The sequence below is a fragment of the Taudactylus pleione genome, unplaced genomic scaffold (genome assembly GCF_031769625.1).
Source record: "Taudactylus pleione unplaced genomic scaffold, aTauple2 ptg000918l, whole genome shotgun sequence".
In the NCBI taxonomy this organism is placed as follows: domain Eukaryota; kingdom Metazoa; phylum Chordata; class Amphibia; order Anura; family Myobatrachidae; genus Taudactylus; species Taudactylus pleione.
Window position 1 is genome coordinate 5,107,468 of NW_028285319.1, and position 72,089 is coordinate 5,179,556.

Here is a 72,089-nt window from a genome sequence, read left to right on the forward strand (position 1 = left end):
TTTTGTCTCACCTATACACACTGCTCTGTCTCCTCCCCATCCACACCACTTTTTTCCCATCTGCACAGTTCTTTTTTCTGCTGAAACCTCAGTTGCATAGACTGCATGTGTGTATTCCAATGAACACAGCATTCTGTGAATTAGCAGCTCCACCATTTTGTAAGTGACATCAATCTCATTCTGTGAGAGTGTTGAATCTGCAGTTAACCACAGGGTGTGATGACATACCATATCTGTATTGCACAAGGAACACGTCCATTATGGCGTAAACCTTAATGATCGTAATTTCATTGAAATTTTTCGTTTTAGTATCACAAATTTAGTTGGTTTTGTGAAATTTCAGATCATGTCTAAGAAGCCTTAATGGGACATGTAAAACCGTAAGGTTTTTTTGTCTATGGAATATATATATATATATATATATATAAATTAATGTAGCCATTTAGATGTGGCTTCTCCTGCCCAGCAATTAGTTATGCTCATCACTGCTGCATGTTTTGTCTGATATTGTCTGCTCCAAATTGGTGTAGCACCATTGGTGTTGCAACATAAGCCCCACCTCACCTTCCACATTACTCACCCTCCTAGAAATTAAGCAGGCAATGTAGAACAATCTTGAGCATGAAAGAGTTAAAACTTTTCCAGCTTCAGCTAACTTAATGAAATTATTGTAAGATATTATATTCATACATCTGTATTCTGCTCTATGATGTTAAAAACTATTGCACATAATTATTATCAAACATAATAATATAGTTATAATTAAATGTCACTATGGTTATACTCACAGATCACCTCTTTGTACACAGTATGTAGAAAATAAGTATTCTTTGATGAAATGCTAACTCATGCGCTTTCTGATCTATGGAGGATTTGTGTTTTCTGTCAAATTATACCTCATGTCCAGGACAATATTTTTTTTACATTATATTGAAGGATTTATTATGCTAAGTTATGTTGATTTAATGAAAAGCTTCTTCATGTGATTGAACAGCGATGGCATTTTAATTCAGCTTTGCATGTGAAATTCACTACTTTGAATGACTTCTAAGTTAAATTATTGCGTTGTTGGTGATGAATTTGCAGATGTGAATCTTATTGTATAACTGCATACACTATTAGTGTTTCTTTTATATCCGTAAATTATGATAACAAGCAGTGTTTGACATTTGCAGCTGAAAAGACCATATTATTAAATGACATTTTGCCCTAGATTGCAGCCAGCAACCAAACATGTTTTATGTTAAAATAACATATTTCAACACTGATTATTATTTTTTCAATAGAAAGTTGATTTTAGAAAATGTTATAGCAGTTAATATCAGTCCCAGTTGTTTATCTGTAATTCCTCATAGTATTATCCTGTATATCATAAAAGGGTGGAGTTATATCCAATGAGTAGCTTAAAGTGGCAGAAGTTTACAGGGCTATGGACAGTGAGCATAGACTGTGTCTATCCACCTTAAGGAGAAAATGAAGGAGTATTAGGACATGAAGAAGATCAAATGAAGTAAACTAAGTTCATTCCAGAGGGCAGGGGTGCTGAGAGGGGGGGTACTAATTACCCGGGCCTGGGCTTGCTGGAGGAGCCTGGTGGGGGCCCAGGTCTGGCACCACTCCCCCCTCTTACATCACATCAGCCTAGCACATGCTGCTGTGTGCTCGGGCGCACTAGGAGACTGCTCGCTGCTGTTAAGAAGCATTCACAGCAGTCTCCTATCCTTGAAGGGAGCAATCAAGCTAATAATGCCCCCCACAGGTTACGTGCCTCCCTTGCCAGCAGTGACGATTTCTGGTGCTGCAAAACCTAAGGGGGTGTGGCCACACTTCCCTTGGTTTAGCCATGCCCCCTTTTGCCAGGGCCCGGCGTGGCTCTTGGTGGGCCTGCCGAAGGTATATGTATTAACATGTCAAATGCCAATTATAAGATACAGCCCGCAGGACATTTTACAGATTCCGGCAGGTAATTCTGCCGAAATTTGGAAAAATTATAAGTTACAAAGGTAAGATTATTGATCTTTAATAAGTTCTGCTGCAATACCATCGCAATACAACCCAATTTATTTGTACAGTAAAAACTTTAATATATCTGTGGTATTGATTTGAAACTAGTGTCAAAGTGCACCAGATCTAGTGCACTTGACCTTAACGTTCCACTGCTTAATACATCTCCCCCATGATACAGTATGTATGGATATGTTTGTTGAATCCACTAGTGTGGCTCACTTGACATCTATCTCCCAGCAAAAAGATTTCTTTTTTTATAGATCTTCAAGGCAACACACTTAAAATAGCAAAAACAAAACACAACCTGGCGCCTGATCTAGCTCACAACACACTTCCCTTTATCCAATTGTTGCTGCAGCTTCCTGTTGGAGGTAATTGGCAACCCTATCAACCAACACAAATAGAAAAAAATGTTTTAACAGAGAGTGGTGCCAATTGAATAGATTACTCAATTGTGATCATATATAATATAGGGGATTGCATAAAATATAGCTATTGTTTTATCCAAATAATGCAAGGGAATATTTAACCAGATTTGTGCATTTTTACATATTCTTATTATCTTTTAGCAGTGTGTATTGTTATATGTATATGATGATTTATGGCCATATTTTTATACAATAAAATGCATTCTATATGATCACAATTGTGTGAGTAATCTATCCAATTTGCAGCATTCCCTGTTAACACACGTAAGAGCCCAGGAAACCTGATAACCTACCAACCTTTCATAATTTATTTTTTTAATGGAAAAAAAAAGAAAAAAGTCATGAGGGTCACCTGTCTTCATTTAAAAAACTCCTGGTGAGATTTATGGTCAAGTTAACCCTGATAACATTTCAAAGCAGCACTATCATTTCTTCAAAGCTAAAATGGTTGTAGAGAAGGGCACTGTAATGCAAGTTGGAAAAATGTGTCTTTGAGGAAGAGGCAATTGCATTTCTGGGATACATAATCTATGGTTCTAATTTACTGATGATTCACCATTACTAATTGGCCTTGCCCTTCAAGATTAAAAACAATTAATCAAATTCTGGGATTCAGCATTTTTCACAGTTTATCAAAAATCATTCATACATAATGGCTCCAATCACAGTACTTAACAGGAAATCACAAAAAACAGAGGTTTTTCCTTGTGAATCTGAAAAGGTGTTCTCTCGTCTGAAACAGTTTTTAGCACCCATTTTTAAGCAACCAAATTCTGATCAGCCTTTCTTCCTAAAGTGGATGCCTGTTTATTTGGTGTTGGGGCTGTCCTCTTGCAAAAAGACAAAGCTGGGAGGTGGTACTCCAGTGGCTTATTTACCCACAAGTTTTCAACTTCTAAGAAGAAATATGCTTTGAGAAACAGGGAGCTGTTAGCATTTAAATGTGCCTTGAAGTTTGAAGGACCAAATTTCCATATGACAGTCTTCACTGACCATAAAAATCTGCATTATCTCCAAACAGGATGTAGTCAGGAAGCTGAGGGTCTAAATGCTGACCGCTGACTTCCTGACTGTCTAATTCTAGCAAGGTACTAATGACAGGCATCAAAATCCCGATGCCTGTCATTAGTCCTACCCCGGGAGCCTGACGCCCGGCATACCGAATGAAGGTATGCCGGGTGTGGACAGCCGTGGGGGGGAGGGTTAGGTTTTAGGGCTACCAGGGGGACTTAGGGTTAGACACCCCACTGGGAGGGTTAAGTATAGGCTAGGGGATGGGGGGTTAGGTTTAGGCACCCCCGGGGGGGCGGTTAGGGTTAGGCACACCCCAGGAGACTTAGGTTTAGGCTGGGGGGAAGGGGGGGCTTAGGTTTAGGCACTTTGGGGGAGGTTAGGGTTAGGCACCCCTAAAGGAGGTTTAGGGTAGGGAATTAGGTTAGCGATACTTACCTAATTACCTAATTAGCAATCGGGATCTTCACCTCTGCATGGCTTCTGCTGAGGCCGGCGGTAGTACCTACTACACCCCTCCAAACAGCTAACTGTTTGAACTATTCCCAGGCCAGGTGTTAATTGTTCTTCAATCATTTCAACCTTATCATCACTTATTGCCATGGAAACAAAATTATTAAAGCTGATGCATTATCCCATGCATTCTGTCATTCTGTACCACCAAAGGAAATTTTCTTGTAAGGGTAAGATTATTTTGAATGCAGATAGTTTCCTTTCAGTGACTAGAAATGTTAAAATACCTCCTGGGAAATAATTTGTGTCATCAGAATTGTGTTCTTTATCAGGTTTTGTTCATCCTGCTGCCATTTCTTTTGACCATCAGGAGGAATAACTAGTAGCAATGCTGCTCATAAAGGCACAATTATCTTCTTAATTAATGCATATGTTATAACCTAACTTTTTCAGTGTTTTGAGACATTTTCCCAGGAGCACACTGACTACCTTCCTCCTCAGCCCCTGAGACCCCTCTTCTTCATCTCTACCTTCGTCCTCTCGCTGTTGGGGTCCCTCAACTTGCTATTGTTCCTCACTAACTCTTCAGGCCCTCTCCACCTCTCTCCATTCTTATTCTATCCACAACAAGTAACACTGAAAAAGACAATACTACCACTTATAGCCACACAGCACTCACACACAAATAAAACAGGAGAAACTGATATACAAAAAGACAAGCACAAAAGATTTTTTTTAAAAAGAAAATATACAAGACACACAGTGGTACAAGAACAAATCAATCAGTAAACAAACAGCATTCACCAATCTAAATGAATACAATGCACAATCCTCTTCTAGCTGCAGCACTGTCTGTAGTTCATTTCCAAATCTATCAATTTACAATATTGTAAACCCATGCGTTATATGGGGCTGGTGATGTCAAATTATGCAGGTTCAGTTTTTGCAGATCACCCAATGGATATTTTTTTCAAAGTTGACATAATTTGCCATATTTAAACAAACTAATTGGCAGATTGGTCAGATTTTTATTTGTTACAGTTTATTGTAAATTGCTGTAAACCACAGAAGAATTCATAGTACAGTAGCTTTTAATACTGCTATCCACAATATTACATCCTGTGACTTTTAAGGAATGTGCAGCCTCTCAGAAGTTGTCACTAATATGTTGGCCATTGCATCCCCCTATGTAAATGGTTCCAAAACTGGATGCATTGGCACCCTGGAATGCCATGTGGCATTTTCAGGGGTGCCATACATTGGTGGTCAATGACCATCTCAAATTATTTACAGTATGGTCAATGTGAAAATCAATACCACTGCTGGTTGCTGCCAATCATAAAATATGTGGACAAATAGAAGCACAAAACTGTCCACCACCACATTACTAAAACCTAAGCATGACAGATAAGCACATCTTAGTTTTATATTTTTCGTTGAATATTTAAGTAAGAAACTTTTGGCTTCGGTATGGCATAAAAAATGCTGATACTCTAGGGTGCCATGATTCAAGAAAGTTTGTGAATCACCGCCCTACTGTATGTATTTTCTAGTTTGGCCATTGAATCCAAATATAAATATACTCATTGTCAATTTTAGTAATTGCAACACTATTTTTCTTCATTAAATATGAGATCAGTTGTGGTTTAAAAAAGTTTTTCTATTGGTATAATTTGTCCTAAAATTAGATCATATTTCATAAGATAAGCATACTGCATTTTAACAGTTTTCTAGTATTCTCATTAAAGTTTCTAGGGTTCTAAATATTATTATAGGAGGTATCAGTGCTCGAAGTGTGCCGGTATACAACGGTATGATATACTGGCACTTCATTAGAGCACCGAGCCCTGCTGTGCCTCCCATTGCCCGCTGTGAAGATGTTTGTTCTTGCAAAAGATTGCAAGAACAAACTGATTTCCATGGAAGGACAGCACACAGCACCGCCATCATTTCTAATCTGGGACTGCCTTTGAGCTAATTGGAGCTCATGGACTGGCAGCCAATCAGGAGCGGCCACAGTGGTGGCTCTTAATTGGCTGCTGGTTTACGAGCTAATTGGCTCATGTACAGCCTCGGATTAGAAATGATGGCTGCGGTGTGCGCTGTCTTTCCACGGAAACCAGTTTGTTTTGTTCTTGCAATCTTTTGGTAGCAGTGCTGTGCTACACACATTCCTCCTTATTCTGGACCCGGCTGTCAATAAGTGGCTGTGCCCCTGTGACCGCACCTTCATGTGGCCTGATACTGCAAGATATAGATTTCTAGAACTGTGTGGCATCCGCTCACTGCTGGTCTCCTTTTTATATAATATAATAAAAACTTAGAAATTTGTTTATGTCTGTGCCTATGCCCTAACATTATAATACTTCTTGAGGTTATGTATATTTCTATGTATGCTGTGACTCCCGCTCCATGCTTTCACTACATACAATTTTATCATGATGAATAGGACCCTAACAACTAGTGTCATCACAAGGGCACTTTCCAGGATTTTTATGAAAGCAGGTTCACAAGTAACAAAAAATAATTGGTAAAAATTAAAATGCTTTCTGAAAAATTATGTGTATCTCCTTATACGGTTTATAAATAAAATATCTGATGGCTTGCAGTAGGTTTCATCATCCAATTTACTTGTGTGCTATATTTATTAAATGTCCACATTTCTAGTTCAGCCAGGAAAATCATGGCCAAGTAGCAGCCTCTGACCTCAGGATTGAAGCTGTGGCTCCTGATTGGCACCTGATTTAAAATTGGAAATGATGACGGCACTATGTACTGTCTCTCCATGGATGCCTGCCACGCCCAGCACCAAATCAACACCTGATGCTGCAGAGAAGGAGGTAAGAGGCTACTGCTGGTTGCTCATCAGGGGTAGGTTATAGGATATTGGAGGGACACAGGGGGTGGCAAGAGGCTGCAGGGGAGTTTTACTGTGGCATGATGTGTAAGGGGCACTAATATTACATGGCATGATTAGTAAATAATGTGTGGCATAATGTGTAAGAGGCTTTACTGTGTGTAGCATAATGTGTATGGGACATTACTGTGTGGCATAATGTATAAGAAGCACTACTACTGCATGGCATAATGTATTATAAGGGCACTATAAATTGTGTGGCATAATGTGCATAAGGGGGACTTCAGTGTGGTGCACTACATTGATGACATGGGGGTGTACCTTAAAAATTTCCACTTCGACCACTGGTAGGTATCTCATTCATATGATATACCTCATTATACAGTATATGCTCTAACAGGAATGGCCAGTAATTCACTTTTCTATAGTAAATTCCAGGGATGGCTTAACCATAAATTCCGAATTTACACTCTAATAATTACAATAATGAGGAAAATAACTTTTCTTTCTTTCAAACACTTTAGTGATTTAGTTACAATAAAATGTAAAGAACATGGCAAATACAATTTAGGACCACATGCTTTTCTGCTCCTTTTGCAAAATGTATAATTTTTTAAGTGCTCTGTAAATAAAAGGCTGAAAGTAAAATGCTTTTTAGAAAATTCTAAAAGCCCTAATGCAGGAATGGGTCATCCATTCATATAACAAAAAAATTATAACAATGTCTGCTGAATTCAATGATCAGAATTGTTTTCCCGATTTTAAAATGCATGCTTTTTTTATCTACTGCCCTTTTTAACTATTTTGTTGGGCATACTTTATTTAGCATTTCGTTGGTAAAGTACAACACTGGTTTGATATATTTGCTTGTTTTTCAACCATTGTTGATAAATCTGAACTAATCAGGTTCGTTTAAAATGAAGAAGCTTTTATTAAAGTATGACTGAATTACATGTTACATTATATTATTCATGTATTTGTATTGTTCTTAAAATCTTAAAGGGCAAAAGTGAGAGCTCTTCAGGCCAACTCAAATACACACTAAACATGTTTCCTGTTTTAGGAACAAACAACAATAGGACAGTCCTTATTCCTCAGTGAAAATGGCACTGCCGCTGCATCATTGTATGCAGCAGCTGTGCTAAAATATGCAAAAACCACAGTAGGCATCTTGTGTAAAAAGACACCCACTGCTGGCTTCTGTGATCTGATTTTCTTTGTCCAAAGACTGCATGAACATTGGGCAGCCATTGGACATCTAGGTAACCTAAGGTTTCTCAGGATGCCTGGAGAAATCACTCTGCCAGAGCCAGTGATACCTCATCCAAGTATGCAGCCAATGGATTCACAACACTCATTGTATGGGGCAAGTTGCCATAAGAAAGGGGGGTTGAACTGCACTCAAGCATAATGGTGGGAGGTGTTTTCCAGTGTGCTGTGGTGGTGGTGGTGAGTGTGTGGCGGTAGATAAAAGGGGGGTTTGGGTGGATGTTTTGTGGATGGTACGTGGGATGGTGTTGGTTTCTAGAATGTGTATGTGGGTGGGGGTGTGGGTGTGTAATGGGTTGGTGGAGTGCTGCACCTTTGTGCGGGAGTAACGCATCCTGCACTGGTTAGATTGGTGATAAGGGGGGGTAAGGTGCACTCTGCCTTGGTGTTATGGTATGGTTAATGGGTGTGGTGAAGTAAAAAGGGATGAGATGAGAATGGGGGGTGTGGAGGGGGAGGGGAGGAGATGTAAAATGTATGGATGGATGAAATAAAAAAAGCCAGGCAGAAAGGGTTGGGGGCCAAATCTTTTATTGAAGAAGTCACAGTGCAGCTCCTTATGGCTCCCGGGCAGTGTGGGGGTATGGGAGGGGTGAGACTCCAGGTGGGGAAGTTGGTGGACCCTTTCAGGGGGCTCCTTGATGTGCGGTTCAGTGACCAGCACATATCCCCTGCTGGACCTATGGTCTACAGTCTGTGGAGTCTCTCTGAGTGGGTATTGGAGCTGAATGAGTGGGGCACCAAGGCAGCATCCTCGTGGTGAGGGGATAGTCTCAGAGTTCTTACAAACCACTAAGATTTTTGGTAAGTGGTGTGTCAACAATGCGGCCATGTGGTAGGATGATACTTGTAATGGTGGTAATTTGTGAAAGTCAATTGGAGTGCAGGTCATGCTGTCGGATGTGGGGCTGCTTGTTGCTGGAGGTCACCGGACCTGTGGTGGTGGGCGAGAGCTGTGCAGTGTTCATGGTGGTTTGTCCCCCCTTGCTGGTGTGTGAGCAGCTGGTCCGGCAAAGCCGGAGAGGGGAAATGCTGGTAGTGCGACTCCTGTAATTCAATGCCGGGGGGGACCAATGGGCGGATGGTGGTCTACCCAGGACTTTCGTGGAAGAGGTGCACTCGTGGGGAGGCTGGTGTGGTCGGTCACTGGAGGTGTGAACGGTGGCCAGACAGAGTGCTTGGCTGGGGGCAGCCGCGATCACTGTCAGTCCCTGGTGGAGATGGGGAACGTCGGAGGATCAGGCCAGGTATCATTGGTTGAATGGGTGGTGTCTCCAATGTGTATCAGCAGCATTCTGCCTTCTTCAAACACCAGCAGCATGTCAATCATGCTGTGGCTTTTGGACCACTGCAATTGATGTTGCAGGACCAGATCTGTGCATGCACAGTGCGGCTCCTGTGCATGTACTGATAAAAAATCATAGGAAACCAGCATGGCCATTGAAACAGTGTCCATCTATGAATCAGGTCTTATGTTGTCCAACTAGAATTTATTCTTCCTCTGGGCTTTGTTTGTTATGTGTAATAAACAACCCAGTTTTAGTACATCTACCATAGAACTAAGTGGTAGGTGGCATTCAGTTCCTCTAGACATGTGAACATCTTATTTTCTCCCTTAAATACCTTTAATACCTTTGAGAGGCAATATGTAATGGAGACTTATAGCAAGAACTTGTCATTCTAGTCCCAAGTCTGTTGGCCTATTCTCTGAGTGCAGGTGTTATCTTTTGTTATCTCTATAATCACTTATCAGATATTATTTTTATACATTTCTATACCACTAAGCAGGCCCAAATCCAACCAGTTGTATTAATGTTCCAATAATATTTCTTTCTGTTCCAAATCCATTTGTTCATAATTAAAAGCATTGTTTTTTTCTTGATGTTAATCGATGGCATTGAGAATCAGAGCATGTTTCTTTCTGGAAACAGGAAGCTTTACCATCATTGCTAATATAATGTACTGTAATAGTCCTTACTGGAACTTGTATTACCAGACTAGTACTACCCATTACTTAATAATCTAGGGAGACATTACCCTGGCCACATGACCATCAGGAGTTTAGATGAGTACCGGGACTTTTATTTTTAAAGCATCAGTTCCATGTTCTCATAGAAAAAAAGCAGATATAATGTAAATACTAAATTATTTTTTATAGAGTCTGTATATTCTGTCTTTCTCTGAAATTATTTTAAAAATTTTTTTGAGAAATTTAAAATTGTTAGATTGTAGGAATTGCCCATCTCAGAAGCTCTGTGTCCTGGACAACCATTCCCAGAATTGTAACATACACAGATTGCATTTACTGTTAAAACATTAAAATATAATAGACTTCTTGCTAAATTGTAGCACTCTACTAAACTAACTTGAGATGAGCAGTCCGGTTTTACTCGATTATGGTTAAATGACAAAAATGGCAAAAAAATACAGGGGCAGCATAAACCCTTGTTGTTCACTTGTATTGTTTTATTTGTGATTGCTTACAGTGCAGCCCAGAGCTCCTAACACATGGCAGTATTAACCATTTATTGGTGAACAATGATGCCCACCATCATTTTTGGTGTTTGCAACCATTAATATAAATATAAGTGCACTGATTATTAGCAGTGTGTAAAAAATAAATATAGAAAAATGTAAAAAGAAATAAAAAATATTGTGTGCTCAGGGCTAGGCCATGCCATAACATTAATAATATAAGCTTCATGAGTCACAGTGTGAAGTTGCTGTCAATTGAAAAAAAACAGAATTTATTTTATGTAAAAAATGTGTGTGTTCATTAGGCAGTGTGCTTTAAATGTTATAAATTAACAAATAGTAAGTGCAGTCCACCATTACTTAATATCAGTGATGTGTTTAGTTGTCATTTCTTGCCAAAGTTTAAAAAAATATCCATTAAAATCTTATTTTGTTCTAAAATGTGTTGAGTTTACTGGGCAGTTTGCTGTTATTATAGTATTATAAGATAACTTATAGTGGGTGCAGTCCATTGTTAATTAATACTGTGAGTTGATGTGAATCATGATCATTCCATAGAAGAGCAGGAGCAGCAACTAAGTAGTGGTGCTGCAACTGCTGCCACCAGTCATGTCGATACTAGTCCTTCAACATCTACTAAAGCCAGTGCTCAAGAGCATAAAGGGTTTAAGGCAGGGCATCTCAAATAAAATCAATACTTTACATTGTTGAAGAAAAAAATATCACCACTAAAAATAATAAAAATATAAAATTGCCAACATGCCATATAACAAACACAGTAGCAAGGAAAGGCTAAAACATTTGTCTTTATTTGTGAGTGGTGGTTTAGCAACCGTTGTTGTTAGTCAAGCATCTTCCACTGTAACCTCACGTAACAATGCATTACCTTCTCACTTGAAGAGGTGTCAAATTAAAACAAGCAAATCAGTGCAGAAAAAAACATTCATGCTGAAGAACAAACTTTGTGTTCACAAATTCCTAAGGAGAGTCTGTGGGTGTCCATGAGTGCTATGTGTGAGTCTGACATTTCTGATACTATACTCATAGAGAAGCCTCCTTCCACCATTTCTGCACTTTCTGCCAAAGTGGGAATGAGCAGCACAAGTTAAGATGGTGACCTAGATATTGAGCATGCTACTAAGGAAATGTTACTTAGGAAGTTCAACAGGATGAGGAGGATATTTGTGTAGCTGAAGCCAGTGCTAATGAGGATGTTGTCTGTGTAAGTCAGGCACCAGTGGAAGCAGTTCTTGCCCTTGATAATAAGAAGACCATTGTCATGCTTGGGCATAAAACCAAAAAATCCACCTTTTATGTGTGGAATTATTTTTACCCAAATCCTAACAATTGTCAAGCCATCTGTAGTGTTTGTATAGCCATGATAAGTAGAGGTAGAAACATTAACCATCTAGAAACATCCTCCCTGTTACGTCATTTGCAGAAGTTTCATGAAAAGTTTTCAGCATATTTAAAATTTATAATGTTTTCAAAATTGATTTTTATGAAATACTTCATCTTAATCGTCAAGGAATAAAAACAAAGAATGGCCAAATATTGTTATATCCAGATGAGTACATCTGATAGACACTGATCCAAATAGGCTTATAACTGTAATGATAGCCTGAGGTGCTTTATTTCCAAATAAAACTATTTTAATAAGAGATGAGCGGTTTGGTTTTGACATGGTTCTTTTTAACAAATTAACGCAAGTTTGAATTAGTTTGTTTTATTGGCTATACAAAACATGTGATAGCCAGATAGTCAAAATTATGCAATTTTAGAGATCTGAATATAATTGAATAACACCAAGTAAAATTTCCTGAATTTTGGATTAAATGGCTGTTGCAAGAGATGTGCGCCAGCCCTTATGTTTTGGTTTTACCAAAACCACCCTTATGTGTTTTTTTTTACATATATTCAAAAAGGAAATGGATTAGAAAGGCAAAAATCACATAATTTTACTCTGTTTTTGTTCCAACAGTATTATTGGTCACAATAACATTAATTTCCAGTAATTTCCAATCAATTTTGACCACCTCACAGCTCACAATATAGTTTTTACTTTTCACCAATATAAGACAAAGGCTGCAGCAAGCTGGCTAGTAAAATAAGTGACAGTGCAGTGACCTAACAGAACAGTTTAAAATAATATACTGTAGGACCTATATGAAACATTGCCACACAGCAGTGGCAGACAGGATGGCATTTTAGTAAACTATAAAATATGTTTGTCATTTATGCAAAAAGACAGTCACCCATGCCCCAAACAGCGCTTAATGCCAGGAATAAAGTGAAAGAAGAAATCGTAGAAAACATGAATTAAAACATAATATAGCATATCTAGGAAACATAGTTGTACTGCAGTAGCAGACAGTATAGCAGTTTAATATAGACTATATGATGCTATAGGACGTTTTCATTAATCAAGAACTTTTGTAGCTCACAGGCCAGCATAGGTAAATGGAGGAAGAGTACTGGTTAGTGTAAGTCAGGTAAAGCATTGATTTATTAACTGATTGATTGGTTGATTAATTGATAAGTGTTAATAATTTAATTATTAAAAAAGTAAATCAGAAATGGAATAAATTGTTACAATCAAATATCCAAAATCCCAATGAAGTTGATTGACTTATTGATTAGTGTTTATAATTTAACAATAAAAAAGCAAATCAAAGAAATGAAAAATATTGTTACAAAACAAGCATCCAAAATCCCAATGAGATTGTTTCCTCAGGATTTAAGACCTAGTCAAATTATATGATTTGATGATGCTAATCTATATCAACTGAAAAGCTACAGGAAATGGGGCCTATATAGCTGGATGAGAATCTGGTGATGGATGACATTGCAAGATACAAAAGAACATGAATGTCCCAGTAAAGTACAGTAATATACAGTAGACTGTGTGTGAAACACACACAATCTTGGCAAAGCCCATAATGAAAAGTGGTGCATGATGGAAATGCCCTTGGGCCCTCCCACCCACCCTTTTGATCAATAATAACAAGGACATGGACAGTTTAACAAACCAATCACTGCAGGAACTGACACTTTTGAGGCTGAAGTGGTTGGTTTGTTATGCTCATTGCATCTCTTAAGATCTGTGTCAGTTGGAAAGAAAAATATGTAGGAAATAAACCTAGTATCAAGCATGGTTGACAAAATCTCAAAGATGTTAACAAGCTTTGGATCCTGGTGAAGTCCGATGTACTTAGCGGAATCACTTTATTTAATCTCTTCATTCAGTTTCTAGAGTGGCTTTTCCAAAAGTCTAACTAAGTGAATCACATGACTCAAGCTGGCAGAGTCTGAATTCACTTCATAGGTGACTACTTCAAATGGTTTCAGCACCTTGCACAACACAGAAAGTATTCTCCACTACACTGGACTAAGGTACATGCCTCCTCTTCTCCATATGTCATGATTTGTTGTGTAAGTTTGGATGACGTGTTGCCATTTCTCTATTCCCTGAATCATATAGGGTGGAATTCCACCTTGTCACTGTCTTTTGCTTCAGTTGGTGGCATGGCACTTTCTTGAAGCTGCTGCAGTCTTCTACATGCAGTTGCTGAATTGCAAAAATGTCACAAATTTTTTTGAGACACAGAAAGCATCTCCTGTATGCCCCTGTCATTTTTAAAGAAATTTCTGCACAACCAAGTTGATTATGTAAGCAAAATATGGGATGTATTACAATTCACCCAGCTGCAATGCTCTGGTATTATCAGAAATTACAATCCTAAGGAGAGTCCAAGCGGGGTAAGCCATTTTGCTCTGAAATCCCTTAATGTTTTTAACAGGTTGACATGGTATGCCTCTTAGTGAAGATGGTAATACAGAGAGTAGCCTGCCTGGTAATGATCCGGTATTTTTTGTTATCTATTGCTGTTGCTGTTTTTGCTCAAGGTGATACAAACACCCAGTAGGCTATCACAGTCATGTAATATTTTTTTTGCCCAGTACCTCTTTTCCACATATCATTGGTTAAGTGGACAATGGTACAATGGCATTTTGTAGGCCAAGACATTTTTTAACATCCTGGTACAGGTGAGGGTTTGCTTTTCTGGTAAAATGGAGCATAGATGGAATTTGGTAGAAGGGACACCAGGCCTCAATTAGCTGTCTAAACCCACTGCATGAATGGTAGATATTGCATACAGATATAATTCTAGCATTTCCATCATGGCTTCAGTGATCCGCTGTGCAACTGGGTGACAGCTGTCATACATGCTTCCTCTCGCAAAGGATTGTTTAACAGTCAATTCTCTTTTGATATGACTATTAGTATTTTTGGTCCCTCCTGAGATGAAGAACCACCCCCAGCAGCAGCTGGCCTAGTGCTCACGGATTCTTCTGATGAATACTGCATAGGGGAGGAATTAGTTAGCCTTAACAAATTGGATGCAGAACTAGCTCCAATCATTAATGAGGATATTGATAATAAAAGTATTGACAGTGAAGATTGCAGATGCTGAGATCTAGCTAATAAATAGTAGCTATCTGATACTGCACTGCTTGTCATAATTAATTTTACAGAAATTTTCATATTTTGCCAAAAACTTTTCATGCATATTCTGCAGATGACGTAACAGGGAGGAGGTTCCTAAATGGCTAATGCCCCTACCTTTACCTACTGTACTTTGGCTTTGCAAATGCTAACGATGGCTTTACAACTGTTGTTAGGATTTGGTTACAAATTATTTCATAAGAGGTGGATTTTGTGGTCTTATGCCCAGGCATTACAATGACCTTCTTTTTTCATATGAAAGAACTGCTTCCACTGGTGCGTGACTTACACAAATAACATCCTCATTAACGACATCAGCTACACAAATATCCCAAATATCCCAATCATCTTGTTACATTTCCTCTGTAGCATGTCCTGCATCAGAAAGGTCACATATTACTCTTGGACACCCATAAACTCTACTCATGGATTTGTGATATTTGCGAACACATAGTTTGCTCTTCTGCTATAGTGATTTTAATAGAACTGATTTTCCTATTTTGATTTTTATTACACCTCTTCAAGACTCTGAGGGACCTTTACATCATTACATGATTATGGCTAGTTAAAATTATATTTAAAACTCGTTGCAAGTTTAGAAAATGTTTCAGATGCAATCATTATGCCTCATTGCCTAAAGTATCACTTCCAGAAAGCTGCTCTTTTTGCGGAGTCAGCTTTTTCAAAAAAGTGATACTTTATCCTCTATAGCTGATGTATCTATAACTGTTTCCTCACTGCGTCTGCTCCCCCTTCCCTCTCCCTAATTCCACCACTGTCTTTCACCCCAGACCCTCTTGCTCAGAATTGTAGCCCTCACCACTGCTTTATCCCCTACTCCCCCACCAGTACCATTAACAACCTCCCCTACTGCCGGTATTGTCCGTCCCAGCACCCCTCCGCCCCACAGCCACTGGTGTCTGTCATCCCTGCCCCCATGACCATAAGTGTCTTTCATGGCCCTTCCACAACCACCACTGCTGCTGGTCTGTGTAATCACCCATGACCGCCTCTCCTGCTGTGGCTTCTCAGTGTAGCCACCTTCTTCCCCACCTATAATTATTAATCATCCTTCCCTGCCACCGTTGGTTCCCACCACAATGCAAGCTCCCCAGAGCACCCCTACAGCACAACCTCCCTGTGGCATACATGCATGAAAGCCCAGGAGGGAACCAGTGACAGCCTAGAGATGCTGGAGGTAGGTAGACACAGCTGGAGGGATATAAAAAGATTTATCTGTTGCACAATCTACCATCTAAATGGCATCTTGTGAAACTTTTGTAGTCTGTATGCCATCTCAGGATGGCATATAGTAACACTCACAAGTTCCAAAAAAATGCTTTTTCAGAACTTGATGAAATACATAATTTCTACATCCCCATACTAAAGTAGGGGGACTGTGAAATTATTGGGGGATAATTGTAACCAGTAGATATTAGTGATATCTCCTGCATTGCATACGTAATGAATGACCCTGAAACTTAATTTTTACAAAAGTAGGGGAAAATTTTAATTTTTACCCACTTTTGTAGAAATTAAGGGATGTCGAATAGACCCCTCAGTGAGATGTTGCATCATCACATAAGGTTACAGAGAAGATGCCTTACTGACAGAAGTTGCAGAACCACCACTCACAAATAAAGGCCAATGCCTGAGCCTTTCCTTGCCATTGCATGTGGTGTATGGCATTTTGATAATTTGATGTTTTTGTTCTGGAAACTTTCCCTTTATTAGAGATTATGTTTTTTCATCAATGCAAAATATTATTTTGGTTTCAGATGCCTTGACTTAAACCCTATATGCCTATGAACACTGGCTTTAGTACTTGATGTTAAAGGACTAGTATTGTCTTGACTTGTGGCAGCAGCTGCAGCGCTAGTACTTGGTTGTTGCTCCCGCTGTTCTATTGATTTATTGCCATGATCCATGTCAATGCCCTACAAAGATAATATAAATTAATGTGGTGGCCCTTGACTTACTGACCCTTATTGTTCTTAAACACTGTCTCACGGCCTGAAATTTTTTGAACACCACAAAAAAAGTATATTCTTCAAAACAGACAACTGCAAGGCACTGCACAGATAATATAATATAAGGCAGTGGCTCTTGACCTAATGACCATGCTTACAAACTTATTTTTTTTTCTAAAGAAACAAAATCTGTGAGGCACTGCACAGATAATATTAAGACAGTGGCTCTTGACCTACTAACTGTTCTGAACACTTTAACATGGCCTGAAGGTTTTTGTACACACACACAAAAAAGTGTTTTTTTTATACAGTATATATAGTTTTTTTACCCATTGCTGCAAATTACTTATTGTAATGGTTGGCACCAGTGTACACCAATAAATGGTTAATGCTTCACTGTGGTCAGTAACAGAAAAACAGTGTGCAGTTAAGAATGAACGGTTAATGAATAGTACTTAATGCTGCAATGCTCATTTAAGTTAATTACAGGCAAGCACCAGTGTGACACTGACAACAAATAATATTATATTAATTTTCATTATAGATGTTGACGGACTATAAAAATAAAAAACAATGCTTTGCTAACTGCCTACATCAAAAACTAGCTTGGCCAGTATTACATAAGGGACATGTGGGTCCTCGCTCCTTGTATCTGGGTCCTCACTACTCCTATCTAACATCCAAGTCCAACATGTCCAGTGGTCCAGTGTCAAATGGCATCTGAATAACAGTGGGAGAGACATATCATATTCCAAAACATGCAAGATCAAACGTTGGTAACATGTCATATTGCCTCATTATGGATTCTGAAAATAGCAAGGAGATTGGAGTCCCGGCTCAGATCTGCTCAGATCGGATAAGTTCAGGTGGGTTTGGTTTCCTGGAAACTGATCCCAGTTATCTCTAGCCAAAACCTAAAAAAAGCCACATAATGGCCACAAGCAACACAGGATGATGTAGTGGCAGAAAAGTAATGTGAAAAAGGTCTTGTGTGAGGAACCAACCAAATTGTTGGCTGTGATACCCCTAACACATGTTCTGTGACTGACTGAAAGTTTCCAGTGGCAAAGAAATGAAAAACTGCCAACAGCTTGTGCTGGCCTGATATTGCTTGTGGTTGTGAAGTGACAGGCTCAAGCATACAATAGTTTTAATGAGGTCATACAGTTTAATTAAGTTGGTATGGTTGAGACAGAACATCTGTATGACTTTGCCACTAGAGACTATACTGAGGTTCAGCCACCCATGGAGGATCCCAGGCCTGCGTAGACTCTGTGGTGCCTCTTCCTGCTGGGGATTCTGTTTTTTTTCCTGCTCCTGAATCTTTTCAGTTAACTGGTGTATGCCAAAACATAGGACATATTGCCTCAACACAGCACCAACAACACTTTCACCCATGTTGAAATCATACACATTGCTGAAGCTATTTTGGCCTCCTTTTATAAGCAGCATTCTTAAGGCTGGACTAATAGAATAGTGTTTTCCTTCAAAATATGACACTCATTTGGTCATTTATTGATTGCATGCATTGTGCTTTGATTTGGGTGCAATTTTGATCTTGTTTGAGAACACAATTCTTAGTAAGTCAATAATTTGTGTTTGAGCCTATGTTATTAATACAATGTTTTGGTCCGATGGTGTATTGAGTCATATTGGTGTGTTAACTTGTGTATCACTTGCTAGTTGCCATCAGTTTGGCCTTTATTAAATCTCTAAATTTCAAAATTATGCGTATTTCATGGAAAAACACCAATTCGACAATATCTAGTCTTAGTAAACATTTCCCCATGCCCCTACACACAGGATTTATTTTGATCTTTTGTTTATTTTATGCTGCAAAATGAAAGAAGCTGTAGTTACTGTTCTGTGGCACTAGACTGGTGTGATATTGATTGGATGCTGCATTAGAAGTGCTGCTGTTTACCCCCAGGAGATGGCACCCCTAAGCTAATCTTATATATACTTAAATTCTGTGGCTACATTATTAGAAACACCTGCACTACTGCTAATTATTGCAAATATTTAATCAACTGATTAAATGGCAGCAAATTAATGCATACAAGCATGCAGACATGGTCAAGAGGTCCTGTTGTTGTTCAGACCAAACACTAGAATGGAAAAGAAATGTGACCTAAGGAACTTTCATGGTGGAATGATTGTTGGCAAAGATAGGTCTTTTAAGTATCTCAGAAACAGCAATTTGCAAGTGAAATGCATGCACAACAGTCCTAGAGTTTGCAGAGGATGTTGTGCAGTAGTGGATTTAACTAGGGGCTGCAGGGCTGTAAAATCCAACACACCAGTGACATGCTACCTAGAAGTGGCAGTGGATTCCTATTCTAAGTGCTTACTGTTAATCACAGCCTGAGAGGCAGTACAAGGGGAGGTGTTTTCTCCCCCTGAGAATGCCAGTCCAGAATGCAGACAACCAGTGGTAAACCTTCTTCATCCTCTTTCCCTGGCAAGGACTGATAGAAGCCACTGCTGATGTTGTGCAGAACAAAAACACATCCAGTGAGCTGCAGTTCTTTGGACAAAAAATCCTTATAAATGAGAGTGGTCATAAAAAAATGACCAGACAGGCTCATGCTGATAGGACGGTGACAGAAACTCAGTTAACCATGTGTTATAATAGTGGTATGCAGAAGAGCATCTCTGAATGTACAACTCATCAAACCTTTAAGTGGAAGTGTTACAACAGCAATAAGACAAGATTCCTCTATTGCCAGCTAAGAACAAAAAATTGAGGCTACAGGCTCACTAAAACTGGATAGTTGAAGCTCAGTCTGACAAATCTCAATATATTTTGAAATATGTAGATGGTAGAGTCAGAGTTTGATGTAAACAGCATGAATTTACAGATCCATCCTACCTTGTGTTTCTATTCATGATCATCCTTGGCTACAGTTTACCTGTATACTAATTACAACATCCAGCTGGAAAACACATCTCACAAACCTTACTGTATGTCATCTCAAGCTAGTTCCACATTCATGGCAATGACTTAAGTGTACTCCAATTTCTTTCACCATCTCTCAATCCATTTGTATATGTTTGAAAGTTTGTAGACCCCTCCCGCTGGCAAACAAGAATACTCCTATTTGATTTTTAAAGTAAAAGCTAATGGATGTTTGTATTTAAGTAAATTAAATTTGTGTTTTGTGTCATATTTAATGTCACCAAAGATTTAATTTGATGCTTGTATTTTACATGGTAAACATAATTTTTGCAATTATTACTAACATTGGCAAGTTACATTTCCTGATGTAAACCAAGATCATATGATGTTTTAACCTCATGCAAAACTGTAGCATACGATACTGTTGCTTCACATAATTGCATCTTTGTATGCTGTTTTTTATGCCTGCTTTTTTTTAAACTGTAAGATGCGAGCAACTGTACATGAGCCCCTAAGTTGGATTCCAAGGTTGCCAATCAGACTGAGGCTTCTGCACTGTCATTAAGTGATGCATGATAGAGAAGCTGTACTTTTCTAACCATTTTTTTTAACTATGACAACTATTGGTATACAGTTTAGATAGCTATAACCCTTTAGTTAAAACAGGCACATCAGTTAAAATCAAAAATATACTCTTTTTTTAATGTGTTTTTTTTATTGAACCATGACACAGTGAAACATGGGTTGAAAAAGAACCCTATCACAGAATGCACATGGATATGAAACATTGAAACAAATACACTTGTGAACATGCTATAGCATACAGTATAAAGAGAACAAAGATGCATCTACTGCAGCAGTCAAGGTCAAGAGTACAAAATACAGAAAACCCAATATAAATAGAGGCTACACATCAAGCAGAAGGCTTTTAAAAAGATCATAAAGAAAACATAATATCCAAAGCCAAAGTAGTAACAAAAAATTAACAAAGTGTCTATGCTTCAATCATTTTCTAACCAAACTAACATGACCGGCTCTGGATGAAAGACTGTAGAAGGCCAGGCACATCTTATGTAAATGTATGGGCTAGTGACAAACACAGCAGAGTTCTAGTGAATTGACTTCCAGCCTATTGGGTCTGTTTTTGGAGCCATAATTCATCCACCAACAGTGAGGGTTCCTAATATTGAGCTCACACCCTTAGAGGTGATGGTGTGAATACATCTATTCCACCAAGGTGTTGGATATCTGAAACCATTTTTTATGTAATATAGGTAGACAGTGGATAAAGGCAGGGTATGGGAGCTAGCAGGGAGTATTGGACAGAAACAGTAAGGGAAGAAAGGAGCAGAAGGGAAGGGGGAATTGTAAAGAACAAAGGAGAGACAGCCTTCAAATAATGCTATTGTTGGTGGTGGTAAAAGTGAATAGCAAGATCCATATAGAGTTGACAAAGTTTAGGGAGTCCACAAAGTACTGTTTAGTCACAATGCATGTGTAGAAAATTTAGGAAAATGTAACAAATTCAAAAAGGATAAAAGTTCCAATTACACAATCTGAGTTATAATAGAAAATTCTGGGGGCAAACAAGGAGCAAAGGTCCAATTGTAGGAGAATGCAGCACAGTAGATGAGAGGGGACAGCAGTCTTACACAGTAAATATGGTGGCAAGACAGATTAAGGGGAAGCAGAGGATGGTTAGCCAGACTAAGACCAAAGGGGGCAGCCAGAGAGCTGAGACCTAAGTCACCACTGTGACTCCAACAAAGTGGAAAAATCCTCAATGTCAGCACCACATTCAAAGGCTCAGCCAGTCCTTTCCTGGACAGACAGGCAGCAATGAAAAAGCAGCAGCTGAGGGACTGTGGTGCCATGAGGAAAGTCCAAAGACCAGAACTGTTAAATTCAGAGTTCAGAGCCCCAACCTCTCCAGTTATCCAGGTAACAGATGGACCGATCTTCATATAAAAGATGCAGTGAGGACTGGGACTGTAGCCACATATTATACTATCACCTTGATCACAAAGATCTGAGCTGTACCATGATATCTATGGGTATGTAGGATCATGGCAGTGAGAGAAGCAGTGAATTCCTGGGGTACAGAAGAACAAAGACAAAATTTAATAGTGGGTAAACTTCCAACTCAGGTGGGTGAGCAATATCTGTAGCAATGAACTAGCAACACAGCCAGCCCAGGAGGAAACAAGTCACAAAGGGAAGACTTGTAATTATTAAGGGTTGTATCAGCCAATGGGAGCAGAAGGCATCCTAAGGAAGTCACAGGATTAGCCTTAGTACAACCAAGAAGTAAAAGCTCCCAGTTCATGTCCAAAGAATATGGAGGGCGGTCATGCAGATCCCTTATCTTTGGGTCAGATATTTGCAGAATATATGTCATGCTCTGGGATAAATCTTCACACCATGCCTAAAGTACAGTACACGGACCATTTTTGTAGGCATCCAGCAATACAATGATAGTGGAAATGAGCCAATGGGATTTAAAGCTCAAGTCCCAGAGCCCAGTTAAAATGCAGGGCACTCTAGTTGCTCCTTCTACTGAAAATCCACACTCTTATTTTTAATGTATACTAATTTCCAATATAGGAGTTCAAGCTCATATTATAATATTATAGTACCCTATTCAGAGTTGGAAGTAAACATGTTATGTCTTTTAAGCTGCTCTTTATTTTTAGTGCACATGTGCATCTTTCTGCCAGACCAGTTGTACTGCTGACTTGTGGGTGCATTGATGGGAATTGCAACTAAGATGTCCACCGCAAAGTTGCATTTATGCCTGTCTGGAGGGACCTGACTTGCAGGTACTTAAACTCTGGTGAAAAGTGGAAGCTGATGATGATAAAGGCAGACAATATCTGACTGGTTACATTTCTCTAAAAACCTATTAATGCAAATTAAGTTAAACTGGTGTGAATGTAATTCGAAAAGCAAGATTGCAAAGTACTGAATAATAGTTTTTTTTTTTAAAATATTTTATAATTGGCTCTTGTCCCATTTATATTTAACATGCTCCAACCGACCTTGGTACTTATTTTGTGCACTCTTCAGCCATTTACCATATATATGTACTGTGGGCCTGATTTAGACCTGTCGCTGAGTGCTTGCAACTGGGTCGATGGTGGCTCAGAGCGCATGCGCACGACGGAGCTGGCTCCGTCGTGCGCGAGACCCAGATAGCGAAGGGCAAGCCGTTGCTCCGGGTCTCATACCAAAGGGGGCGTGCTTTCGATGTTGAGTGACAGCACGCCCCCTTTGGTGGGTGGGCCAGGGGAGTGGCTACCCAAACAGAGGCGTTCCCATGTGAATGCCTCCATTTGGGAGAGATTTCGGCACTGTTTGAGCCAATATCTCTCTGGGGCTTGCGGCAATGAGACCCTACCACAAGGGTCTCGTCACAAACCCGATGGTCTTGACCCTCGTGACCATCTTCTTGGCCACTCGCTATAGCTGTGGGTGGTCACCCACAGCTATGCGAGTGGCCAGGAGGCCGCTCAAAAAAAAAAATAGCCCGACCCAGATTCAGAGCGAGCGCTCTGTCAGAGCATCTGGCTCTGAATCAGGGGCTGTGTATGGCAATTACATGGCATTTTTTGTACTCACAGTGAAGCAGTGTGTTTTCCTGGTACATCTGCTCCTTTGACTTGTATGATGAGAGAAGGGTTTTTACTTCCTATGCAGAGTTGGTTGTATCTCACATTTATGAATAAGTATCATAATACAACTTTTTTCCCAGATGCATTTTGTGATATGTGTTTGCATTGAACTCGTTATAAGATCCATTTTGTTCTTGTTAGACTACTTTACTTCAGTAAAGCCAATGTATACATTTTTCATAAAAATTTCTAAAATAATGTGTTTTTTTCCTTTGATATTATTATGTTTTCAATAAAATAAAAATTATTATTGCAGCTGAATACTGTATTCCCCAATAGCAAAACTGAATAAACAAAATTGTGCCTTCTACAAAAAAATACCTTGTATAATTTTACAATTAAGTTTCTTTGGCCCTTTAGAAGATCCCTTGGCAAAGTTATTAAAAGAAAACAAAACAAAAGACTGCTTTGTAATTTCTACAAATACATTATATTAAAAGCAAGAATGTTTAACAAAATTATATATTACCAACAATGCAATAGGCTTTTTGTACTTTTTCTAATTTTACTCATGTATCATTTAAGTCAGTTTCATTAGTTCTTAAAACTGTGCACATATTTTATGCTGTCACCTAGCCTGAGGTAAGTATGGTATTAGCTTTCAGGATTAGATTAAATGGTAACTGGTTGAAAGCTCTTGAGATTGCTGGCTTGTGTTGGCATTGTGCGATGCATTTTACAAATATTAGATTCTTGTTGAACTTGGAGGAGTTATACAAGCTTTGTTAATAAATCTTTTTGAACACAGCTCAATGGGTATCTTGCTAGAATGTTTTAGAAAAATATTCTCAGAAGCAAATAATGTACAAATAATTATTGTCATTTTGTGTGCATTCACATATAAAAGAACAAAATAAATGTAAATGTAAAATAGCAACATTCTTGTGTCTGTAAAAAGTACAAATAACATTAACGTCTATCGCTCTGTATCAGTGTGAAGCTTCTATACATTTATAGATTCGTACATTTCTTTGTAGAAAATTGCAAAACACAGTGTTCCACAGAGGGAAGCATCAGTTTACTAAATACATACATTAGAGGGGCATATTGATTAAACTAATCTTGTGGAAAACAGACTTATTATAACCAACCACAGGATGAATGATGAGGGTTATATCTGCAGGTGCCCAATTTCCAATCACATTAGCAGAACCCATATGTTTCTATGGGAGCTGCTATATTGTGAGATTTACCAAACTCTGGAGACAGAGCCAGTATGACGCAATTATCAAGGCCCTTTGTGCACTGTCTGGTCCTTTTCTCACCACTTCATCCACACAGACAGGAGAAGTGCTGAGTCTGTGCACATGATGCAGTGGCTCTCAGTCACCAACTGGCTGGAAACAGAATCAGTATGATTTACCGCCGGCCGCATGGCTGGCAGTTCTAATCCCGACAGCAGAAGTCCAGCAGGGGTGAAGATCCTGAAGCTAGAAAGGTAAGTATTAACTAACCTACTTTTACCCCTTAACCCTAACCCTCATTTAGGGGTGCCTAAGCCTAACCCTCCCCCCTAAGTGCCTAACCCCCCTTCCCTGCAGCCTAACCCTAAGTCTCCTGGGAGTGTGCCTAACCCTAACCTCCCCCCCAGGGGTGCCTAACCCTAAACACCCCCAGGAGCCCATAACCTCAACCTCCCCCCTGCAGTTGTCCGTGCCCGGCGCCCAGCTTACCTTCGATTGATAAACCAGGTATCGGGCTACTGGCGCAGATCTAATGACAGGTGTCGGGATTTTTGATGCCTGTCATTTGTACCTTGCCGGGATTAGATGGTCGGGAAGCCGGCGGTCAGAATTTTGTCCGTCGGCTTCTCGACTGCTTCCCCTGAGAACAAGCCAAATGGTGACTAGGTCACACACCACTTGCTCCCAGGCTATCAGTGAAGTGGTGTAGCTGCATCTGGTGTAGAGCTTATAGAGCCTCTACTGTGGCTGTGAGAGAACTGTACAGCATGCCCCATCGGGAAAAACTAAAAGAAACAGGTAATAAAGGGCCCAAAGTGAGAGCCCATGCAAACTCATAGGTTGGTATACATTGCACACTCTGCACCCTTGAGAGAAACACAACTGCCATGGTTCTGGTAAATTCGTTGACATCTTTCTACACAATGCCCTAAGAGTTAGAGCATTTGTTAAAATGCTCTAAAATGGTTTAGATGTCTTTGGCATCTACTATAATGTTAATGCATATTTTAAGATAGATTAGGGGGCGTGGCTTGGTGGCCATTTGGAGTGGAGGTGAGATCCAGAGGCTCTTGGATACTCATCCACTTTCACCTAATTGCATCTACTCTGGCCAGACTGTGTGCCCCCTGCGGGCCTCCCACCAGTGCCCAGTACCTGCTGATATCCACGGGTGGCGATTGCAGAGCCGGGGGAGGTCTTCTACCTCCTTGCAGATTGTAACCGCTCACCCCGCCAGAAGCCGGGACCTCATCTGCGCGGCCGCGTATGCTGGGAACAAAGACTGCTGCCGTTGGTGTGCCTGCTACTGTATGCCTTGCGGAGCTCACCCTCCGGTCCGCTCCGAGTCCTGGTCTCCCGGTGCACCTGGAGGCTGTATGTAACCACCAACAAGTGGTGCCTGCCATCTTTAATGAGGTAGGGGAGCCAGTGATCATCACAGTGCAACAGTGAGTGCTGATCACTGTTATACACAGAGCAGCTGCAGTTTTCTTTACTCCATTTTATTGAGGGTGACACAGCTTTCATCTCCAGCTGTTCAGCAACTACCCCCTCCATCTGCAGGCAGTAATAGTTACCCTGCTGTGACCCTATCCATTCCATGCAGAACTTTCAAATTCCCTATACTTCACTGTATAACAATTAAGAAGTTGGTGACAATTATAACATATACATTCTCCAAAGAGGCCTACTAGGGATTAATCCCTACATCTATCTATATTACTAAATAAAAGTCTCCCATAATTATTCTACACTGATTCTATACTCATTAACAATACTATACTCATTAACACTTACAGAACAACTTCGTAAACATTCTCTGAGATATCGTTGGGGTTTTAGATTTAATCTACAAGTAACTCATAATGGGAAAAATGTTGTTCTCCATACACCCGATGATCTTCCTTCCTTCTTCACGGCTTTGGGTATAGAATCAGTGGCACTTCCGGATTGGGAGAACCTTTGCAGCCCTTTAACGATTCCTTCCCTTCATTCTGACGGAGATAGTTGGCAACGAGTTTCTAACTCCAAGCGGAAGACAAGACGTCTATCTCTCCCAACACCCACGGAAGAGACTTGATCACTTCATCTCATATACAAAATTGGTGACACTGTTCCAGTTTTCCCTATCTACATAAGACCTCGGTCTTAATCTTATATTTAAATGTTTTGATGCCAACGTTCATTTTGATGCACTTTTAGTGCACCTTAACTAATTTTTGCAGTAATATCCGTGATGTTATATCATAACATGTCTGTATGTTTCATATTGTAAAGTTATCTGTAAGATTCTCTTAGTAGAAATTAACTTAATTTCCCAATTGTAAGTTTGGGTTGCTGTTGTTACTGTCCCTCCAAACACCCCCCCCCCAATGCTGCATTCTTTTTTTCACATCCTGGACATGGAGCTGATTTTTGTCTGCTGGTTGTCCAGATGCAGCATTTTGATGTTTCAATCTCTACCTATATTCAATATTTCAGTTATATGTTTAACATTTGCGATTATGTTATTTTCTTTATTTTTTCTTTTTCCCTTCCCTTTTTTCCGTCCCTTTTCCCTTTTCATAATCTTTCCATTTCTCAAGGGTGACATATATAGTTGGGTAATTTACACTCCATCTCGAGGGGCAGACTGTTACGCTATCTCTACACTAGGAATCTATGTCTAGTCGTAAACCTGTGTTGCGGATTGTCACCATTAATACAAAAGGATTGAATATCCCTGAAAAGAGATCCCAAATGCTTCGGTCCTTCCATGCTCATAAAGTGGATATAGCTCTTGTGCAGGAAGCGCATATTAAGAAAGGGCACGCCCCTCCCTTGAAAAATTATTATAACCCACATACATTTTCTAGTGATAATTCAGTTAGTAAAACTTTAGGTGTTGCCGTCTTGTTTGCTCGTCACTTACCAATATCTGACATTTCCATACATAGCCTTGTAGAAGGTAGGGGTATTTTGGTTAAATGTACTTTATACAGTCAGCATTTTTCCTTTTTGAATGTGTACATGCCTAATTCTGGTCAACCCTCCTTTATTGCTACTGTGTTAGATAAAGCCGAGACTTTATTGGAGGGGATCACAGTTGTAGGAGGAGATTTAAATTGGCCTCTTGATCCTCTTCGTGACACTTCTAATAAGACATCTCATAGGCCAGGTAAGGAATTTAGATGAGTGAGACGCACCCTTCACTACCATCAACTTGCTGACACCTGGCGTATCGCTCATCCAGCTGAACCTGACTTCACATTCTTCTCTCGCCCCCACCACACTTACTCGAGAATCGATTATCTTTTTTTGAGTCACTGACATTTACATCTCATATCAAACCCCTCGATAGGGTCCATCACGTGGTCTGACCATGCTCCAGTTCTCCTTACACTTTCTCTGCCACAACACCCGCTCAACCCTTGGTCATGGCATTTTAATGACCTCTTTTTACAAGATGCCTATTGCAAATCCCAAATTGAGGGTTCTTTAGACACTTACATTGAACAAAACGATCAAGATGACATTTCCAAGGTAACAGTGTGGGAGGCACATAAATGTGTTCTACGAGGCACTTGCATAAAATTGGGTTCCGACTTAAAAAAACAGAAAACTCAGAAAAGAGATGCCCTTTTAGCTGAGATTAAATCAGCTAAAACTTCCCATAAAGCTTCCTTGTACCCACATTTTTACTCTAAATTGGAGGAAGCTAGAGCTGCCCTCCATAGACTCTCCATGGATGAAATAAAGCTATCCTACCATAAGTGCCATAGCCACTTCTCCCAATGGGAAAATAGACCGGGTAAGATGTTGGCTAGGGCATTGCGAGAACAACATGCCATTACATTTATCCAAGCAATAAAAGACGAGCATGGTCAGACCCATAATGAAACTAAACGAATCGCCGAGTCCTTTCGAACTTATTATGCCAAACTTTATAATCTAAAGAATCCAAATCAGGGCTCGGATATTATTGCTCATCGAGAGGCAATTTCGTCCTATTTGCGATCACTTAATTACCCTCAGCTTTCTTCAGAGGTGGTTGATACTCTTGAGACGCCCTTTTCTGTTGAAGAGGTGGATCAGGAAATCTCCTCCTCTCCAGCTGGTAAAAGCCCTGGTCCAGATGGATTTTGTACAACCTACTACAAGGCTTTTAAGGCTAGGTTGGCTCCCCTTATGACTCGTGCTTTTAATTCGATCACCAATAGAACCAGTTTCTCTAAACAATCACTAGAAGCACACATTACCATCATTCCTAAGGATGGTAAAGACCCTGCCTTGTGCCCTAGTTATAGGCCAATCTCACTTCTAAACATTGATTTGAAGGTTTTTGCTAAACTCCTTGCCAACCGGTTGAAGATATTCTTACCCAAATTGATCCATGATGACCAGGCTGGTTTTGTCTTAGGTTGCGAGGCTAGAGACAACACAACTAAAGTTATCAATTTAACACACCAAGCCCCTCATTCGTCCGCTCAGTCCAATATCTTATCGACTGACGCAGAGAAGGCTTTCGACAGGGTTGACTGGGAGTTTATGTCAGGTCTTTTACGGCATATGGGATTAGGGCCTACATGTCTGCAGAGAATTTTGGCCTTATATAATGCTCCCACAGCAAGAATTAGGATAAACGGGTCTCTCTCTGATTCATTTGCTATTTCAAATGGTACGAGACAGGGGTGCCCACTTCCCCACTTTTATTTGTTCTTTGTATGGAAGCTCTAGCTAGGGCCATACGGAGTAATGTAAATATTTCTGGTATCCGCATAGGTGGTCAGGAATATAAACTGGCGCTCTTTGCGGATGACCTTCTTGCATTACTTACTAACCCAGCTATTTCTCTCCCGAACCTTATTTCAGAATTCCAAAAATTTGGTATGTTTTAAAATTTTAAAATTAATTATTCTAAATCTGTGGCAATGAGCCTGACTGCACCCCTGTCCTTGGTAAATTCCTTGAAACAATCCTTCTCCTTTGTTTGGCACCCTACTAGACTTAAATATCTTGGAGTCTATCTGACTAAAGATCTGTCCCAACTGTTTTCAAACAATTTTATCCCACTGATGCAAGCTATCTGTACTGATCTGACTAGATGGCGCACCACTCGTTTATCCTGGATCGGCAGGATTAATGTGATAAAAATGAATTCACTACCCAAAATTTTATACTTAATGCAATCCCTTCCAATCCATATCCCTCCAACATGGTTTAAGGAAATGGAACGCCTTATTCGTAGGTTTGTCTGGAACAATTCCACACCATGTTTTAAACACTTTATCCTATACCGCCGTAAACAAGATGGAGGTTTGCAGCTTCCTCACATCACTAGCTGTTATCAGGCCATAATGCTTAATCGTGTTCTTGAATGGACCCGAGCAAGGGGTTTCAAGCAGTGGATCATGTTGGAGGAAAGCAGTTTAGCTCAGCATATAGAAAGTGTCCCATTGCTTCCTAAACTACCAACTATTAGAGAACCCACTATAACACCCACATTATGCTCTTGGCAGAAAATGCAACATCTATCCCATATCTCATCTATTGTTTCCCCTCTCACTTCCTTTCTTGGGAATCTGGATTTTCCCCCTGGGCTCTCCACACTGTCCTTTAAAAATTGGTCAAGTGAAGGCCATTTTAGACTGGGTCAGATGGTTTGTTCGTCAGGGGTGCGTCTGTTTACAGAACTCCAGGAATTATGGCATTGCCCCCAATCCAAATTCTGGAATTACCTCCAAGTATGGCATTTTATTACCTCCTCATGCAAGCTGACTGATATCACTAGAACACTCACTTTGTTTGAATCCTTATGTTCCTCATCTCAAACTCCATCTCACACTAAATCCACATTATACTCATGAATTATTAGAAATTTGTTTAAACTACCCTCTCAATTTACTACAGTGTGGGAAAAAGAACTCCAGGATGAGATCCAGGAACTAAACTGGGAGATTGTCTTTAATAACACCTTTGCTAGTTCTTCTTCTATTGCTACTCTTGAAACTCTTTACAAAGTTGTATCCCGTTGGTATAGATATCCAGTACTTTTAAATAAAATGTTCCCTCAGGTCCCCAAAACCTGTTGGAGATGTAATTCTGCACCAGGTAGCCTTCTCCACATTTGGTGGAACTGCCACTCCCTGGCCCCTTTCTGGTTGAATGTATTTGAGTGTTCTAAGATAATCTTGGGAGGAGAGGTCCCTAGAGAGCCTGGTCTTTTGCTTTTAAACATAACCTCATCTTCTACAGCTTCCTATAAGAATTCCTTATTGAGACACTTAAATAATGCTGCTAAAGCGGTCATCCCTGTTTTGTGGAAAGCCTCCTCCCCTCCCTCCATTAGAGACTGGTTTAGGAGGATAGATTATTATATGGATATGGAGGACATAGTATCTTTTTCTAAGGGTAGACCTACCGACTTTACTGCTCTGTGGTCCCCTTGGCTGTTGTTCAAAGGCTCTATGCAATATTCAATGTTTAATAACTCAAACTCTGCACCTGTATCTGTGTCTTCTTGATCTCAATACCACCCATTTGAGGCAATGATAGATTACCCCCTCATCCACCTGCTAATATACCACTCAATTTCCTTTTTCCCCTCTGACTTTCCTTTCCCCACACTCCCCTCTATATTGTTCTATATATTTTCTTTTATATATTTTGTTCATTTATTTTATTTTATTGTATATTTTTTATATGATTTTTCCATATTATATTTTGATGCTGATTGTACTATTTGAAATGGAAACACCATCTGTAAACATTTATATTTACATGTCTCTTCCACTGTATTACATTTAAAATGATTGAACTTTTTTCAATAAAAACAATTTGCATAAAAAAAATAGATTATTTTCTTAAATATATATGCATACAATAGGAATTGGTATGAAATACCACTGGCCGCATGTCTGGCGGTTCAATTCCTGGCAGCGCCTGGCCGACAAAAGCAGAGTTCCCAGCAGCGGAAGCCCAACAGCGCTGGAAATCCAGATCGTCGCTAAGGCAAGTATAAACTAACCAAACCTAACTCCCTAACCCTCCTTAGGGGTGCCTAACCCTAACCTCCCCCCCAAGTGCCTAACCCTAATCCCCCCTCTAAGTGCCTAACCCTAACCCCCCCTTCCCCACTGCCTAAACCTAAGTCCCCCGGGGGGGTGCCTAACCCTAAGTCCCCCCCGGGGGTGCCTAACCCTAACCCTACCTCCCCCTAGCCTAACCCTAACACTCCCAGGGGGGTGCCTAACCCTAAGTCCTTCCCGGGTGCCCTAAACCTAACCCTCCCCCCGCAGCTGTCTGCTTGCGGTGCCCGGCATCCCTTCGATTGGGATGCCAGGCGCCTGTCTCCCGGCGTCGGGGAAATGACAGGCGTCTAGATACAGATGCCTGGCATTTCACCCTCACCGGGATATGACAGTCGGGTAACCGGCTGTTGGTATTAAAGCAGCCGGTTTCCCGATTGTATACCGTACAATATACTGTGCAATGTTTTATGATCTATTTAATAAAACCATAACAGTGAGAAAAGTAAGTATAAGTGTCATCATTATGGCTGTTACAAGTCACAGAATACATTTAGGGAGTACTTGTGTGGTAATATACTCACTAAATAAAAATTAACAAACAAGACAATAGTCAAGTGCATTTTTTAGTATTCTGTAACTCTTTAATTACATATACCCAATACAGTAAAATATATTTATTCCAATCTGCCTTCTGTGTTAACTACTTTAATTATGGCTTACGTGTACACTTAGCTTTGGTACCTGTCTTGATAAGTAAATCATAAAAGAGTTAAAGTGCTTCCGCTCTAAAAAAAAAAGAAAAAGAAACGAAAAACGTGAGTATTAAAACAGAGTTATATAAAAACTAAATGTAACATTTTCTCTATCATATAATAACAGTAGATTTTTTTCCATGCAAATGTTGTCCAAGTGTGTCTAAAATTCACATAAGCCCATAAATTAATTGTTGGACAAAACCTACTTGTTATTCTATGGGGACAGATATTGTATTATTCATCAGAATTTAATTGTCCACAAAATGTGCCTATTTGTATTCAAACTAAGACTCTGACATCAATCTGCAGACTTTTGAATCCTAAAACAGTCTTTTACAACAGGATCAGTGTCACAATTATCCTAGTCAGCTTGGAGATGAAGTCTCAGTAGATCTACTTGTCTCTGGATAAGTTATTATGTTCTTTTTATTTGAGCACATTGATTGGTAAAATCTATGGCACCTTCGAGGCAAATATTAAGATAATTGTATTGTGTAAAATCTTCGACTGGCACATGTCTACAATTCAGTGAATCCTGCTTAGTGTTTTCACATTATAATAAGTAGCATCTCTTAAACAATGCCATCTGGCAAAGTGTATTTCTGTTTACTATTGCACATCAATAATGTTCCTGCAATGGTCTTGGGAGCTCATTAATTGTACAGATAACTGTTGTGGCAATAAAGTACCAGATGTTTACAAAAAGTTTTCGTAACTTTTTTTTACAAAATCAAAAACATTTTATTTTTAAAAATCAATTTTTGTACACTATTGTGTTTTATCGAATTACAGTTCACACTAGATATAATACTTAGTGAAGTTTTATTTCAAACACAGAACAATTATTTTTGCAAGCATAAGCTTCAGAGTAAATATTAAATGTATAAAAAGCACCTGTCAGATGATGATAAGTGTACATACTTAAGATAGAATAGAAAACCAATTAGACAATATGTCAGCAGCATAGTAATAAAATTAGAAGCCAAGACAGCCACATTGGGCACAGACTGTTGGTAAACAGTCTAAAATAGCTATTTTTGCTCCTATAGATATGTCTTGCTCGTTGATGCTGCCGATTCAGCAAATGTGCACATGCATACCAGCATGTAATTTGTCGCACACACGTAGGCAACAGTACGCCAGGCCGCTTTAGCTTTCTCTCCATGCAATCCTATGGATCGTAGGAGCAAACAAGATGCACACACCCATCGTTGGTGTGCAACTCACGGCATATGTGCTGCGGCAAGTCACAGCGGCGGCAACGATGAGGCAGGATACATCTGCAGCTCAGTCTATTGTGTATTAGTGAGGAAGGGGCATGGCCAAATGTAACCAACTTAGAAGGGGATTGAGATTAATCTGCACAACTGATACAAAGTTAATACACCCTATAAGTCATATCCAACAGTAGCTATTGGAAGTAAGTTTTTGCTTTCATTTACATTCTTTCTACTGTATGTCTTACTCTATATAATTTTTATGGCTACTTCTCCATTACTCCTTATGACCTATAAAACTCAATGCACATTTTTATGTTTGTTTTTCTGTGCATATAAATAATTGCTGTTCTTTCGATTTTTTTTTCTTAACTTCAGTAAAACTAGCTTTACCATATCGATGGTGTGACTTAAGCCCTGGGGCATGGGCCTTCATAGAGGATGGAAAAATTGATGGTCTTGCACTGCTGGCAGCAGCTACAACATGTGGTTCTTGGCCTTGCTCTCCTGTCATGTGACAGCCCTCCATATTTTCTGCAGTCTTGAAGCAGTGTCACAATCACCAATAGTGTAGCCAAGGTGCGGTTACAAAATTCACACAGGTGCAGTCGTGCACACACACAAAAATATTAGTAAAAAAGACAAATGATGATTTTTATTTTTTGTCAGCTCCAGAAGAACTTGGGCCCAGAGCACCGATTGATCACATTTGGATTTGGGCTGCACAAGGTTGCAACTTACTTTGCTGGCTGGATCTTGTGCGCTACTGTGGTTAAGCCTAACACCCATGTGCACACACACACACACACAGAAAAATATAAAAAACACTTTGATTGATTGATTTTTTTGGTTTTTAGCATGACAGGAGTTGGGCTGGATCTTGTGCGGTACTGCGGTTAAGCCTAACTCTCACGCACACACACACAGAAAAATATAAAAGACACTTTGATTTATTTTTTTTGTTTTTAACACGACTGGAGTTGGGGTGGATCTTGTGCGGTACTGCGAATAAGCCTAACATGCATGCACACACAGAAGAAAAAAATATAAGACACTTTTATTGTTTTTTTTTAAGAACGACTGGAGTCGGGCAGCACAAGGTTGCAACTTCCTTTGCTGGCTGGATCTTGTGCGCTACTACGGTTAAGCCTAACACGCACACGCACACACAGAAAAATATAAAAGACACTTTGATTGACTGATTTTTTCTGTTTCTAGCACAACTGGAGTTGGGCTGGATCTTGTGCGGTACTGCGCTTAAGCCTAACACGCGCGCACACACAGAAAAATATAAAATACACTTTGATTGATTTTTTTTGTTTTTAGCACAACTGAAGTTGGGCTGGATCTTGTGCGGTACTGCGCTTAAGCCTAACACACACACACACACAGAAAAATATAAAAGACACTTTGATTGTTTTTTTTTCTACTTTTTTTTTTTTTGAGTCCAGAACTTTTGCCCAGAAATGGACACAGCACAAGCCCAGGACACAGCAGACAGCCCAGATGGATCAGCAGACAGCACAGTGGCAGTGACAGCACCATGACCAGAAACCAGAATGGATCAGCAGTCACCAGCCCAGGACATAGCAGACAGCCCAGATGGATCAACAGACAGCACAGTGACAGTGACAGCATTGTGACCAGAGACTAGACTGGATCAGCAGTCACCTGTCCAGGACACAGCAGACAGCACCAGCATCTCTCCCAGTCCTACACTACCCACCCTCCCTGTTCAGTCTCCACAACCGGAGTGAAATGGCGTCGGTCGCGTGGTCCCTTATATACTACATTGATCATAGAGTCAAAAGCTCACGAAACGTGAGATTTCAGACTCTATCATTTTGCCTCGGTTTCGAGATCCGACCAGGCGGGAAACTCCAGGCCTGCTTGGATCTGACTCAGTTATGCTATATTCGGGTGGGTTCGGATCTCTGGGAACCGAACCCACTCATCTCTAATTGTGGTAGAATCCTGGCTGCTTTTAAATGTTCCCACCTCTGCAACACTGCACCACCTCCACCTGGAGCTCTGGTATATGCACTTACTGTGGGGAAAATTTACCATGGGTAGAGCTTTGCCATTTTGTTGTTTTTCAGTGATAAACCCCTGATTTTGCAAGTTGGAGATTTACTAAGGGGCAATTTGCATGTATTTGCATAGATATCATATGTCAAACATGACTTTGCATACCAATTTACAGCATCTCAACATCAAACCAAACATCATTGGAATAACATTGACAGCAATGGTACTAAGAATCATGTTTGCCAACTCAAGCGAACTCACACCCAAATCTCATCACAATGCACAAAATTAATATACTTGTTTTAAAAATTGTGTTTGAATGTGAATCCATTTTGTTTAGCACTTTCACAATCAGGATTCTTAGAATAAGTGACCAAATCAACTGCAGCACTCTCTGTGTGCTGTAAACCATGGCTGAGACAGTTCTGTGAACACAGGCAGTTTTTTCATAAAGATTTCACTAGCTGACTGAAAGAGCCTAGGAGCAACAAACAGAACAGAGGAACCGCAGAGCATATGTAGGCTTAGGTTCATCTGTGGGTTGCTAAACCTCATAGCACTGTCGGATGATGTCATACAGATATTCCGCCTCAACCACAACAATTTAATGACTCTGTATGACCTTTTCAAAATTCAACTTGAGCCAGACATTGCACAGTCACAAGCCTTATCAGGCCTACACAAACTGCTGGCTGTTCTGCACTTCTTTGCTACTGGGAACTTTCAGTCAGGGACAGGGAGAGTGTTAGGCATATCACAAGCCACCTTATTCCCCAACCTGGGCCAAGTGCTAGCTGCACTCAAGACCTTATCCCATACCTATATCACCTTCCATAGCCAGGAGTCACAGTGGCATGATATCAGGTAAGCTTTTTATAAGATCTTAGGCATGAAAAATATTCTGGGTGCTATATACTGCACACACATTGAGCTGAGACCACCTTGGGCCGATGTTATTAAGTGACACCATAGTTATTCCACCAACGTGCAGGTGGTTTATGATGCAAACCAAGGAATCATGATTATTGTGATCGGCTTTCCTGGCTCATGTAGTGATTCCTTTATCCTCTTTTAGTAAGCCCTGTGTACTAAGTTTGAGGCAGGACAAATTGTGGAGGGATGGCTGATTGGTAAGTTCTCATTCATTTGGTTACTTCCTCAATACACACCTCTAAATGTGGCAATTTTAACCTTTAAATTAATTTCTTTTTCTTACAGGGGACTTTGAGGTATGGATGTTTCTCTTGGCTTTTGAATCCATTGTTGCTTCTTGATAGTCCTGCTGAGTGCTGGTATGATGGTGCACATAAGACCACTAGATCTGTGATAGAACAAACTTTTGGCCTATTAAAATCTTGTATCCGCTGTGTTGATAATTCTTGTGAGAATTTATTGTACTCTTTTGACAAAATCTCTGACATTGTGCTTTGCTGCTGTGTATTGCATAATCAGTGCCTTCAGTAATGTACCCCGCCAGATTTTGCAATGTACAGTGAGCACGCAGGGCTTTTGTTTTAATGTAATGACTCTGTGAGCACATAAAATGGGAGGCAGATTAGGGCTTTGGTGATTGCCAGCTATTTCACCTGTAAGTATATTACACAACATTGACATTTTTACCTTCATTAAAAATGTGTCTTCTTAACTGTTCAAAATTACAAATCACACTAGAAGTAACAGCCATTACAGTAAATAAAGAAATATGTGTCTTGCCTTCCCTCTAAATTATTTTTAGACATCAAAGCAATTAAACAACTAAACTAATAACAGGTTGTTTGATCAAGACCTTTTTAGTAGTGTGCAAAAGAACAACAAAGGCCAGAAAAAGGCCACAACAATAATAACAATATATGTATTTTATTTTTCAGCATACATATACTAATTTACAAAATACTAATCATGGTTAATGTTAATGTTTCCATGTAGGAGGCTGACTAGGGGACAGTGAAGAGTGACTTGGAACTGAAGCCCAACCTCTGGTGTGGGCCCCATGCATGGTTGGTGTAGGTGAGGGGTTTAAACTGGTGCTGCTGCTGAAGCTGCTGTGACATTGGTTTGAACTTGAAACATTCTTTAGAAACTTTCCTTAAAAAAGTTATTTATGCATTTGCTTGTGCTTCTAACACACAGTGGCTGGATTAAAGTATTTTTGTCATGATGCCAAAATTAACACCCCAACAAACAAACAACTATTCAGTGTCATCTCCATTGGGCATGGCTTCTATATACGTGAGAACACTTACTAATAGAGTATTGTAGGTTTTGTAATTTTTTATTTCAGCAGTCATTATTGTTTTTACATCCCTTTCAAGAAAACCAGTACGACATGCTCTAATAACTACATATTATTCTATCTGATCACATAATTCCTCCTGAAATATTATGTTTCATACAAATGTTCACTACAAAAATAATGTAGAAGGTAATCCATGCTGCCTACATTACACTATTCCCATTCCAATTAATTTCAAGTGGCATTATCCAATTTCATGTGTTCTTTTTACATTAGCAAGCTTAGAAAGCATTACAGGGAATGCAAAAGAAAAAAAAAGGAAAACTAAAACTGAGCACATAAAAGGGTCTATAAAACTCCAGCATAAACATAAACAGAATATTTAAAATTGAGCAATTATGTTTAAACATTTTTATCTGGTGCATATAACCTCAGAAAATATGGTTTAGCAGAGAAGAGGTATGTAAGTTATAAAGCTAGAGGCAGTGTGTCATTTTTTAATTAGAGTAAAGAACACCATCTACCATATATTAGGTAATTTGCTCTGACATTCTATAATCAAACAGAAACAGCATGGAACAGCAAACACTGTAATACGTTTAGTGTAACATGTTACTGTTTTGGTGTAGATATCCCTTTCGCTGAACAGATTACAGCCCTTATGCATTGAAATTACTTTGCAGAGGAAAATCCCTGCTATTCTACTAAACAAATAAAGTGGACCGATACATACAGTATATGTAATATTGGTTAATATTATTTAAAAATGAAGTTCCCGCCACTGTGTCAAAAACTGCAAGAATATAAATTCTGCATTCATAAAGTGATTTACCACTATACAAATATTTTTGTTGTACTGTAGTAAAAGTAGCAGAGGTTACTGACATATACTGTAAGCATTAGACAATAATGTTAATATTTAAGAGCATTACTACAGCAATAGCAGTCCATACCCTTTATCGATAAAAAATGATAAAAATCGATAAGAGATCTATAAAACATCTAAAATCATGTCATATGGACCTGTTTACATGCAATCCAAATCCCAAATTTGTTTTTTAATTCCGAGTTCCGAACTGATTGCAGAACCAAACCGGGACTCGGTTTCGACTCGCTGCCCCAAAGTTATTTCAATCTAGGACTCAGGGGCGGATTGGGATGGAAAACCAGCCCGGGAAATTTTGGAAGCAGCCCTAAATGGGTGGTGGTGGGGAAGCCGAGGAGTCTATGGAAGGTGGGGGGTCTATAATCTAGCCCCAACATTATTCAGTTGCAACTTGCTTTAAAAATTGGCCACCTTACTCCAACTAGCCCTGTGTTTTATATTATCCCCCATCACTTACACATTACATTAATATTCGTGCTATATAACCTTTAATAATTTACTTTTAACTCTCTTCCGGGATAAGAGTTCTCGCAAGCTCTGTCCTGGCACCTAAAGATTGACATATATTAATTTTTGCTTAGCAATTTTGGGGATTATCACATCACAACTACATCAAAACTGTGGAATGTGATAAATATGCCCCTGAATGATCTGTCACCTACCAGTAAGTAGGTTAACCCTAGCCCTGACCCTAAACCCAACCCTCCCCACAGCATAACCCTAAAATTCCCTGCAGACTAACCCTAACCCTCTCCCTAGTGCCTAACCCTAACCCCAATACTTACCATTGGGATGTCAACAGTCAGGATGCTGGCGTCAGGATTCTGACAGGTGTCGGGATTCCGATGACGGCATTCTGAGCGCTAGCATCTTGACTGCCGGGATCATAACTACATCCCATATGGACATCTTTTGCATAGCTTTAAAACATGACATGTAGCAGCGTAGCATTTCCCTTACAGACTGTTGGATAGAACACAGGGGAGAGTAGGGGGAATAGGTGCATGCAGGACAGTTAATTATAAAGGAGCCATAGCTCATTTCCATAGCATCCAGTGCAGTCCATGAAATAATTTAGGACCTGATGCAGACCCGCTCGCTAGGATATGATCGCTCGTTGCTGGCCGATATTTGCATTCTGTGCATGCGTATGCATCACAATGTGCATGCGCAAACCACTGCAACAGACCGGGAAGAGCTCGCTTGCCCAGCATAGACAGCCCAGTTGAATGAGTGACAGGAGAGGCTGTTTGTGGATGGTAACGGGCAGCCCACTAGAAATGGGGCAATGGAGTATGAACGCAGGCGTGCCTAAGTGTTTCAATGCCGTTTTATAGGCGTGCATAATTAACAGGCAGCGTCATAGTACATGTCACCTGGTTGTATTTCACACTGAAGTGATCGCAGTGCTTGCAGCCAGGTATAGTCAACCTCAAGCGCTGCGAGCACATCTGATGGTGCTCGATGTACCAATGGTTTCCTGCTCTTCCAGATGACGTGCACAAGTGGGCATCTTAGGAATGGCTGGTGGGCATCTGCATACACAAAGTGATCGCTCGCCAAGACACAGTGGGTGTGCTAATGCCTTACCGTGCGATCGCCTGCCTTGCTGGGCGTGCACTGGATTTGCATATGCTGGGAGCGAGCGACCGCATCTAGCAAGCGGCTCTGAATCAGGCCCTTAGTGTGCAGTGACCTGGGTAATATAGGGTGTTTTTTTTTTTGGCTGCTTTTCTTGCCATAAGCTTTTGCTTGTTTTATAGTTATTTGGTTCATTTGCAGCCCTCTGACTGTGGCTTCATCCAGCATATTCTCCATGTATGTGTGGTTTGTTTTCACCCTCGTCATACAGTGCAATATACAGAATATTAGACAATCCTGCACAGATCACCTGGGTGATTATATTATAGCACAAACATACTATGCAGCACTTACAGAAACTATTTGGCCATTCACATAATTCCCTGCCCCAGTGTAGCTTACAGCCTATGTTCCCTACCACATACACATTAGGGTTAAATTTTCTCAAGTGACCAATTCACCTACCAGTATATGTTTGGTTAGTGATATTATACTAGAGTGCCTGAAGTACACCCAAGCACATACAGGAAGAATATCCAAACTCCACACGGATATGGCTTTGGCAGGAATTGCAGCCATTACTTCAGTGCTGTTAGGCAGTAAATCTAACCATTACATGAATCATGCCTCACAGTTTGAGTAGTTTCTCACTTGGGCAAGGTATGTAGGGGGATTGTATTTGCCTTTTAGTCAAGAGCTACTGCCCTCCATCTGTGCAGCACTTTTTTCCCCATCATCCCTAGAAAGCCACTTCCCCGCAAAGCATCTGCGGAGTCCTGGGACCGAACCATGACTGGCACACACTGCTAAAGCTAACAAGTTAGTTCTGTCTCAGGGGTATGCAGGGAGGGACAGTGCCAATTTGGGTAATACAGGAACATTTTAAGTGTTAGGGGGCCTTTTTGCTCAGCAACAATAGCTAACAAAGGTTTGATACTGAGCTGTATACAGCATTGCTCTGTGAGTTTAATGATTCACCCTCGTAACACTGCAGCCAGTCCCCTGAGCTCCTTACCTCCTCACATTACTGTAGCTGCACTTGGAGCTTCTGTCCGTGCAGCCCACACAGTTCTCTTCTAACACAGGCTCCTTGTCTCTGTGTCCCAGTACTCTCTGTGCTCCGATCGAGGCTGTCTGTAGCCACTGAGGGGAGTGCACAGCACGGTCGGGGGAAGGCTACCTGTGTAGTGCGTGGCGCTGACCAGCCCGGAAGGTGTAGGGGGCCGGCTAGCTGACTCTGTGTAAGTCACTGAGGGGAGTGCACAGCATGGTCGGGGGGGAGGCTGTGTAGTGCGCGGCACGGCCCGGAAGGGGTAGTGGGGGGCTGCCTGTGTAGTGCGTGGCGTGGACCAGCCTGGAAGGGGAGGGGGGAGGCTGACTGTGTAATCCACTGAGGGAAGCCATGTGCCGGCCCAACGGGAACTGTCCCGGTTTCCCGCCGGCCCAATCCGCCCCTGCTAGGACTCAATTGGACTCGGATACTATTAGTTCAGGTGTGTTCATATTTCAGGAAAACCTAACTGCACATCTTTAGTCTGATGGGTAAATTTACTAAAGTGAGAGTTTTTAGAAGTGAGTTTTAGAAGAGATGTTGCCCATTGCAACCAATCAGATTCTATATATTATCTTCTAGAAGGTGCTAGTTAAATGTTAAGTAGAATCTGATTGGTTGCTATAAGCAACATCTCTTCTAAAACTCACTTTTAAACACTCTCACTTTAGTTTATTTACCCCTGAATGTCAGCATGACCATACTTTGACTTTGTGCATGTCGACAGTTTGCATGTCCACACAGCTTTTTAAGGTATTTGAGCCCTAACCCTAACCTCAGCTTAACCTTAAACCTAATCTTAACCCTAACTGCAGCCTAACCCAGACTGTTGACATTGTGCCTGTCGATATTCACAATGCCCATGGCAACAATTTGGCCTTATCAACATGCTGGTACCAACATGGATACAGCTTCAATGTGCTTATGACTTTATGATGGTGTATAGAAGGGCCCATTCCAATTTTGCTATAGGTTTTAGACATTTCTCTCTTACTTGAAATTGTATTCCGAAATATACATTTATTATGTGACTATGATATATTTTTATTAAACTGGGAAATAACTAATATAAAACATATAATATAATTTACAGTACAAAGCGGAGATTAACTCATTCTCTGCTGAAAACATCGGAGAAAAAACTAATCTCAGTTTCTCACAATTTTCCAAGATGTAAACCACAGAGAAATCACTGTTTTTTTATATTTTACTGTACCTTACTTTGTACTTGTTACTGCTATCAACATAAGCCTGGTTCAAGTTTTCATGTGGTAAAAAAACATGGCTTTTTGAAACTACCTAAAGCCATTTGCGAATGGCCTTATTTATACAACAGTAGTAGGGGCCAGGTAAAATCACTATATGAATGCATGGATAGTAGGCCCATATACGCTTATCCTTTTAAACCTTTGCAAGCCCCGAAAAGCTACTGTGGCAAGGAGAAAACCCTCCTCTGAAGTGGGATCTTTGCTGAGACTCCCACAGGCCACCGGTCACATAATTACATCCCTTCTGTATATACACACTACATAATGAATTATTCCACAGGGGCTTATTAAATTGACCCCAATATGTATCCAAGGGATCAAGGGTGGCTGTTTTTTTTTTGTTTTAAAAATATGAGATGATTTGAGAAATAATTCAGTACTGCTATTTTCCACCACACAAGCATTATATCTACGAATACCCTTAATCAAAACATATGTTAATTAAGCTAAATTAATGAACAAGTAAGACAAGTTATCATCACCCACACACTTAAGTAAATTACTGTAAGCTATGGTGTTGAGATAGATGAGTCTTCTTTGATTCAGTCCACAAATCCAATGGTCCAGCTCACAGAAATAGCTGAAATGTTGATGAAACTTCTACTGAGTGGAATTTCAAATGTTTCAGAAAATAAAAACAGTTTTTGATTAAATGCAATTCAACATAATTAAAAGAACTGTCCTACTCAAAGCGCTGAGGACGGTTCCAAAGTTACATTTATCACCAATACCCAAATTGTAAAACATAATTTCAAATATAAAAATGGGTAATTAGTGCTACCCTTGCAGTGTAAATCTATCAATATAGTATCATATCTGCAAATCATATATTTGATTTGGAGAAATAGATTTACATAATAGATCAATGTCCACTCCAAATAAATAAGTAAAGTTACAGTTCCTTTGTCATTCATATGTCATGTTTTACTGTTATTTTGTATAATCCCTGTATGGTGCTGTTTAAACTATGTGCTTTAAAAACAAAATAAATAATTTTTACCAAAAGGTATCTGGTGTATGTCTGAAAGGTGCCATCTAGGCGTACAGTCCTTGGTCCATGGCCCTGCTTGCTATCAGGGTATTTCCTGGAACGAAACCCAGGTTGATGACCCAGCTCAAGTGTGAAATGTACAACCCAGGTCTTGATGACCCTGATCAAGCCTAAAGCAAATTGATTGACCATGGACAGTAAAGTGCTCACTGAATGACAGAAGACTTGGGTCACAGAAAGACAGGGGTCCATTGTGTAGGATGGTGACCTGGGAATAATCCAGGTCATCCCACTAAGTGTGAAAGGGGTAGCCTGGCTTCAACCCGTGCTTGGTGTCCCGGGTCTGACCCAAGTTTATACCAGGAATTTATGTATGACAGAGGTTATTTCCCTCAATTTACTCTTGTCTTCGTTGTTAAGAATTAAAAAATGTGCTACAGTATTTCCCCCCCTTCCATATCCCTTTAATTTCATCTCCCCTACTTTCTCTTGCCTTCAGGCAAAAATATCTCTTACTGTATCTCTGTGCTTGGTATTGTCCTAAAGCAGAGGTTCCCAAATGTGGTCCTCAAGGCTCCCCAACAGGTCAGGTTTTATAGATATCCATTGGTTGTGCACAGGTGACTTAATTAGTATCTCAGTAAATTTGATTTAACCACATGTGCTCAACCACGGATATCTCTAAAGGCTGAACTGATGGGGAGCCTTGAGGATCGCATTTGGGTTTCCTCTGTCCTAATATATTCTTGGTGGATCTTTGATTTCTCAGATGACAAAATTATATGTTATGGTTCTCCGCTTCACTTGAGAACTCATTTGTAGTTACTAGTGTACTCTTCCTGTATGTGTTTCATATTTACCTACCTTTTTCTTTTTTTCTGTACCTTTTGTATCTTGTTTAGTTAATAAAAACATCAAACAAGTATGCATATAAATAACCATAAAATATAAGTTGTAAATTGATTAACAACCCATACAAATGTGAATGAGATGTGCATGCGAATGATCACAACAGGTGTGCATGCATAAACCATGCCTACCAGCTTACAAATAGTTGAATCACTTCCAGCAGTTCAGGTTCTTTATGGAAAAATTACTTGCCAATCAAATGATCAGAATGTACCACATAAGAGAAATAGGAACTCAATAAATAATAAAGCTGTGTGAGAAACAGGACTGAAAAATCAAAGTACTATAGGAATTGCACTCACTTCATCTTGATACATTCTTAGCCTTTCAAACATTTTAAATAAACAGACAGCTTCCTTATTGGAGAGTATTTCCAAAGTGTTTCAATATTTGAAAAGATTTCCAAAATAGAGTAAAATATCTAGGGTACTATCTCAAATGTAAATGTATTATAATCTCTACACATTTTCTTGAGAAAGATGCTCTGGGATTGAAGTGCCTCAACTTGAACTAGTGCCTGGTTAGCCTACATTATTATTGTGAAATCTTGATTATGTACTGTACAGTGTTTAGCAAAAACAGATATATTTTGTTTGGATAAAGCTGTTTTTAAAATGTAGCTATATGAGTGCATTTTTAACAATTTTGACTAATTTGTATATATTTACTGCAGCAGGACAGCAATTTTGTTTTATACTTTTCCCTTTTATTGAAGTTTTTGGGAATCTATGATTTGATAAAGGAGTGTATAAAATGAATATACATATTTTAGAAGGCAAGCTGGTGATGGTAACCAGCAGGGATGGACTTGCCCACAGGGATACAGGGGAAATCTCTGGTGGGCCCCACTGTCTGAGGGGCACATCCCCTCCTTTAGGGCTCAGTAACTTGATCAGTATCATGCATATACTTGGGTATATGGTTTGTTTTTATGGAAATTAGGATTATCCCTCCTGGCAATGAAAGTGGGTGGTCCTGATACCCCTGTCTCCTCCTTTATAAAGGGCACCTGTTCTTTGAATGTTCTTTCTAATGGTTACCCAAGCCTCTCTGTGGTGGCTGGCCACATCCCTCAAGCTTGGGACCCTACCACTGCATTCCCTGGTGGGCCCTATATTTTAAATCACTGTAGGCCTAACTTTTACTGCTGGCATTGGCTGCACAGCCATTTGCTGTGCTCTTTGCACACAAACTTATTGCAATCATTACAGATGAATTTGGTTTTCTTTTCCTTTGATCTGGGACAAAAACATTATCTCTTGTGCTGTCCTAAATGGCGCTGGGTGGTGCTTGGAGCTGATGAATGTCTTTGCTTGACAATCCCTGCCATTTTGACATTGTATTATGCTGTGCACATCACAGAACCTCGAAAAAAATTGAAAAATATTTATATCACATGGAAGGTACTATGGGGTCTATTTGACCCCAAATGGAAGTCTACATAAATAAGAAATAAACAGAAAGACACGAAAACTAGCGAACATGTGCCACATTGTTAGGAAGGCCTTACAAAAAAATATGTGAAAGGCGAGGTCACTAATCGTGATAGTTTAAAAAAAAAACATGGGTCAAAGAGGAGTGGGGTCACAGAGACCCCATGGTACCACACCAGGGTTAAATTATCATTGAAATAAACATACCAGCAGCACTTTCTCTCCTGCATAGATACTAACAAGTTATTGGAGGTTTTTACTAATTCTGGGGTCAATGGAACTGCACCAATAGATGAACAATTGGCTGAATTAAGGCTGTTATGACCAATCACAACTAAAGGGTGCTGTTTGGCTCATAACTTGCCAGTAGTCTCTGCAGACAGCGCTGCTTAGAGGAGACATTCATTCATCTACAGTACCTGCACAGTTCCAGTGAGAGCAGCAGTAGGAAAGAACCATCTTCTGTAAGTGTATTATAGCAGAAAGTGCTGCAGAATGCAGCAAAATGTACTTGTGCAAGTCTGAATCAGCCCCACTGTGTATATGAGCACCTTTAGTCTATCCAAGTAAATTGTCAACAACTTTACGTCCTTTTTTTAAAAATTTTAACAGTATTAAGTACTCAATACTCACACATATTCCACAGTGCTTAACAGAGAATAGTTGGCCATTTACATCAGTCCCTGCCCCAGTGGAGCTTACAATCTAGGTTCCCTATCACATGCTCACACACATACACACTAGGGTTAATTTTATATTTTGGAGCCAATTAACCTACCAGAATATTTTTGGAGTGTGGGAGGAAACTGGAGTACCTGGAGGAAACCCACGCAAGCACAGGGAGAATATACACACTCCACACAGTTAGGGCCGTGGTGGGAATCAAACCCACGACCTCAGTGCTGTGAGGCAGTAACGCTAACCATTACACCGTCTGTGCTGCCCACGTCGGATTTGTTTTCATGAGTTACTGCTCATTTGCATCTTCTAGTAATGCTATTACAGTAACAACAGTTGATTTCTCCAGCCCTATGATGTTTTGTCTTTTTCATAAATACAAACATCAGTTGAATGTTATAGAAATAGAGATTCATTTGTGGATTCTATAATAGTAAAATTCTGAACTAGAGCAAATCTATTGGCACATCTTTAGAACTTGGAGGCAGCAAATTAAACATTAAAGTGATTGTGATCATGTATTAGAAGTCATCACCTGACTGTGGATGCTGAGCAAGGCTCACTCATACACTGTGGATACTGTATTGATAACATATACAGCAGCATGAGCCTCAGGCTCCTTCTACATCTCTGTGGTTTAGGGAATGCACTCATTTTATTGAATCTGTTTCTCTGTGTGTGTCCTAAAAATAACAAGCTGTCAGTGGAAAGCAAAAAACAGCAGACAATGGCTTACTGTATTAGTTATTGTGTAATGCTAGCTATGAATAAAGCATATGAGCTGCTGTGGTCTCCATAGAATAACAGAAGTGAGAATTTCTGAACTCACTGCATTTCCACCAATATAAAGGTATAAAGGCTTCTTTACATACAGTATATGGGATGTAGTCATAAAGTCAACATTCAAAATGTCAACATTACAATATTGACAGTTATGAACTTATGATGTTAACATTGTAGAAATGTTGACTTGGAACTTGTCAGCATCTGCAGAATGTTGACATGTGAAATATCAGCATGCGAAATGTTGACATTCTTCAGTAAGCAGAGGGTTAGGCTATGGGAGAGGAGGTTAGAGTTAGGATATGGAAGAGGAGGTTAGGGTTAGGCACTAGGGGGAGGGTTATAGGTTAGGATTAGCAATTCTCACTACCAGAGATCCACCATTAGTCATTAGGATGTCACCACCAGAACCACCCGATCCATCTTACCAGGTCACCACTAGACTACCAGGAATATTTGTCAACACTCTAATAATGCTGAAATGTCATCACTGTCATCGATAATGAATGTCGATGTGGTCAATGTGACACGTCGAAATGCTGAATTTCGACATTATGACCATGTCGACATTCTCATGTGTATAATAAGGGAAATGGGGAAGGAGAGATTGTCGCACTTGCCAAATATCAGTATAGAAAATAGTTGGATAAAAAAATATATATAAATAGAAAGCCGCTTTTCCCTTAGAAGTGAGAGAGGTCTTTTATGCGATATGTATCCGTTTATAAGGATAATTTTCATTATAATAATTTTTGTTGTAAACCTTCAATATTTTTTTACCAGATTTATTTATTATTTATTCTAATGTTTTTTCAATTTATTTTATTATTTTTTCTTTTTCATGTTCTTCCCCCTTTTCTTTGTCTTATTTATATTGCATTTATTTGCGCATAGTGTACTAATAATCTTCTCCATATGGATAGATTTGTTCTAATCCATGCCATCTATGAAGGATATACCCTGTCATTTCTTTACTTAGTATGTATGGACTAATTGACAGGCTAAGGATGATAGATTACTTGACCTCTACACAGTATAATGAGGTTAACTAATTAGATGAAAGCCCTGTGAATATACATCACAGGGAGATCTCTTAAACACCTGCCGTCTATACTAATAGGCTGTACTCAAACAGCCAATTCTATTGACCTCCTTTTGGTTGGAGGACCTGTCTCACAAGGCCAGACAGCAGATGATTGACTATCTGTCCTCTTATTATCCAGGCCTCCCGATGACTCAGCTCCACAATATTCCCCCGTGATCAAACCATATCAGCGAAACGCACATCGGCAGCAGCAGCAAGGGTTCCCGTGGCTGCACAGCACAGGATACCCTGACTTCAAGTTTGTATCTCTGGATATTTCCCTATACATAACACTATTTATTTGTACACACAGGGGTTTTGCTGATTACATCATCAGCCATGTATGGATGGCAGTTCTGTTGTTTGTATTGGACATTTATTTTTCTGTGTAATTGATTGCAACAACCTCGGTTTAGTCATATTCAGAATACCACACTATTGACCTTTTTTTTAATATGTAGACTACTATTGTAAACAGTAGACGTGTGCATAACTAAATGTTATGAACTAACTACATGTGTCTGACGATCTCTGCAGATTATAGACCCATGCTGTGATATCAGTTATTTGATTATTACATCTTTTACACTGTCTGCATTAACAAAAGTGTGGTTGCTAGGCAGATGCAGGTGTGTTTCTGGCAGTGGAGGCATCTAAAGATGCACAACTGCTTACACAGGATACCATACTCATACAGAGAAACTACATCTGCCAAAGGGTTATCGCAAGTTTTGATGGTGTGTCCAATGGTGCATCTTAAAACACACTGACATAGATTTCCACAGGTGCAAGATACTGATGGTGGGCATCTCAGTCTTGAAGAAATCAGCCCTGGCATTAGCATAAAGACGCAGATGCATCTGCAAGAGTAGACACAGCTGGGGTCCTGTCTGCATGGGTCTCAGAATCAGGAGTGTCATAGCTACAAAAAATAGCATGATTTTTTAGCTAGGAACACATGTTACATGTCTAGATCTCAAAAGGACAGACACCCCCAGGTACAGGTACATTGGCACCTCCTCCCCTGGACCCTATATCAATGGCCCCTTCTATTGCTTTACTTCTTCCTTCTTTTTCCCTCACCTTTAGTCCATCCACATCCTGACCCCTTCATTATTCTTTGATCTCTTCTGCGGACTGGTCATGGCATTGCTCTTCTTATTTTGTAGTTTGTACTGTAGTTAATAATACATTATTAAACCATAATTCTAAATGTATGTAATGCTCCAGAAACTCTTCAATGTACAGAATTTGTTTACATCTTCAATGAAAATTTGCTTTTCCATTGCCCATTATCAAATGGATTTAATGGAGGGGGGGTCTTCTGGGCCAATGATGGTGGATGTGTCAATACAAAGCTCTGTATTCTGGTAGAAGTTTCTCCTCTCTGGCCTCTCCCTCTGCCTGATTTCCCCACTGGTCCTACCTGTGACTGGTCCTTCATTCCTGAGACTCCACTCTGCGAGGTCTGTGGCTGATCCAGATTGCTTCAAGACACAGTGGCTCCATGTCCTGCAGACTTACTGCCAGTGCTATCTTTGATGGCAGATTCCTCCTAGGTACCTGGTCTTGCGCTTTTCTCTCTGGGAGGCCTGAGGACCCAATTGGACAACTGTCATCCTGCTCTACTCCTGTGCCTTGCCTGTGCCTGATCCCACCATCAGGGACATTAACCTGACATGGTATGACTGCCATTATCAGCAGTCCTCCATCTTGCCATGATTGAATTTAACAGGTACTGAATAACAGAGCTACAGTCCAGCTGAGTCTCCTGCCTAATGACCAGGTAGCTGCATGTGTTGCAGCTTGTGTTTGGTGAGTTTGGTTTTGAGGCACCTGTTCTACCTCACATTTTTGTCCTGTCTGTGTATCCCATGATTGCATCATCACTCTATCATATAATACTCACTTTCTACACCCTGATGCTCCATTCATTGTTGCTGTTGTCCCTGATTTTGAGATCTATTACCTGAACTGCTAGTTCTAGACCTCTGAACTTGCCTTCCCAGTCCTGGCTATGTAACATTCTGCCATCTACTTTATGCTAATGCTGCCTGAGAATGATTCAGATGTGGACTCAGTAGTGATATCGAACATAAGCGGCTGATGTCTTTAGTCCACACATTGTGTTAAAATAGCATTGTGCATGGATCTTGATGGTTACTACCAAAATCTGCAGAATGAAATTGGACAGAGAGAGAGGCAATATTAGTGGGCATTCCTGGGTGGTAAGGTTACTGGGTGGTGGCTAAAAAGACACCAGTGTTTTGCATAGTTGCATTGATTTGGTAGCCTTGTGTGATCAATGGTGGGTCTTAATATGCAAAATAGCAGATCAGCATTGCAGCAAGTGCCATTTTTGTATGAATAACATCAGCTGCAGCATTAGCATAAAGATGCAATCGTGCTGCAGAAAAAGATGCAGTCAAGGCTGCATTAGCTTGTACCTCTGAATCAGGCCCTCTTTGTGATGTTCCAAGGCCTACACATGTAAACTGATATGTAAACCTTTGTGCTGACATGCTACAGCCCCCCCTTTTATGACCAGTCTCCCTTGTAGCTGAAGTGACTCTTTCTTTAAAGTGCTCTCAGTGGTCTCATGGCTCATGGCTTCTTTTGCTTATTTGACTAATTTCCAATAAATTAATTTTTTTCTTTTTATGGAGGTGGGCAAAACATAGTATTCAAAATAAGTAATTACAATGAAATTTATTTTTTTGTGGAAGTAGCAAGAGTATATAACTTAGAAATTATAAATAAAAATGATGTAACTATTGCAAACATATTTATCTTCCTTGATGGTTGATAGGGTCAAATTAACTATCTACAATAGGTTCTGTGTCCTGGCAGTGCCTCCATCCATGCATTGGTCTTCTTCCAGGATTGAGGATTCACTATGGGTCAGCTCGGGGATACCTCTATGGCTTATAGTGTAGATGTAATGAACTTACTGATATCACCTCCATTCTTCTGCTGCAAAAATGGTCCTTCCTTCACTGACCTACAGCATGTATATTAAATTGTCCTTCCCACTCCTTCTCCACCTCTCTAGTTATAAGGATTTGCAAGTATTTAACGTAAGCAAGTTGGCATACATACGAAAGTGTGCCATGCCCTTCAATGGGCGTACATCCACATCACCATGAGTCCCATAAGGTTTTAATTTTTCTCCTATATGCTTAATAAAAACATGAATACTAACCCATGATGCTAGCAATATTACTCACTTTTTGTTGTACAAAAATCTTATGCTATTTTCTAGGCTTATCCCCAGGCATTACCATTGATTAATTAATAGTTTCAGTTATTAGAAGTCAACAAGGATAATACTATCACCTTTGATTACATATTTTCATATTTTATTGTTCTTTGTTTATCTATTCTGCTATGGTAATTATATTAAAAGTAAAATAAGACAACCCTGACTTGCTAATTATGAATTAATTATCTTTGAAATTCTTAGATTCATGGTGAATAACTAATTTTCTATTGATTTAGCTTACCTTTGGTTATGTTGCTCTTGAATTAAATATTTAACTCTGTAGAATCCAATGTTATATTAGGTCATATTTTTGAGGTCGCCCAAAGTAGTATTATTATATATTAGTTCATTCATACAAAAAATATTTTGCTAAATATAGGCTATATTTAAGAGTGCTGTATAAATTGTATATCTAATTATATTGTCCATCATGACTCCTGCCCTTAAGGAGATAATTACCCGTTTACACCAGCACATTAGCATTAACAACCACATAATAAAAGCTGCTAAGAAAGACACACTGTGTCTTCCATCAGGAGCTAGGGCTAGGAGAATACAGGGATAATATATTTAATGAACATTAGTTGTGGTTAGTAAGGTTTTATAGTTAAATATTTAATATGGGTGATCATCCACTGTTCCTCTGTTTCTCCTTAATTCCTCATCTATATTATTTGTCCATACCTCTTTTACCTCAAACATGCACTTATCTTTCTCATTCTCAAGAAACTATTGCTAGACCCTTTTTCTCTACCTATAAATCTCCCTGTTTCTTTACTCAGCTTGCTTTCAAAATAATGAGTAACTTTGTCTTCACTTTCCCTCTTCTTTAGACTCCTCCATTGGACTACCACCCTCTACAATCCATCAGCACTGCTCACACGAAAGTGGCCAATGATGGCCAATGTAAGTTTTCAATGCTAATACTAATTGACCTTTTTATTTCCTCACCTTGATCTCTTCAACAACCATTACTTTATTTTCCTCTGCAGCACTGTTCTGTACTGGTTTACCTTCTATCTTTCTGGTAACTAATTCAGTGCTTCTGCCTCTCACTCATTCTACCCTTGACTTCCTCTTTCTGTTGGTGGCATCCAGGGCTCTGTTTTTTATCCTCTATTTTTCAATCTTTGCACCTCTTGTCTCTGTGATTTCATATTCTCCTTTGGCCTGAAGTGTCACCTCTATGCAGAAGACACTGAAATATACCTCTCATCTCTTGACTTCTCACCTTTCTTTTTATACTGTGTATTCAAATGCCTTTTCAGCAGTCTCCACCTAAATGTTTCAAGATTTTGAACTGACCACTGACAATCTGGAAACTATTGCTATATCCATGGATAAACATCCTTGTTTTATTGCAATTTACATTGAATGCCATCATATACACTTAAAATAGTGCACCTAAAATTTTATTATTTAATTAGACAAATAAAAAAGAAACATTTATAATATAAATGAATATTATATATTATAATATTTATATCTTATATAATATAAATGTAATATTATAATATATAATATAACACATAATATAAATGTAAAATTTAAAAATATAGTGCAAAAGTTAATGTACACTCTTCTCTCTCTTTCCTTTTTTGCACATTTGTCTTCTCTTTTCCTCTCTTTTTAGATGTATTGTGATGTTGAAAGTGTATACACCCATTATAACAAGGATGGCTAATGATCACCAAATAATTCATGGATATTCAAGTCCATTGAAAGTCCAACAAATTCCTTATTACATTATTGGAGTTTGTACTAATAAAAAAATATTTCAACTGTAATGAACATTTCTACCTCCATTTTAGAGATACGGCAATGGGGACAGCTTGTGCCCCCACATAGGCCAAACTCTACCTGGGGTGGTGGGAGAAAAAAATGTTCTTCAACAAATCCCATGAGACATATACAGAACATATTTAATTATATATCCATTATATAGATGATATTCTAATAATCTGGGATGGGAAACTCAGGATGAGAAATTAATTTCCATAATAAATACAAAGAATTATAATTTAATACTCACCCATGAGATGAGTCAGAATGAAATCAATTTTCTGGACCTGACAATCAAGATTGAAGATGATGGCCTAATGTCAACAGAAATTATTTAGAAAGAAAATGGTGACCAAAAGTTTTCTGCACTCTAGCAGTTCACACTTAAATGCTACCATAAGAGCAATATTAATGGGTGAACTTCTTTGTACAAAGAAAAATCCAGATACCTACAAACTGTTAGGATTTGTGGCTAGGATGTCATCTTGGTGGTATTTCCCAGTCATAGTTGCTAAAGGGACACTGCATCATATCTTGTCCTTGTTCTGGCTGTTGCAGGCAGCTGGAAATCCTGTCTAGTCTGTTTTCAGCTCTAAACTGTAATCTTGCCTATATGTTTGTGTGCAGACTTCAGCTGCAAACTAATTAATTTTCTCTCTGTTTTCTGAACCCAGTTGCACACTAGCATGTCATTAGGAAAGGCTCTATGTAGGGAGTTGCTCTGATTGGATCCAGCATCTCATAAGTTACAGCCATCCATGCACTCAGTGTTGGTTATACTGTCTGATTGCCAGTGTATGTTGCTCTGTTCACAGCTGCCTTAGTTCTTGTTGGTCTACCAAGGTCAACTGTTCCTGTATCCTGATCCGGTCAGTATTCAGCCCTGCTGTATTATTACCACAGTTCTGTCTAGTCATGTCAGCCTGCCTTCAGCTAATGTTACTTGCAGTGTTCTCCACCTTGCTGCCTCCAGTTTGTGTTCCTGCCATGTCTAAGTACACCTGTCTGCTGTATGGTTCCTGCACCTCAGCTTGAAAGGCCTAGAACTGTGTTAGTACTATCACAGCTCAGTGGCTGCACCTCAGCTGTCTTAGTCACATCACAGCTTCTAGGCCGCACCCTTGCCAAGTAAATCACAGCTCTCAAAGCTGCATCTCAGCCACTAGGATGCACCCTTGCCAAGTGTGTCACAGCTCTCAAAGCTGCATCTCGGCCACTAGAATGCATCCTTGCCAAGTATGTCACAGCTCTCAAAGTTGCATCTCGGCTGCTAGGCTGCACCCTTACCAAGAATATCACAGCTCTCAAAGCAGCATCTAAGTTGCATCATGGCCTGTTAGGCCACATTGAACTCTGGGCCTGATTCAGACCCAGATGCTATTTACGGACGCTCGCTCTCCAAAAGGGGCTGGATATTTAAATTGAGCGCTCGCTCTTTGCGTTGTGAGGACGGCCCTATGTCTGTGCGAGCGTCCGCTAAATGTGCTCACTATTTTTTCAAGACGCCTCTTTGCCGTTCGCAAATCACATCATCTCCTGTTTTTATTAGATTAATCGGGAACATCGAACGGCATCTGAACTGCTCGCAGAGCTTGAAGTAGGAATTACTTCCCACAATCACTGCGAGCAGTTCAGGCTAAAAGACAACCAAGTGACATGATCGATGACGCTCCTTTGCTAATTATGCACTCCCATTAAATGCCCTTTTGACCATTGGGCACGCCTGCATTCGCACAACCTCTCCCCAGTTTTCAAGCACCTTCCCCCGTTACCACCCACAAATGGCACATTATGTCACTCAAAATAGCAGCCCCTCTGTGTTTTACGAGCGCACAATTTCCGACTGCAATGACTGGTTTGCGCATGCGCATTGCAAACCATACGCATGCGCAGTTGTGCGACCATCGCTCAGAGCGAGCATGCGGATGCTTACGAGCGGGTCTGAATCAGGTCCTCTGTCTCTAACATCATGGCTCACTAGCCGCATCCTGGCTGTCTAAGCCGAATCATGGCTCACAAGGCCGCATCGAACTCTGTCCATACTTTGTCACCTCAGTAGTCAAATCTCAGTTGTTACAGTTGCTCAAGGTCACTCTGTTCAAGTCTTGTCTCTGGCTACTTGGCCACATCATAGTCTGTAACCATCTCGGCTCATTAGCCGCACCACAGCTCCTGCCAATATTCTTTCCACATCATTGTTTCTTGTTAGTCCAGTATTGTCTGTACTCTAGTCCTGTATGTCTTGTCTTTGCCAGTCCAGTCCTGTCTGTCTTGTTTTGCCAGTCCAGTCTAGTCTGTATTGTCTTTACCAGTCCAGTCTAGTCTGCCTTGTCCTTGTCAGGTTCTTGCATGTCCTGTCTTGTCTTGACTTAAATCCTGCATACCACAGTCCTTTTCACTCCTGCTCTGCAGCTTACCATGTCTAGTCATTCCTTATCTATTGTCCTAGCTGCTCTACAGTCCCTAGACATTCCTCAGACCACAGTGACCTGCCACTGCTAGTTCACCGTGTTTTCTCTGTGTTGTGCCATCTTTCTGCAGCCTCACTCTAGCCAGCTCCAGTTGTGGAAGGACTCCCACTTCTCTGCCCAGTCTTGCCCTTGGTCAGCAGTCCCATTATTCTCATCTGGAGTGAGAATCATAACACAAACAAAGGGATAAACAATGATGTGACTGATTAAAGAATAAAGTATGTAGTATTACCAAGACATACCCTCCAGAATCTCTTCTTGCACCAAATCTAAAACAAGATGAAGAAGAACCAGTCAGATTCATTGGAACATTAGTAAACATTGGGGAGATATTAGCATTTTCCAAAAACTTTGGACAATTCTAAAACAGATAAAGATCTTGCTACATGTTTACCATAGAATGTGCAGACTAGTTGGAGGAGACCCACAACATAAAGGACCAATTCGTCCACAGCCATTTATCAACAATTGAGAACTGCAAGTATATCAAAATGGACTGTTTAGCTGTGCACATTGTAAGTAGAGATGAGCGGGTTCGGATCTCAGAGATCCGAACCCACCTGAACTTAGAGATCCGGGGCGATAACTAAACATGCGTTCAGTTCCCCCACCTGCCCCGGATCTCAAACTGAGGCAAAACCATAGAGACAAATTCTTGCGGCACGCGAGCTTTCATTTCTATATATAAGGGGCCATGCGGCGGCTGCCATTTCACTCCAGCTGTGAAGACTGAACAGGGAGGGTGGGTAGTGTAGAGCTGGGAGGTACTTACCTGTGCATGCTGGTGTTGTGCTGTTCTGTTGCTGTGCTGTCTGCTGTGTCCTGGGCTGTTGCAGTACTGATCCATCTGGTGCTGTCACTGCTGTGCTGTATGCTGTATCCATCTGGGCTGGTGCTGTTGCTGATCCATCTGGGCTGGTGCTGTGCTGCCTGCTGCATCCATCTGGGCTGGTGTTGTTGCTGATCCATCTGGGCTGGTGCTGTGCTGTCTGCTGTGTTCATCTGGGCTGGTACTGTTGCTGACCCATCTGGGCTGATGCTGTGCTGTCTGCTGCGTCCATCTGGGCTGGTGTTGATCCATCTGTGCTGTCTGCTGTGTCCATCTGGGCTGGTGCTATTGCTGATCTATCTGGGCTGGTGCTGTGCTGTCTGCTGCATCCATCTGGGCCCAAGTTCTGTACCTGAAAAAAAAATATCTATTGTCTTTTTATTTTTTTCTGTGTGCATGTTAGGCTTAGCCGCACAAGATACAGCAATGCAACCTAGTGCTGCCCGACTCCAGTCTTCATCAATCTGTGCTCTGGGCCCAAGTTTTGGATGCAACATTTAAAAAAAAAAAAAAAAAGTGTCTTTTTTGTCTAATATTTTTCTTTGTGTGCGTGTTAGGCTTAGCCGCACAAGATACAGCAATGCAACCTAGTGCTGCCCAACTCCAGTTATCATCAATCTGTGCTCTAGGCCCAAGTTCTGGACACGAAAAAAAAAAGTGTCTTTTTTTTGTTTAATATTTGTCTGTGTGTATGTGCATGTTAGGCTTAGTTGCACAAGATACAGCAATGCAACCTTGTGCTGCCCAACTCCAGTCATCATCAATCTGTGCTCTGGGCCCAAGTTCTGGACCTGAATTTTTTTTTTGAAAAGTCTCTCTTTTTTGTCTAATATTTATCTGTGTGTGTGTGCATGTTAGGCTTTAGCCGCACAAGGTACAGCAAGTCAGGAATGCAACCTAGTGCTGCCTGACTCCAGTCATCAATCTGTGCTCCGGACCCAAGTTCTGGACATTATTTTTTTTTTTTTAAAGTGTATTTTTGTCTAATATTTGTCTGTGTGTGTGTGTGTGCGTGTTAGGCTTAGCTGCACAAAATACAGCAAGTCAGCAAAACAACCTTGTGCTGCCCAACTCCAGTTGTCATCAATCTGTGCTCTGGGCCCAAGTTCTGGACCCATAAAAAAAAAAGTGTATTTTGTCTATTTTGTCTATTTTTTTTCTGTGCGCGCACGACTGCACATGTGTGAACTTTGTAACCGCATCTTGGCTACACTATTGGTGCTTGTGACACTGCTTCAAGACCGCAGAAAATATGGAGGGCTGTTACATGACAGGAGAGCAAGGCCAAGAACCGCATGTTGTAGCTGCCGCCAGCAGTGCAAGGCCATCAACTTCCTCATCCTCTATAAAGGCCCATGCCCCAGGGCTTAAGTCACACCATTGATATGGTAAACCTACTTTTACTGAAGTTAAGAAAAAAAATTGAAAGGAAATTTTCCTTTAGATAAACAAAAAATTGGCAATATGCCATTCACTACACAAAGTGGTAAGGAACAGATAAAGCCTTGGCCTTTATTTATGATGACTGCTGGTTCTGATTCTGATAGCCCTTCTGCTTGCAGTAGTAGTGGTAGTGGTACCATTAAAAAATTTTAAGTTGTTAAGATGAGTAAGACAGCTCCGTAAAAACCAACTGTGTGCCCTGAGAAATCAAAATCACAAATCCCAGAGGAGAGTGCAAGTGTGTCCGCGGTTGCCATGTGTGAGCCAGACCTAAATACTAGTGTACTGGAGGATCCTCCAAGTTCCAACATTTGTGTGCGCTCTGTAAATGTGGGGAAGGGCAGTCAACATCTTGCAGATGTAGTCAGTGAGGATTCTTCTATGGAATTGCACATGGAGGAGGAGGATACTTTGGTAGTTGAAGGCGCTGAGAATGTTGATGATGAAGATGTGGTGATGAGGATGTTGATGCCGAGGATGTCCTTTGTGTAAGTAAGGCAACAGCTGTTGCCCAGGAATTGAAAAAGACAAAGCCCATTTTTGTCATGCCAGGGCAAAAGATAAAAAAATCTACATCTCACGTGTGGAATTAGTTTCACCCCAATCCAGACAACAGTTGTCAAGCCATACAGTATGTGACCATTTCCATTCAAGAGTGAGTAGAGGGAGGGACATAAACCACCTAGGAACCTCCTCCTTGTTACATCACTTGGAGTGCATTCATCAAATATCAAAGTGTTTGGCACCAAGTTCCAAAACTCAAAAAGTAACAAGTCCTGTATCACCTACCTGCTTGCTCTCTGTGAGATCTAAGCACCTTCGATCTCTAACACCAACACTTGCATCATCAACATCCTCATTCGTCATCGGGAGTAGTCCTGTTGCATCTGATGTTGGTATTCGAAGCATGATTGACTCCTCTATCTGTGATTCCTCAGAAGGATCCTTGATGACCACGCCTGTTGCTGCTGCTGCTGCTGCTGTTGCTGTGAGTGGGGGACCAGGAGGAAGACTATTTGTAGTGTATCCTCCAAAAAACAATTAACTGTCAAACAATTGTTTGCAAGGGCAAACAAGTATGACAGCAATCACACAGTTGCACAGTGGATTACTGATGCCATAACAGCTATGCTGAAAATAGATGTGCATCCAGTATCCGCCACTACCACAGTGGGGTTTCAACAGTTAATTGAGGTCCTGTGTCCTTGCTACCAGATCCCTTTTAGTTTCCACTTCGCTAGAACAGCAATTCCAAGTCTGTACAAGGACATTAAAAAAACCTTATCAATGTCCTCAGAAATGCCATTGTACCCACTGTCCACTTGACCACTGATATGTGGACAAGTGGGACAGGGCAAATTAAGGATTACATGACTGTTACAGCGCACTGAGTAGGTGTGTTGCCTACAACAGCAACAGCAGCAGCAATATCTACCAAAAGACAGCTAATACAGAGGCAGGCTACTCTTTGTATAACTGGTTTCACTAAGAGGCATACGGCTGAGAACCTCTTTGAAAAACTCAGGGAAATCATTGCTAAATGGCTTACCCCATTTGGACTCTCCACGGGATTTGTGATTTTGGACAATGCCACCATTATTTTGAGAGCATTACATGTGGGCAAATTCCAACATGTCCCATGTTTTGCTCACACAATTAATTTGCTGGTGTAACATTTTTTAAAAAATGACAGGGTCTTGCATGTGATGCTCTCTGTGGCCCGCAAAATACCCCGACATTTTAGACATTCGGCAACACTGACACTGCCAGCTTGAGTCAGGTCTTTCCTCTCATCAGACTTTTGCAAAAACAGCTGGAGAAACTGAAGGAGGAGGTGAAATGGAGCGATTGTGCAAAGTATGTCGGACTGGTGGATCAAGCCCTTGATTCACTTTACCAGGATCCAAGAGTCGGCCATCTATTGAAATCTGAAAAACATATTTTAGCGACCATTCTGGATCCTAGGTTTAAGTCCTACATTGTGAGTTTTTTTCCAACAGACCAAAATCTAAAACTGTGCAAAGAGCTGTTGGTAAAAAAAAAGTCAGCTGCAGCCACACGTAAAACACCATCATCTAATCTTTCAGTTTCTGCAGCTGCAAGGAAAAAATAAATTTTCCTTATAGAATGCCTGCTGGTCATGCAGATCGTTCACCAAAATATGACATCTGGTCAGGCCTGAGAGAACTGCCTACTAGTGACATGTCTTCTACCGTGACTATGTGTGATACAGTCTCCATTCACAGAATGGTGGAGGACTATTTCAGATATGACATCCTAATAGGCATGTCAGACAGTCCCTTTCAGTACTGGCAGGAAAAAGAGGCAAATTGGAGTCCCATACACAAACTGGCTTTGCATTACTTAAGTTGCCAACCCTCCAGTGTGTACTCTGAAAGAGTTTTCAGTGCAGCTGGAAACCTTGCCAGTGATCGGCGTAGGAGGATACTTCCTCAAAATGTGGAAAATATTATGTTCATTAAATGAATTACAAATCCACGAGGAAGACCTCTACCAACAATTACATCAAAAAATTACAGAGGCGCCTATGGTGAAATCCAGCCAGGAAGAATTAATATTGTGTGAAGAAGAGACTGTACAGACTGATGGGCATAATGAGGACAAGGACGATGACAACTTGTAATGTAAAGCCAGTTTGTGTATGGGATCATTTTCATTTCCATGTCCAATGCACATTGGCAGCCTGTTTTATGGGGGTCCAAACAAACCAATCATTTCAGCCACAATTGGCAGTCCTTGTTGCTGAAATGATTGATTTGTTACACTGTGAATGTCCTGTTTCGTATACAACATAAGGGTGTATGGACTGTTCCATCCTGCACCTTTTTCCTTTTCTTTATGTGCTAGTTGGGGCATTGCTGCCAGACATTTTAAATTAATGTTATGGTTGGTTTAGGAACAAATGATTTGTTTTTTCATTTATTTATTATCAATTTTACAGCCTGGGGCTCCATCAATGAATTTCTTTTTATTAATTATTCAGCCAGGGGCTGCACCCAATGAATTGTTTTTTCCCTTTTAAATTAAATTATTATTAATTATTGAGCCCGGGGCTGCACCAATGAATTGTTTTTTAATTAATTTATTATCAATTTTACAGCCAGGGGCTGCACCAACTGTCAACTATCAATTCTTCAATCCTCAAGGGTATCCCAAACATCATCTTTGCACAGTCCACACTTTATTAATAATAACATCAATCAGTTTTGAGCCAGCAAGCTGGATGCAACCTTTTGGCCCTTTAACTAATTGAAAAAAATAATATTGTGAGCTGTGAGGTAGTCACAATTGACTAGAAACGAGTGGAAATAAATGTTATTGAGATTATTAATACTGTAGGAACAAAAAAAGGCCAATTTTATATGATTTTAGCTGTTTTTGTATTTTTTTTAAGAAAAAATCCAGATTCAAATCCAAAACATGAAAACAATACACAGAGGTGAGGTTTTGGCAAAACCAATCCAGATCCAAAACCAGGGGACATCCAGAGCCAAAACCAAAACACAGGGGTCGGCGCACATCTCTAATTGTAAGGCATGCCTGTAGATAACCACAAAACAATGGTTTTACAACAAATACTATAAAAAATGGACCAAAACAAATGATATCAAATAGCAAGCATTTTCTGATATACCACAATGGTACCCCAAAGGGGTTTACAGCATTTGGCATGAGACAAATTTGGCTAGAAATTCCAAGAGAGTATCTGGATCAAGAACTTTAGGAATGCTAAACAAAAATTATATTCCTCATGGATTGTCTTAATCCTAATGAACATCAGTGCCATGTCTTTTTCCACAGCTATATTAAAGCAGCTGGAGGTGTCCTTTGTAAATAGATGCCCCTTCGCAGCTCCCCTGTCTGTGTCTAAAGATGAAGCATCAGATCACCATAGTACCCATCAGATGAACCCTTGGACATTAGCACAACCCTAAGGTTTCTGTCCAGCTAGTGAGGCCAGTGCAGCTGTTTCTGATGACAAAATTCACAAAAAAAGAAGAGATTTGTCCCCCAGCACACTGCAGCAAAAATGATACTTAAATCCTACATGATAATAGAGATTTAGAGGTATTAGTTACATACATTTGCAAATCTATGAATAAGCGCCAGGCCAATCGTCAAGGCTCCTCTATACTGGCATCCCTAACATTAAGGGGTTCACGCCCGAGAAGCATCGCACCCTAAAAAAATTCCAGCCAAAGGCCATCCCCAGGGTGTCACACAAAAAAGGGAAAAAGGTGATAGTGAAGTGTAAAGAAAAGATGTGTAAGGATAAATCAATAAGTGTTAATGAAATGAGAAAGAATTAAAATGACATAAATAATACACAAACAAATAGAGAAGTGATAAAAGTATTCTATGTGAATTAAGTGGTGATGCCATGAGAAAGTCCCAGTCAGAACCCACCCCCCCCGGGGGCCCCACTCCCAAATGCTCACCCCAAAATTATTATTGCTACATAATGGTAGCACCCACTCTGGGTCATATAATTACAATTGGTGTACTGCATGATAACTGAGAGCTAACTTACCTTGGAGGTACCCCAAAAAACCTCCACTTGGCACTATAAGGATCAGCACATCCTCCTAATGCTGACTCCCTTCATGCCTCTCCAAACTGCAAAAAAATATGATAGTTGCTCAAATCAGCTTAATTGCATAACACAGGTGCTTGTAAAGGGCGGGGTTTACACTGAACACAGATAAAAAAAGAAGAGATTTGCCCCCCAGCACACTGCAGCAAAAACAATACTTAAATCCTACATGATAATAGAGATTTAGACAAAATTGCAGACCTCAGCATGCCCCTAAAATGCCATTGATATACCTGCATTTTAGATGTTTCTCCCCAACCCCAAATGTCTGCAGTCTGTTAATCAGGATGTGGCTTCCCCCACACTGCAACCCTAGCCACAACAACATGCACACTGTGGCTCCAGTACATTCGTAGTCCAAAACACATTGGTAATTAGTGACCAAATCAGAACTATGTCCAAGTCTGGATCAGCCCCTTAATATTGGAAACAGTTTTTCTGCCTTTCTGTAAGATATGTTTTCTATATTGGAGCATCATAAACTACCATGTTGGGGATAATTACAGTAATGGCTTCACACATTGTTTATAGTGTATATCTGAAATGTCAAAATATAAGAAAGATATAATTATTGACATGTCCTCATATCCACAGAATGCATGTACAGTATATGTTGAAAAGCTTTTCTTATTTAAATAAGGTATATACTGTAGGCATGCATACAGATGTAAGGTCCAACAACATATGTACTGTATTAAAGGGTAATATATAATAATATATATATATATATATATATATATATATTAGGGGTGAGTGGGTTCGGATTTCTGAAATCTGAACCCCCCCGAGCCCCTCCGATCTGAGTCATATCCAAGTCAGGCTTGACTTTTCCCACCTGACTCGGATCTGAAATCGAGGCAAAACATCATCATCCCGCCTTCCGGATCTCGCGAGTTTTGGATTCTATAAAAGGTACCCACGTCGGCGCCATTTTCTCACTCGGCTGTGGACAGTCAAGAGGGAGGGTGGGAGTTAGGGCTGGCTGGGCTGCATAGTGTAGTGTAGTGCTGTGCTGCGCTGTGCTGCTGTTGTCCATAGGGGCTGTGTCCACTCCTCCAAAGTCCATAGGGGCCGGCTGTGTTGTGCTGTGCTGCTGTTGTCCATAGGGGTTGTGTCCACTACTCCAAAGTCCATAGGGGATGGCTGGGCTGTGTTGTGCAGTTTGTTGTCCATAGGGGCTGGCTGGGCTGTGTTGTGCAGTCAGTTGTCCATAAGGGCTTTATCCACTCCAAAGTCTATAGGGGCTGGCTGGGCTGTGTTGTGCAGTGTTCCAGTCCTAAAGGGGTGCTGTAGTGTTGTCCAGGAGGTGCTCTGTCCATCAAGGGTGCTTCCCCCCAAGTGCTAAAAAATATATATTTTTTTCTGTTTGTGAATTGTGTGCACAGTAGCCGCACGTACATCAAAAAAGTACCGCCAAGCGTGCACCTGTGTCATGAGTAAAGGGCTGGCTGGCTCGCCTGTTAAAGGGTGCTGTAACCCCCAAAGTGCACTCCAAAAAATATATATTTTTTCTGTGTTTGTGAATTGTATGCACTGTACGTGCATCCTCAAAGCAGCAGCGTCAAGCGTGCGTCTGTCTGTTAAAGGGTGGTGTAACCCCAAAGTGCACTCCAACAAAAATAAAACATTTTCTTCTGTGTTTGTGCATTGTGTGCACTGTACATGCATCCTCAAAGCAGCAGCAAAAAGCGTGCGGCTGTCTGTTAAAGGGTGGTGCAACAACCAAAGTGCACTCCAACAAAAATAAAACATTTTTTTCTGTGTTTGTGAATTGTGTGCACTGTACATGCATCCTCAAAGCAGCAGCAAAAAGAGTGCGGCTGTCTGTTAAAGGGTGGTGTAACCCCCAAGTGCACTCCAACAAAAATAAAACATTTTCTTCTGTGTTTGTGCATTGTGTGCACTGTACATGCATCCTCAAAGCAGCAGCAAAAAGCGTGCGGCTGTCTGTTAAAGGGTGGTGCAACCCCCAAAGTGCACTCCAACAAAAATAAAACATTTTTTTCTGTGTTTCTGAATTGTGTGCACTGTACGTGCATCCTGAAAGCAGCAGCGCCAAGCATGCGTCTGTCCATTAAAGGGTGGTGTAACCCCCAAAGTGCGCTCCACAAAAAATAAAAAATTATTCTTTTTTGTCTGTCTTTGTGAATTGTGTGCACTGTAGCTGCATGTGCATCAACAAAGGAGCAGCGCCAAGTGTGCGCCTGTGTCCCATAAGTAAAGGGCCGGCTTGCTCATCTCTTCAAGGGTGGTGTAACCCCCAAAGTGCGCTCCACAAAAAAAATCTTTTTTTTCTGTTTGTGTGGGAAATGTATGCGCAGTAGCCAGATGTGCATCAACAAGGGAGCAGCACCAAGTGTGCGCCTGTGTCTCATAAGTCTGATAAAGGGTGGTGTAACCCCAAAGTGCTCCAAAAAATAAAAAACAATTTTTTCTGTGTTTGTGACTTGTGTGTGCTGTAGCCGCAAGTGCATCAACACAGTAGCAGTGCCAAGCAAGCGCCTGTGTCATAAGTCAAGGGCCGGTTTGGACATCTGGTCCGGACTGAAGAACGTGCAAACAATTTCTGACATGTCTACTGTAAATGCATATGATACTGTCACCACTGACAGAATGGTGGAGGATTACATTGGTGACAGCATCCAAGTAGGGATGTCAGACAGTCCATACCTGTATTGGCAGGAAAAAGAAGCATTGTGGAGGCCCCTGTACAAACTGGCTCTATTTTACCTGAGTTGCCCCCCCTCCAGTGTGTACTCTGAAAGAGTGTTTAGTGCAGCCAGGAACCTTGTCAGCGAAAGGCATAGGAGGTTGCTTCCACAAAATGTGTAGAAGATGATGTTCATATAAATGGATTATCAACTCTTCCAGAGAGACCAGCCTCCAGAACGTACAGAGGGACCTGTGGTGGTGGATTCCAGCAGGGATGAATTAATACTGTGTGAGGATGAGGATGTACATAACACTGAAGAGGGTGAAGAATCGGTGGATGAGGAGGATGAGGACGACATCTTGCCTCTGTAGAGTCAGTTTGTGCAGGGACAGATTAATTGCCAGCTTTTTTTGTGGGGGCCCAAATGAACCAATCATTTCAGCCACAGTTGTGTGGCAGACCCTGGTGCTGAAATGGTTGGTTTGTTTAAGTGTGCATGTCTTGTCTATACAACATAAGGGTGGGTGGGAGGGCCCATGGACAATTCCATCTTGCACCTCTTTTTTTTCTTTGCATTATGTACTGTTTGGGGCCTAGTTTTTCAAACTGCCATCCTGTCTGCCACTGCAGTGTCACTCCTAGATGGGCCACATGTTTGTGCTGCCCACTCGTGTCGCATAGCATAGTCATCCAGCTACCTCGGTGTAACCTTTTGGACTAAAAACAATAGTGTGAGGTGTTCAGAATAGACTGGAAATGAGTGGAAAGTAATGTTTTTGAGGTTAATAATAACATAGGAGCAGAAAAACCGACAAATTCTGTGATTTTAGCTGTTTTTATCCTTTTTAAAAAAAAAATACAGATGCAAAACACAAAACCCAGAACCCAAAACACGGAAGGGTGGTTTGGCAAAACCAATCCAGATCCAAAACACGAACAAAGATCCAGATCCTAAACCAAAACACAAACACGAAAAGTGGGCAGTGCACACTCCTAATATATATATATAGAGAGAGAGAGAGAGAGAGAGAGAGAGAGAGAGAGAGAGAGAGAGAGAGAGAGAGAGAGAAATTGACACATTTATTAAATGTACTGTCAATCTGTATTGATGTCTCGCTTTTGAGTGTCATTCACACACTTTTTGGTTTGCATCACTCATCACAAAACAGCATCTTTTATGTTTGCACTTTGAGTGACATTTCAACAATCCGAGTTTAATAATAATTTTACTATAAAATTTTATCAATGTTTCCTATTCTTTTAAATGTTTTAGGTGTTAATACATAATATTTTTTTATTATTTTATTAGATCATTCTATTCTTTTATATGCTTTAGGTGTTAATACATAATTCATTTTGAATAATTGCATTAAAAATTAGATAGTTTGAGCATTATATAATGCATGAATTTTCTCTACAATATACATACATGCTCTATACTGTATATGCCTGAATAGCGCAAAACAATGATGTAGTAGCCTGATTATATGGATAAATAAAAAATATATAAGTATTAATATAATTAGTACAACATCTATAGAGTATGATGTGTGAATGTGTATCCTGTGATCAGCAGCTAATATCAAAAAGTAATCTTAACACGGGCATATAATAAGAATCATGGATGTGATCATATATTTGTGACTGTAATAATACCTGTGAGATCTCATATCTCATGCTAATTTTCCTAAATGTAGCTCTCGATAAACGAATTCAAAATTGGTAGTAACGAAAATATACCAGGGCAAAAACTAGGATTTTTGTCATCTGGAGCAAGGCAGTCATTTGGCACCCCCCAATGTCTCTGCATCAGTCTGTGTGTGTCCCTTTCTGTATCAGTGCAGCAGTCTGTATCACTCCTTCCCCTAACTCTTTATATATTTTATGCCTATCACTCCCATTCTCACCCATTATATATTTTTTGCCCATCAACCCCCTTATCACACTTTACACATTTTTTGCCAATCACCCCCTTCTCATCCCTTAACTATTTTTTGCATATATTTTGCCCATCATGTCCCTTCTCACCTCTAATATATATTTTGCCCATCACCCCCCTTCTCACCCCTTATAAATTTTGCCCATCACCCCATTTTTGGTCATTATAAGGTTATATCATGCTTGATAAAACCCAATCATGGTTTTATGAAAGGGATGCTGTATACAGAAAAGCTTCTCTAGATAGCAGTGTATACAATTCTGAACCTGGAGCCTAATCATGTGAATGATATAGCCCAATGTCAATTATTTCATGCACTTTAATTATTTCATGCACTTTAATAGGTGTGCAATACTTTTTTGACATTTTAATGATTTAACTCTGACACTCAGAATTTGCTATATATTGTGACAAGAACACTGGAATAGTGTTTGAGGGCATGTACTGTATATTTGTCATAGGTTTCTAACCTACATGTTTTAAAACCCCAGGAAGTTATTTGTGTTTGTTCTGCTCACAGCTTTTTGGCTTTGGTAATAGCTGGCTACCGGTTCCTAGGGTTATGGATGGTGAATGAGGGTGGGCTCTGTCCATTAGACACAGTTCATGTCTTAGGACCTTTAGCCTTAGAGAAGGCTAATTAATGATTACACCTGCATGAGGGAATTATACAGCTGTCAGCCTGGTCATTATGTCTCTCACTGCATGGGGAGAAGGACTGCAGAGTCTCTGTAAGAAAAAAATCCTACTAATTGATACAAGTGAACTTTACTTGTTTAAGCTTCTTATGTTTTTGTAGTGTTCGTCAGAAAACGACTTATGTTTAGTTAGTGCTGGACAGGCAGGTTATTTATTTATGTTTTATTTTTCTGCTTAATAGGTGCACCATAAACCTTGGACTTGTGTAATCTCTTGGCTGCTGTACACTACTCTCTACTGCAGAAAATCGTACCTGTTCCCCTAACACTGTTAAAACTTGGTGGAGAAAGCAGGCAACTGAGATGCGTATAGTGAGAGGAGCAGCAGCCTTGAGGAACATGCAGAAAGCAGTTCTGTGTTTGCCTGGAAAGAATCCAGACTACTGATACAGCCAAGAGTAAAGTTGCAGAAGTTATACTCTGCAGAGACTTGATACAGCGTGACAGATGCTGGGAGTTGTGGTGCCTCACTTACAAATGCAAGTCCAAGTGGTGTTTTGTTGGCACAATTGTGGAAACTATTACATTTAAAGGCCCAGAAGCTCCTTTTTGGAAAACAATGCTGATACATGTCCTGGGTAAAAGCAACTACAAAGTTACCTGCCAAAGCTGATAACATGGAAGACATAATTAAGGCCTTGCTACAGGCTACATCAGTGCAGCAGGATGTCATCCAGGTTCAGCAGGAAACCGCAAGGCAACAGCAGATGAATGTTGAGGAGATACAGAGGCAACAGCACCTAGACCATGAGGCGTTAAAAGTGGTGGTACTACATCTCGAAGCATGTCCTGGAAATGCATTCTCAGATCTCCCAACCAGCTCAAGCTCTATATGAACTAGTTACTGTCTTCAAAAAAATTACTATGGCTGATGATGTGGAGGCGTATCTGACCACATTTGAGAGAACCGCTAAGCGTGAAAGTTAGTTTTAGGAACAATGGGCTGGCCTGTTGGCACATTTTCTTTCAAGAGAACCCCAAACAGCTTATTTTGATTTAAGCACCGCAGATGCTCTGAACTATGAAAAGCTAAAAACTGAAATCCTGACTCATCTGGCAGTTACATTCTCATTTTAAGCACAACGAGTTCATCATTGGGTATACTCCATGGACAAGCCTCCCCACTTACAAATGCACAATGTCACCCACCTGACCAAGAAACAGTCATAGCCAGAGACATTAATCAGTCCACAGATGGTTGAAAGAGTTGTCATGGACCGTTATTTGAGGTTTCTGCCCATGGGTTTGTGCACAGGGCCAGCCATAGGCATAGGCATTATAGGCAAATGCATAGGGGCATCCCAAGCCTAGGGCCAGTTGTAGATTTTTTTTCTTTGAGCTGGCTTAGGTTTGACAATCCGAGCCAGTCAGGAGGCTGCAGCAGGACACGTATTCTCACACAAACAGGAAGTGTTTACTTTCACTTTTGCTGAGGCAGAGTGCAGAGGAGGACAGAAGGGGATCTAGCTGTGTAGAGGATTGGCAGGCAACACCCGCGGAGCTGCTGCTAGACCCTGCGCCACCACACAGCATACAGGTAAGAGCTGGATGAGGGAAGGCAGACACATATGGGGAATGTTGGCTGATGACACTGCTATGGGAGGGGGGAGACAACGATATATGGGGAGTAGGAGCTCAGGGAGCTGATAATAGTTGCTGCTATAGGGGGAATGGGAGACAGATACATATGGGGAGTGAGGCTGATGACACTGCTATGGGAGGGGGGAGATAAAGACATATGGGGAGTAGGTGGGGTGTGGGGATATTCCTGTGCTGTGAGTGATGGGTGCTGACTGTGCCATGCTGGGTTAGGACTGCTGTGCTGGGTGATGTGTGCTGTGCTGTGTGAGGGGTGCTAGGTGAGGGGTACTGTGCTGGGTAAAGGGTGATGGGTGCTGCACTGTAAGCTGTGCTGTGAGGTGTGCTGTTCTGGGAAAGGGGTACTGTACTGGGTGAGGGGTGCAATGCTGTAATCTGTGCTGGGTGAGAGGTGCTGCACTATAATCTGTGCTGGGTGAGGAGTGCGGTGCTGGCTGAGGGGTGAAGGGTGCTGTGCTGTGATCTGTTCTGTGCTGTGTGAGTGGTGCTGGGTGAGAGGCACTGTACTAGGTGATGGGTGCTGTACTGTAATCTGTGCTGTGAGGGGTGCTGTGCTGGGCGAGGGGTGCTTTGCTGTAATCTGTGCTGGGAGAGGGGAACTGTGATGGGTGTTGTGCTGTAATCTGTGCTGGGCAAGAGGTGCTGTACTATAATCTGTGCTGCGTGAGGGGTGCTGTACTAGGAGAGGGGTACTGTACTGGGTGAGGGGTGATGGATGCTGTACTGTAATCTGTGTTATGAGGGGTGCTGTGCTGGGCCAGGAGTGCTGTGCTGTAATCTGTGCTGGGAGAAGGGTACTGTACTAGGTGAGAGGTGATGGGTGCTGTGCTGTAATCTGTGCTGGGCAAGAGGTGCTGTACTATATTCTGTGCTGTGAGGGGTGCTGTACTAGGAGAGGGTACTGTACTAGGTGATGGGTGTTGTACTGTAATCTGTGCTGTACAAGGAGAGGGGTATTGTACTGGGTGAGGTGTGATGGGTGTTGTACTGTAATCTGTGCTATGCTGGGTGAGGGATGCTGTGCTGTAATCTGTGCTGTGGGGGTACTGTGCTGGATGGCGGGTGCTGTGATGGGTAAGGGGTGCTGTGCAATGAGGGAAGAGAATTGCTGTAAGGGGAGAATTTGACCTGCAGAGGGGGAAGAAGAAACTGTAGACAGAGCTGAAAGTATGCCCAATCTTAAAGTGAGGAAGGAGCTGTTTGTATCAGAACAGTTAAAAGACCCCACTCCAATAAAATCTAGAAAAAAAAAAGCTAGTTATTAATGGGGAGCTTTTTGAACCTGGTGATAGGCCATCTGTAATGAGCTGTTGTAACAAGTGGTGAAAAGGGATGAGGATATGGTATAACAGGAGAATTATATTAGACCTATCCCATGGTCACATCATAGCAGGACACTTAGAAGCAGAAATAAACACTGAGAATTTTTACAGCAATTCTTTTGGCCAGGGGAGCATAAAGATGTGTCTGAATATTGCTTTTTCTCTGTGAGTGCCAGTATTATGCTCCCAGTCCCAATTTTAGGAGCCCACTAGTTCCCATGCCTATTATAGAGGTCCCATTTGACAGAATAACCATGGAACTTGTGGGGCCCATGTTAAAGTCTGCTCAAGGCCATCAGTATATCCTAGTTTTAATGGATTATGCTACCCGGTATCTTGAGGCAATCCCTTTGTGCAATATTTCAACCAAAACAATAGCTAAAGAGCTGGTGCATGTCTATACAGTAGTAGGGTGGGAATACCTGAAGAAATCCTGACTGACCAAGGTAACCCATGTCTAGGAACATGAAGGAATTGTGCAAGCTGTTTAAGGCCACTCACCTCAGGTCATCTGTTTACCACCCCCAGACTGATGGGTTGGTAGAAAGGTTTAACAAAACATTAAAAAGTATGCTAAAAAGGTTGCAGATACAGATTGGGAAAACAGGGATTATTTGTTTTTATATGTGTTTTTGGCTATTAGAGAAGTTCCTCAGTCCTCTACAGGCTTCTTTCCATTTTATTTGTTGTATGGGAGACACCTCAGAGTTTTGCTGGACATTGCTAAAGAGACATGGGAAGGGCAGTCTACTCCTTATAAAAATGTTATTGAACACATATCACAGATGCAGGACACAATTGCAGCTGCCATGCCCATTGTCAAAGAGCACATGGAACA